At 66.1% G+C, this 66840-nt stretch overlaps 2 protein-coding genes across 3 annotated transcripts; one reads left to right on the top strand and one right to left on the bottom strand.

Moving 5' to 3' along the window:
• Nucleotides 1–6418: 6418 nt before the first annotated feature.
• PTP4A3 (protein tyrosine phosphatase 4A3) lies at nt 6419–19462 on the top strand. Of its 2 annotated transcripts, none has more exons than XM_036337812.1 (6): nt 6419–6515; nt 12663–13529; nt 16066–16158; nt 17137–17267; nt 17802–17876; nt 18704–19462. In XM_036337812.1, exons 2-6 carry the CDS (start codon nt 13425–13427, stop codon nt 18819–18821), a joined length of 522 nt encoding a protein of 173 aa, XP_036193705.1. In that variant the 5' UTR covers nt 6419–6515; nt 12663–13424; the 3' UTR covers nt 18822–19462. The 2 variants fall into 2 exon arrangements, with proteins under 2 accessions (XP_036193705.1, XP_036193704.1); XM_036337811.1 differs by lacking the exon at nt 6419–6515 and adding an exon at nt 10162–10375.
• A 2025-nt stretch (nt 19463–21487) lies between these two features.
• Nucleotides 21488–56855, bottom strand: LOC118670463 (maestro heat-like repeat family member 5). Its single transcript, XM_036337500.1, has 30 exons — nt 56776–56855; nt 53115–53296; nt 51953–52098; nt 51025–51153; nt 49361–49520; nt 48294–48346; nt 46065–46172; nt 45685–45801; nt 45055–45174; nt 44139–44291; nt 43888–44010; nt 42797–42876; nt 41787–41922; nt 40274–40369; nt 39201–39305; nt 37814–37963; nt 37381–37536; nt 34329–34478; nt 33363–33517; nt 29636–29795; nt 29003–29187; nt 26452–26589; nt 25994–26108; nt 25124–25267; nt 24609–24785; nt 24021–24176; nt 23609–23731; nt 23117–23219; nt 22816–22890; nt 21488–22208 (listed from the first exon to the last, which is right to left on the bottom strand). Exons 1-30 carry the CDS (start codon nt 56853–56855, stop codon nt 22111–22113), a joined length of 3873 nt encoding a protein of 1290 aa, XP_036193393.1. The 3' UTR covers nt 21488–22110.
• Between the last annotated feature and the right edge of the window lie 9985 nt (nt 56856–66840).

The following is a 66840-nucleotide window of genomic DNA, read 5'->3' as shown; positions in this document are numbered from 1 at the left end:
AGATGCCCGCACAGGCTGGGGGTGGGAGGCGGAGACCCCTGCAGGGAGGCAGGGAGGGAAGTGGGCTGGGTGAAGGCAGGGGCAGCAGTGCCCTGGGCAGCCCTGTGTTGGCGGACTGTGCCCTCCCTCACAGAGGCGGTCAGAGAGGAGCCCCCAGGTGTGTGTGGGGTGGGGGAGCCGACCTCCCCGCACAGCCACCGCTCCTCCCGCCCCGAGACCCTCTGCTCTCTGGCCTCGGTTTCCCTACCCATGAAATGGGTGGAGAGGGGCTGCCTCGCTGGTGTGGCAACAGGCTGGCTGGCGAGGATAGGAGAGCCTGGTGGGAAACTGTGCCTCAGTTTACCCCTCTGTCAGTGAGGGTGTGGAGCCCTTTTCTGGGGATGTTAGGGGGCCCGGACGCGTGGGAGGGCTCTGCGGATGGACGGGGGCTGCAGCCTCCCCCGCCCCCGTGGGTGTGGCTGTTCCCACGCGCCCTGCAGGGCAGGGAGGGAAGCCATCTGGAGGCCTTGCTCCCCCTCCCCCCACCTCCTGGCAGGCAGCCACCGGAAGGGCTGTCCCCAGGGGCCTCAGGTCTGTGAGGACAGAGGACAGCCAGCGGCCGGGGTCCCTGGTGGAGTGTTGGGGGCCGGGAATGAGCACAGAGTGGGCAGAGCTGGGCGCTCCGGACCCACGTGGCTGGAGCATAGATTGACCTGCTCAGTGTGTCCATCTGTCCGTCCACCCGTCAGCTCCCCCGTCCACACACAAGCCCCAGGTGAGGTCCAGCGGGGACCTGGCCCACGGAGTCACCGTTCTGGCCACGGATGAGGCCCCTGCACCCTGAGCCCCAGCAGTTAGAGGGATGTTAGGGGAGTGGGGTGTGTATGTGTGTGTGTGTGTGTCTGGGCATGGATGGGTTCAGCCGCCCCCCCCGCCCACCTTCCACCCCTTCCCCATCCCCCTGCCGGGTCAGGGCCTCGGCTTCCACCCCTGGGAGGTGCCCAGCTGCCCCGATGCCCACTAACCGCCCCGAGTGTGGCCGGCTGGGCCTGGGACGTTCCCACAGACACTGCCAGCTGGGCCCCCGGCCTAGGAAGGACGCTGACCCCTGTGGGGCCCTGTGTCCTGCGTCCTTGGCTGCTTCGTGCCTGCCCAGGCCTCTGTCCTTTAGACAGACCCGGAGGGGGGGGGGCTTGGGGGCCAGACAGCCCTGCCCGGCCGGCATGGGGAGGCCAAGGAGCAGCTCCAGCCGTCCCCTCCCCTCCCCTCCCCTCCCCTCCCCCCCTCCCCTCCCCCCTTCCTCGGAAGCCTCTGGCTCAGGGTCCTGATGGGCAGAGCCCGCCCTGAGAGCTGCTGGGGTTTCGGGGCCAGCGCGAGTCTCCCCACCCCCGGGAGGAAGTGAGCGTGAGAACCAGGGCTTGGGGCAGATCTGGGATCCCGGAGATGCTGCCGGGAGGCGTGTCCCTCGGCCGGCCTGGGCCACAGTGCGTGTTCCGGAGCCAGCGGTGGGCTGAGGACAGGCGACCGCGGGCGTGTCCCGGGAGGGTCACTGGCCATTCCCAAGCATACACTGTGTGTCCATCACGACCCAGCCTCGCAGCTGCCCTCGGGGTGTGGGGTCCCCTTTGCAGGGGCCTGGCCACCTCCCAAGGCAGAGCCAGGCTGACCGCAGGTCTGAGCGGAGCCGGCCTGACCCGCTGCCCTGTGAGGAGGTACCAGGTGGACCAGGACAGGCAAGAGAGGGAGGGGGCCTTTTCATTTTCTTAAAATATATTTTTATTGATGTCAGAGAGGAAGCGAGAGATAGAAACATCAATGAGGAGAGAGAGTCATTGATCAGCTGCCTCCTGCACGCCCCACACTGGGGCTGGAACCCAAAACCTGGCATGTGCTCTGACCGTGACCTCCTGGTTCATAGGTCGACGCTCAAGCACTGAGCCACTCCGGCCGGGTGCAGGGGGAGTTCTTTGGCCGCATACCTGATGCCCTCAGTCCCCGAGGGTGAAAGGCAAGCAGACCTGAGTGACTCAAGCATCCATCAGCCAAAGAAAAGGCAGCAAAAGGTGGTCCCTCCACCGTGGACTATTACGCAGCCAGGAAAAAGGTAACGTTCTGACGCTGCCACCAGGCGACGGCCCCGGACAGCTTGCTGCTGCGAGGCGGAAGCCAGCCACGGGAGACCACGCCACGTGTGGCTACACTGGCGTGAAATGTCCAGAACAGTGGATCCTCGGGGTCAGAAAGTGGTTGCGTGGTTGACGGGTTGGAGGAGGGGCGGGGAGCTGACTGCTAGCGGATGTGGGTTCCTTTCCCTGGTGTTGGGAATGTTCTGGAATTAGAGGTGGTGCCAATGACAAAACCCCGAATAGACTGAAAACGCACCGAAGTGTACACTTCAAAACTGTTAAGATGGCGCATGTCACGTGCTGTGAATTTTCACTCAATTTGCAAACGTGAGGAGCCCTCCCCTGCCCCCACAATCTGGCTTGAGCAGGCTCTGGGTTAAAGTCTGCGAAATAGGATTACCCGCCCTGCCCTGGGCTCCCAGCGCGGGGACTTTCTTAGAGCTCGGAGGGCGTGGCTGGCGCTGGCGGGGTGCGGGGCGCAGGGCGCCTCCTTCTGCCCCAGCAGGTGCCTCATCGGAGGTGAGTACTGCGGAGTGAGGTGGAGGCTTAGGGACTGGCCCTCGCTCCCCCCATGGGTGTGGCCTGTTTCCCTGTCTGTGGGGATCTGTCCCGGGTTCCCCCCTACGGTGGCGGGGTGAGTTCTGCATGGTGTGGGGCTGGGCCTGGCTCTGAGCCTCCGGTCCTTGCCCCGAGGGGCTCACGGAGTCGCCCAGGGCCGAGGGGTGCTGTGGGCACAGCTTGGCAGCAGCTGAAGTGAGTCCCTCGCCTGTCCCGTCCCCAGCCTCTTCTTCAAGGGACGTGGGTCCGAGAGCAAAGGGCAGCCGTGAGGTCCCCAGCAGGACCTGGGCACCTGGGGTGGCTGCGGCCCCCATGCTGTGCGTCCTGGGGACAGCACCCGCCTCTCTGGGCCTCAGCCACCCCGTTTGCACTGGCTCTTTGGGGGCACTGGGTGGGGGGGTCTGCATCTCGCTGCCAGACCAACCCAGAAATAGCCGTGACCTTCCGCGCCCGCTTGGCAGCCGGGCCGAGGCCGCGCTCGCTGGCCAGGCCTCCGCGGCCAGGTCAGAGCCCTTTCCCGCGGCTCCCGCAGGCTCCGCTGACGTGCGTCCACCTGGCCCTTGGCCAGCGGCCCTGGCCACCTCCAGGATCCCGCTCCCCCTTCCTGCTGCCCTCCCCCGCCTTGTGCTCCAGCTGGGCAGGGGGGCGGGATTTCGGGGAATAGAGCTGGGTGAGGGGCCTCCTGGAGCCCTGACATCTGGGGGTGTTGCTGGGCCTCGCCCTCCCCTTCCAGGGCTGTTTTAAGGAGGAAAATGCAGAGAAGGTGCCACCCCCACTGGGTCTCAATACTGGCCCCGCCCCCAGCTGTGAGGCCCGAGGCAAGTCATGACTACGGAGCCCGGGCCTCAAAAATGGGGCGACTGTGCCTTCCAGGACTGCGTTGAAATGGATGTGGGGTCCTCACGCTCCCTCCTCCCCCTTCACAGGACTGGACACGGGCCCACGGAAGGGACATTGGTGGGATGCATGAGGCACTGTGGGCTGGGCAGGGGCTGAGCGTGGACTCAGAGCTGTGGGCAGCCCACGCTCCGGCCAGGCCGCAGGCTCCTCTCCTGCGATGGCCGAGTGCGCCTGACTCCCACTCTGGCCAGGCTTCTGGGGGTTGGCGGGGGGGTGAGCAGGAGGGTTACCCACAAGGTCCCGGGGCGCCCTGCTGACCGGGCACTAAGTCTGAGAACAGGCCAGCTTGCTCCTCTCCCGAGTGGGCACTGGGTGGCTGGATGGGCACGGGGATCGCTGCCTGAGGTGCCAGGTGAGGTCCGACCCTGCTGCTCGGATGGGGCGTGGCCGGAGGGCCTGCAAGGTGACACCCTTCCCCTGCTCAGGGCCCTGTCCCTGCGCCGTCCAGGGGTCCCGAGGAGCCTCCGCTGCCCTCGGTCGAGAGGGGCTGGGGTCCAAGGCCTGGTCCACGCAGGTGGGGGCAGTGGGTCCAGTGAGCTCCCAGGCCTTGCTGCAGAGCTGGCTTCACTGGGGACCACCCATCGCGGGTGCGCCCAGCCCCCGCCCTCCGGACCATGCACCCCCATGGGCACCTGAGGGCTGGCACCTGTGGGTGCAGGTCCTGCAGGCAAGGACGGGTGGGCAGCCTCCTCCTGGCCAGCGAGAGGGACTGTCGGGCCACAGGGACCCTCTGTGAGGCCCCGGCCCCCGGCCCAGTGCGCGGACGCCCAGCCTGGGGCCTGGTTGGTGCCCTGGGGCCCCTTTGCCTGAGGAGGGTCCTATGTGCCTCACGGGAGGTGGGTGATGCCTGGTGAGCCAGAGGAGCCTGAGCTTTCGGGGGACGGGATTGGGGCGTCCTCATTCTTGGACAGCTGAGTGTGTGTGTGTGTGTGGGGGGGGGGGGGCGGGGGAGGGGCTTTCAAGTGCCTCTGAGGAGCCAGTAGCTCCAAGTGGGTCCTGAAACTCCACATCCCGTGGCACGCCATGCCCGTTCCGGGCACGGCCTTCGGGGCCTTGGAGAAGTGGTGCGGGTGCCAGGAGCCGGTGCCAGCCGCCAGGGCCAGAAGGAGAGCCTGGGACTGTGGGCACAGGGTTAACGCCAAGGCCAGGGTGGCCTTTAGGAGGTCAGTTCCTCCGTCTGGAATCCTGGGGACACGGAACTCCCAGTCCGACGCCAGTGTTCCAGAATAACGGGTGGCTGTAAGCTGCCCCCAGCACCCGAGACAGCTGGCCTAGGGACTGGGGGCTCCGCAGCAGGGTGGCTGGGGGCGGGGCACCGCGGGCCGACAGAACAGTGCCCCCAGCCGCCCAGGGTCAGCCCGGGGGTGTGCAAGTGCAGGTGCCGGCTGTGGGTGTGAGGCCTAGGACCCCACCTGGAACGAGGCCGAGGCTTTGGGACCAGGGATGGATGCGGCCACTCCAGGCTGGGCTGGGCCAGGAGGGGCAGGATGGGCCCAGGGGCCGTGGGAGGCTCTGGCGGGCGGCTCAGCCCTCTGGGGACCCAGGCGGGGCCCCTGGGCCTCAGGAAGGTGGGCAGCCCATCTGGGAGGCGAACATCAAGGGCTGGGTGGGGCCCGGCAGTGTGAGGCCAGAGCTCACCCTGTCCAGTCCGACGTCCGGCTGGTGGTGGCTCCTGGGTGCAGGAGGGCAGGGGCCCCAGGGCACGGGGGGTGTGGCCTGGTGGCACCAGGCTGTGGTGGGCATCTCTGTGTACACATGTCGGGCCGTGTCCACATGGGCTCCCGGGCGTGCGGGGAGGTGGCCGTGGGCACTGGGAGTCCTGTCAAGCCGCTGACTGTCCTGTCTGCTGTGGACGGTGACCCTCAGGGTGTGTCTCCATCTAGGGGCTGCTCACAGGGGGCTGGACACAGCCCGGGTGCATGAGGTGAGCCCCTCCTCCAGCTATTGCCCCCATAGCTCCCCTGGGGGCAGACACAGCATGGATTTCTTGGTGGCCTCCCTCTGCCCCCCCACCCCAAATGTCACTCTAGGGGGCTGGGCTGGCCTGGGACCCCTCCACACCCCATCCAGAGTCAAGGGAGAGGGCCTCACCCTCCCGGAGGTCACCATGACCTGGCCAGCATCCTGGGGGGGAGGGGCCGCTGACCGTGGCCTGGGAGGCAGGAACAGCCCCTCCCCCACGGTGGGGTTCCCACTTCCTCAGAGCCCAGCACTGGCCTGGGTGGGACGGGCTAAGTCCCCCCGGCTGACCTCACCCTCCTTCCTCGGGAGGAAGTGGCTGCTCCAGGATGGGTTGATGCCTCGGGCTCAGGGCGCTTGGGAAACCTGGACCGGAGACCCTTCGGCACCCGGGGCGGGCGGGGGGCTAGGTTGAGGGGGACTGTTTCTGGGGTGCAGGTGGGTGTGCTGGAGTGAGCCTGCCCAGCAAGGAGAGGGCCCCAGGACCCCCTTCCCAGCCCACAGCAGGTGGGGAGACAGGACAGGGCCCTGGGGAGAGCTTAGGCTGCCCCTCCCCACAGCTGCAAGCCTGGGCCTTGGTGCCTGGACTCCCCTCTCTCCTGGCTCTGTGCCTGCACCTCCTGCCCCTCCTGCCCCTCCAGCTCTGGCTCCTGCAGTTACAGGGCCCTGGGGACTACCCTGCCCCCGGAGGGCCCCAGAGCCCGGCCCCACGGGGGAGGGGCTGTCCTCCCTCCTCCTGGGACCAGGGTGCTCCCTGCGACTTCAGACCTGTGTTCCAGCCGCCCCTGTCCAGCCGCTGGCCGCCCTCGGGGGCGGGAGCCACAGGCTGGGCGGCAGGAACCTCCTGGGGCTGCCCCTGCCAGCGCCCCAGCCTCCCTGCCGATTCGGGGCGGGCGGGGGTCTGGGCCTTGACGTGCGAGGGCGGGCAGTTGGGCAGGGATAAAGCCAGGCTGGGGGCGCGGCCACCGAGGGACTCCAGGACCTTGGACTCGGGTGAGTGGCTGGGGGCTTCCGGCAGGCTCAGGGGGCCCTGGATAGGGGGGGGCCAGGGTGTGGAAGGGGGGGTGGCTGGAGGCCTGGGGGGGGGGTGGCTGGAGGCCCGGGGCGGATTTCGTGAGCAGCAGGGCTGGGACTTTTCCTGCTGTGCGAGCAGGGAGCTGGGAGCTCGGGGGGGTCCCTCAGGCAGAGGGGTGAGGGGTCACCTGGGGAGGGAGCCCCTCGCAGAGCTCAGGCTGGGCCACGTGCCCCCAGCCTCCCCGCGGTGGTCCCGGCCTCATGGGACAGGAGGAGGTCACAGGGCAGTGGGGACCGGCCTGGCTTTCGGCCATGGTTGTGCGGCCCTGGGCGCGCGTCCTCTTTTTTGAATGCGAGCGGTCACGGTGAAGGGGCAGCGGGTCACTACCGTCACGTCGGGAGTGGAATCAGGGCTTGGGAATGATGGCTCGGTACGGCGGCCTGCGTGGGGCTGGCCCAGGTCACCCCGTGATCATGTGTCCTTGGCGGTGCTGGGGGGCAGGAGCTGCTGCCACACGTGGTCCACGTTGGCATGGCCACTAGTCGAGATGGATTCGGCCACACCCTCTCCTGCACAAGTGTCAACCTTTGACCCATTCAGCAACCTCTGGGGCCATGTTACCTGCCCCCCACCCCCTGACCAATCACGGAGCCTCAGGGACACAGACACCCCCCCCCCCCCATAAGTGACGGAGCTTCTAATCCTTTTGACCCAACAACCTTCAGGCTCCAGCACAAAGCAGGTCACCCGCGCAGGTCGCTGTGGAGCCGGCAGCTTAGACCGCACCAGCTGTCAGCGGGTTCAACTGCCCCGAGGGTCCCGAAGTACCCAGGCAGGAGGCCGCGCCCTGCTCTGGCCGTGCCCCCGCCTGCCTGTGGAGGTGGCAAGCCCAGCTCTCGTGGGGGAGCCGTGGCCGGCCCAGCAGTGCTGGTGGCTGAGCACGTGAGGGTGGGTGGCTGCGGCGGGCAGGCGCGTGGTGGGCCGGTCAGCACCATGGCCCTCGGGCAGCACAGAAGCCCCGTGGGTGTGAGGGTGACCATGCGGGGCTGTGGGTCGGCTGCAAGCTCCCTGAGGGTCTTCTCCACCTCGAGATCCGGGCGGGTAGAATGGGTGCCAGGCCCCGTGGAAACGGAAGCCGGCTTCCTACAGCTCTGCTTCCAGGCCACCAGGGTGCCGGGACCAGCAGGAGGTGCCACCGCCTTGGGAAGTGGCTCTCCTCGCTGGCAGCGTCTCCATGTGCAGAGGAGGCCACGGGCCCCAGAGAGGGCCAGTGCTGGCCCTGGGTCAGAGCGGGCAGGCAAGCCCTGATGGTGCAGTTCTGGGCCTCAGGAGCAGCTTGTCTCCCCCCCCCCCCGCCACCTCCTCCAGGAAGCCTTTCTGGATTGCCTGATCCTCTGACTCTGGCTCTGCAGTGCCTGCCTGCGGAGCTGGTTCTGCTGGGAAGCTCCTCCTGCGGGTCCCTCTCCGGCAGGGAGCTCTCAGGAGGCCCCGGAGGGAGGGGCGGATAACGGGGAGCTGCCCAAGGCGGAAGGCGCTGCCAAGGAGTAGCGAGCAAGCTGGGGGTGCGCGCTGGGGATTAGATGGCGTAGGTGACCTTTGAGGTTCCTCTGGACCTTGGGGCTGAGATCCCGTGATGGGCCCTGGACAGCTCCCAGATCTGGACCTCTGCCCGGAACGTTGGGTCATTTGTGCACAACAAGTGGGGGGCCCTCCTGATGCCAAGCTCTGCGCGGTGGCGGGGGGGCGGGGGGCGTGGGCAGGGTGGAGTTGACAACCTCTAGGTCCAGCCTTCCCTGGGGCCCGGACTCTCCCCTCCGAAGGGCATGTGGCTGGAGGGAGAGGGGACAGGACGGGCGTGGGAGGGAAGGAGGCAGCAGCCATTGGTCAAGGAGGTGGGATGGGCCCTGGGAAGGTTTCCTGGGGGGCCGGGTAGGGGGGCCGGTGAGGGCTCGGACTGCCCAGGCCTCCCCTTCAGGCCCCCTAGCAGTGTGTGGACTGGGCTGGCTCTGGGAGGGTGCCAGGAACGGCTCCTGCCCGATAAAAATAGATTTCTCTGAAGGGCTTGGGGCTGTGCCAGGAGAGCAGGTGCCCCCCAGGCCTGGCCGGGGTGGGTGCCCCTGGCGAGGGGGGATAGGGCTGTGGGGCCCAGGTGTGCAGCCCGAGGAGCAGGGTGGGTGCCGTGTCCTGGGTGCAGGATCCCTGAGCTCGAGGGGACAGTCACCTGGACGAGGGAGGACGAGGCTGGGGGTGGGGGGGCGTTTGCCCAGAGGCCACGGCCGGGATGAGCGAACCCCAGCCCAGCTGTGGTCCTGTTTCCGGCTGTGAGGGGCAAGTGCCTGGAGCTCTCTGAGCTGCTGCGTTAGCCACAATACGGCGACAGCCTCGGTCACGGCGTGCAGTGTCGGCACCGCGCCTGGGGCGCCCTCAGCGACAGCGCCGGGGGAGCCCTGTGGGACGCCGAGTGTCCCGAGCTGTCTCAGGGGGCTGCTGCTGGAGGCGGGGCGAGGAGCACTGGAGGGGGTGCCGGCCAGGGGCCCCTCGGAGTTGACGGCTGATTGCAGGGGCCGGGCGGGCTGTCTGGGCGCTGCCCCGCCCCCCCCTCCCCCTGGTCTGAGGGCCTCTGGGCTGGCAGGGCAGGGAGCGCGGGGTCCAGCACGCTGTCACCCCACTCTTGGGGCGCCTGATCCCAGGAGCATTTGCATGTGGGAGCTTCGCCAGGACCCTGCGGATGGTTTTGCCTGGGAAAATCCTGGAGGGCCTCCTGGGGAGGACCAGCTCATGTGGGGACAGCACCGGCCCAGCCTTCCTGGGGGCCCTGTGCGTGGCTCCCAGCACCTCCTGTCCTGCTGCACACTGGGGGCAGGGAGGAGAGCGACAGCGCCCACACTCCACAGAGGTTCGGGGAGGGACGGTGGTGTGGAGCACATGGTAGGGGTGCAGGCCGGAGGGGGCCTCGGAGTGAGGCCGGAGCCTGAGCAGGAGGCTGAGCAGGTGGAGCAGGTGGACCTCAGGGCCAGGCAGGCGGTGCCTCATCCTGGGGTGCCAGCCTGGTTACCCCCTGGGGCCAGGGGCACCTCCTTTGCAGTGTCAGCGTTGGCCTGTGCAGCCGGGCCGGGTGGCTCAGGGGTTGGGCATCGACCTATGACCCAGGAGGTCACGGCTGGCTTCCCGGTCAGGGCACAGGCCCGGGTGGGGGGCTCCATCCCCAGTGTGGGGCGTGCAGGAGGCGGCCGGTCCATGATCCTCTCTCATCATGGATGCTTCTCTCTCTCCCTCTCCCTTCCTCTCTGACATCAATAAAAATATATTTGAAACAACAACAAATAAAAAAGAAAAAGTTGGCCTGTGCTGAGGGGCCCCCGGGAGCTCCCCCTTCCCCCCAGCCCGGATTCCCTGAGGCCCCGGGGCTGCGGGTCTCCCCTCTGCGTCCCGGGCAGGGAGCCCTAGGGTCCTGGGCGCAGGGGAGGCGGGGTGGGGTGGGGGGAGGCTGCGGGCCCGCCCCGCCCCGCGGTCAGCGCCCTCCCTCTGCCCTTGCGCTTCCCCTTCCTCCCGGCGCTTCCTCTGCGCTCGGCCCTCCGCCGCCCCTTTGTTTGCGGCGCGGCGGCCGCGGTTATATTTAGGCGGCAGGTGTGGGCGCCACAACAGGCCGGGTCGCCCGCCGGTCACCGGCCTCCCGCCCACGTGATGCCCGGGCGCCATAAATAGCCGGGCGCGCGGGCCGGCGGAGTCTCCGGGGAGCCAGCGCCCTGCCTTCCCGGTCTCCGCGCCCCGTCCGGCCCCCGGCCCGGCCCGGCCCGTGCGGATGGAGGCGGCGGCGGCGGGACGCCTGCGCGCTCGGGTGAGCGGGGCGCGGGGCCTGGCGGGGGGCGTGCCGGGAGGACCCCAGCCCCGCCCTGGGGAGGTGGCCGCCCCCTCGGAACCGGCCTCCGCGCGTGCCCGCCCCGGGAGCGCGCCCCGCGGGACGGGCAGACCCCACGCGAGCCCCCTGGCCCAGCCCTGCCCGCGGACCTCTCCGGGGGCGCCCCTGTGCCCTAGTCCTACCGCCGCCCCCAGATCCCACGGGCTCTGGGGCCAGAGGGCCGGGCCCTCTCGGCCACCCTGAGGTCCAAACCCGCGCTCATCCTCATCCGCTGAGACCCGGGAGGCAGGAGCCGGGCCTCGGGTCCCACCTCCGTGAACTGGGCTGGGAGTTGCGCTTGTCGCCTGGACTTGAGCTGGAGAACGCCCCGGGGAGCTCTGCTGGGAGGTCCTCTGTCCCGCCCTGGTCTCTGCAGGCGGGAGCTGAGGGGCCTCCCCAGTAGGCCTCCAGAGACAGCTGTTCTAGACGGGGGTGGGGGGCAGGGAGGGGATGGGCTCCTGGGAAAGGGGGTGGGCCTGGGGGTGGGGGCTGGTGGACTTGGTCTGCCCTGTGGGAATCCTGCTCCCAGACCTCGGGGAGGAGGTGTGGTTCGGAGGAGGCCCCTCCCTGGGGGTGGCCACAGGCCTGTTGAGCCCTGGGGCAGCCCTGTTGGCTGGGGGGGGGGGGGGGTCGGCTGGGAGCCCCAGACCCCGCAGAGACAAATTGGGGTGTGGCGAGAACCCAAGCCAGGTGGTGACCTTGGTCCAACCTCTGCCCCAGACCCCCTGGCCCTGGCCAGTTTAACCTCTGACCCCACTGACAAGTGGCAACTTCAGGCTCAAGTGGGCAGGAATGTGGGGCGGCTCTAGGCCCCTCCACGCCCAGTGGCCCTTGGCCCTGAGGACTTGCCCGGGATCCTGGGCAGCAGAGCCAGGCCAGCCGCTGTCGCCCACAGGGTTCCCAGGTGCCCAGCCACGGTGGGCAGGGAGGTGGCCATCGGCCCCTCAGAGAAGGGCCTGGAGGCTGGTGGCTTCCTTGGGCCCTTCTCCATTCTGGTAAACACCCATGCACGCGCGCACACACATGCACGTGCACACACATGCACACGCACGCACAGGGGACCTCCGCTGCCCCAGGAGGCACAGGTGTTTGTTCGCTGGTGTTCGGGCGTCCACAGCTGTCTCTTCCCGGCTCTGGGATGCAGGCTAGACGGCCGAGCCAGGGCAGGATTCTTCTCTCTGCCTTTCTCCCCCTCCTGGGCCACCACACCCCTGCTTAACCCTCCTGGGGTCTGCCCACGGGGGGGCAGGGTGCAGTGAGGTGTGGCATCCGTCCTGAGCCCGGGAGCGCAGCAGAGCTGGCCCAGAACATCCCGCATCTCAGGCTGGGGGCCCTCCCTGCACCTGGGCCGAGGCTCCAGGGGCCCTGCCTGCCTAGCGGGCAGCTGGAGAAGGGGGTGCAGGGGCGAGGGCAGAGGTAAGAGGTGGTGAGTTGGGGCACGGAGACCAGTGAGCTGGGCGAGTGGCTAGGAGTGTGGGCATGGCGCCTGAGTCACCTTAGGGGCATCTTGTTTGGCCTCTCATGGTGCAGATGGGGAAACCGAGGCCAGTGACATGCCCAAGGCCCTTGGCCCGCATGTGGGGTGTGAGTGGGGGTGCTGCTGTTGCTGGGGCCCAGGCCTGGGGCCTTGGTGCCCATGGTCCGGCAGCGTTCCTCCCCGGGTCCCGTCACAGAGTGACCCTGCTCTGGCCGCCTGCGCTGTCACCACCTGGGCATGTGCCCGAGGGCGGCCCGCTGGCTGCTGTGGGCTGCCCCGGCTCTCTGAGCTCTTGGAGGGCGAGCCCGGCTTGTTTACCCTGTGCCCGGCCAGCCCTGTGGGCACAGCAGCTGGGGTGGAGGCGCTTATGGTGGTTGGTGCCGAGTGGGGCCTCCTTCCCCTCCCTCAAGGGGTCCCAGCGCCCCAGCCTCCAGCCTGAGCACCGTCCCCTGAGGACCGGCCGCCCCAGAATCATCTGGCTCAGCAGTGCCACAGCGGACAGGGCCTGTCCTGGGGTGTGAGAGGGACCCTGAAATCCCCCCTCCCTCCGCGCCTGTCCGCTCCGTCCCGGTGGCTTCCTGTCCCCTCGGGGCCGTGGCTCAGCCCTGACAGGGGCTGTCCTTCCTGTGCTCTCCCATGGGGAAACTGAGGCCCGCACTCAGGTGGCAGGGCCCGGGGAAACCTCGCCGGGCTGGGAGGCAGGGGGCCCCGTGACCTCTGTCCTCATTTCCTCCTTGCCTCTGTCCCCAGACGTCGCCTGCTGACTGGCCTGGGATCCATGGAGAGGACCGGGAAGGGCAGCTCTGAGCACTGCCGTGCCCAGCATCGCGGCGCCCGCTGCTGAGGGGCCCCGCGCCTCTGGCCCCCACCATTGCCCTCGCCCGCCGATGGCATCCGCCCGGCCCAGGGCCACCTGAGCCGCCCGCGCCCTGCCAGGACTCGCCGTGCCCCCATGGGGTAACGTGACAGGACTGAGCACCACGCCGCCGCCGCCTGCCCACCGCTGCCTGCGACCCCACCCCAAGCAGCCCTTTCAGTTCAGTTCCAGTTTGGCTTCCTCTGGTCCTCGGGGCTTGGGGCCGGCCTTTGCGAGAAGGGGACTGGCCACCCGTCCACCGATGCCGGGACCTCGTCCCCTGCCACAGGCACCGCGCTGGACACGGACAGCACAGCCGGACGAACGCGGGGCTTTTTGACGATTTCTTTGCGGAGTTTCCGTGGTTATTTCTCTCTCGGCCCTTTTGTAATTCTCCGACTCTAAGAGGCAGGAGCCTGACGGCCGCTTCCCTTCCGGTGGGGGCTGCGTCTTCTTTTCCTTTTTTAAAGAGTTGAGTTTTGTATTCTAAGTATCCACGCACCGGCAGCGTCCTGCCCCCTCCCAAGTATTTGCACAATATTTGTGCGGGGTGTGGGGGCAGGTTTTTAAAGCAATTCCTCTCTCTTGGACAAGCACAGGGATCCGTTCTCGGGTGTGGGGGGCTGGGGGCTCCTCCGTCCGTGTCCCACACCGTCATGGCCCGCATGAACCGGCCGGCCCCCGTGGAGGTGAGCTACAAGAACATGCGGTTCCTCATCACGCACAACCCCACCAACGCCACCCTCAGCACCTTCATCGAGGTGAGTGGCCGGCGGGCAAGGTGCCGGCGAGCCTGGCCACGCTGCCCTCGGCCTCCCGAGAGCGACTTGTTGCTGTCAGCCCAGTGGGGGCAAAGCTGTCACCCTGGTTACCTGATGCCGCAGGGGGGGACTCCCGGGGAGCTCGGGGTGGGGCTGCCGGCGGATCCGCTGGCTCCTGGGGGCCGGCGTGTGGGCAGGTGGACTCCAGCTGCATGAACTGAGGCCGGTTCAGAAGCAGGGGGAGCAGCCCTGTGCCCTTTGCTGGCCTGTGGCCTCTGTAGGGGCTGAGCTGGAAGGAGGGGGAGGCCCCCAGGTGAGCAGCGGCCCTGAAACAGCCTAGAGTCAGGCAGGTGGGGGAGCGCCATGGCCCGCGCAGGCCCCAGGACGCCCAGGCTCTGGGGAGGCCTCGGTGAGGCCGGCGGGGCTGGGGCTTCCGGCCCTGCTGTCTGTGTGGGGAGCTGGACCGCAGCCGCCGCTGGCCACCAGAGAGCGACCGTGCCCTCGGAGGGTGGCCGGCGGCGGGTGTTGGAGCCCCAGCAGGTGTGGCCACGTGTGTCTGCAGAGCCCCCGGCCCTCACACGGCCTCCCTCCCTCCGGAGAAGCCTGGTGTGGGGCGAGCTCCCTGCTGCGTGCAGGGCCCACTGTGCACTGCCCCTTCCCCCTGCAGCCTGCGCCCCGGTCCTCCTCGCACAGGGACCTGGGCCTGAGAGGAGCGTGAGCATCGAATGGGGGGCAGTGGGCGCCCTGGACAGGGGCCAGGGGCCCTCAGGGGCTGTCTCCTCACCACGGAGGCCCGTGAGATAATAGGACCCGGATGATGGGGCGCAGCCCTCAGCCTGTGGTCGGGTCAGCGCTCCATGTGTGACCAGGGTCAGGGCTCAGAGTGTGACCAGGATCAGGGCTCAGGGTGTGACCAGGGTCAGGGCTCAGAGTGTGACCAGGGTCAGGGCTCAGAGTGTGACCAGGGTCAGGGCTCAGAGTGTGACCAGGATCAGGGCTCAGGGTGTGACCTGGGTCAGGGCTCAGGGTGTGACCAGGGTCAGGGCTCAGGGCTTAGTGTGAGCCCAGGGTCAAGGGTCAGTGTGAGACTAGGGCTCTAGGCTTTGACCTGGGTTGGTGGCAGCACCCTCTGCTGCAGGCACAGGGGACCCAGGCGCCCCATGGCCTCCAAGCCCTGCTCCCGTCCTGCTTCTGACTCCTCAGTGGTGTGGGGTCCGGCCCTCGCTGTGCCCAGTGTTCCTGTCGCATGATGAGCCGGTCCAGCAGCTGATGCCTCACCGTCCCCAAAATAGCTGCCGGGAGCAGGTGGGGTGGAGCCGCCCCCTGAGGCCGGTGGAGGGGACACCTGCCCCCCCCCCCCCCGCCGGGGTATAAATATCCCCGGGCTGGGTGTGAACTGCCCTGACCTTTCCCCGGGCTTCCCCGCTGGGGTGCGGGCCCAGCTCCTTCTGCTGCCCTCTCAGCCCGCACCCATTGCGCCCACTGTGCCCGCTGCGCCCACCTCGGGTGCCCTGCTCCCTCCCAGACTCCCAGTCTCAGTGTGGGGTCTGGGTGTGCCCCTTGACGGGCCCATTCATGCCCCTGGCTGGGAGGGCTGCCCAGAGAGGGGGCATGTGGGGGCCCACGTGTGGCTGGGGGCATCCCGTCCCTGTTGGGGACCCAGGAGGTTTGTCTGGTCTTCCTGGGTCTTGCTCCGGATAGGAGGAAGGATGGGCGGAAGGATAGGAGGAAGGATGGGAGGAAGGATGGGAGGAAGGATAGGAGGAAGGATAGGAGGAAGGATGGGCGGAAGGATAGGAGGAAGGATGGGCGGAAGGATAGGAGGAAGGATGGGAGGAAGGATGGGAGGAAGGATAGGAGGAAGGATAGGAGGAAGGATGGGCGGAAGGATAGGAGGAAGGATGGGCGGAAGGATAGGAGGAAGGATGGAGGAAGGATGGGAGGAAGGATAGGAGGAAGGATGGGAGGAAGGATGGGCGGAAGGATAGGAGGAAGGATGGGCGGAAGGATAGGAGGAAGGATGGGAGGAAGGATGGGCGGAAGGATAGGAGGAAGGATGGGAGGAAGGATAGGAGGAAGGATGGGCGGAAGGATGGGAGGAAGGATGGGAGGAAGGATGGGAGGAAGGATAGGAGGAAGGATAGGAGGAAGGATGGGCGGAAGGATGGGCGGAAGGATGGGAGGAAGGACAGGAGGAAGGATGGGAGGAAGGACAGGAGGAAGCGACAGGCGGGAGGCTGCGCACCGTGAGCCTGGGCAGGATGCCTCCTGCTGGCGGCCGGGGCGCAGTGGCCAGGGCACCAGGAGAGACTTGCCCCCAGCAAGTCATGAAGCCTAAAAGGCCACTGGGGTTCACGGTGCACGTGGGTCTTTCTGTCTCACTGAGCAGGGGAGGGGTGTGGGCTGAGGGGTGTGGGGGGCAGGCATGGCCCTCCCCCGGGGCTTCTGGCCTCTGGTGGCGGTGGGGGGGTTCCAGCCCTGAGCCCTGCAGCCCCGCCCAGCTCAGCCCTGCCTCCTCCCTCCCCCCGCCCCCCAGGACCTGAAGAAGTACGGGGCCACCACCGTGGTGCGCGTGTGCGAGGTGACGTACGACAAGGCCCTGCTGGAGAAGGACGGCATCACCGTGGTGGTGAGGCTCGCGGGGTGCTGCCCGGGGGGGCCTCCCTGTCGGGGGGTGAGGCTCGCATGGTGCTGCTGCCCCGGGGGGGCCTCCCTGTCGGGGGGTGAGGCTCGCGGGGTGCTGCTGCCCCGGGGGGGCCTCCCTGTCGGGGGGTGAGGCTCGCGTGGTGCTGCTGCCCCGGGGCGGGGCTCGGTCTGACTGGACGGTGCTGTGGGGCCGGCACCCGGGGTCTCCCTGCGTGCCGCCTGCCACCCCCGCCTGGTTGTGCCGGGCTACACATGTGCTAGGACACTTCTCGGGGAGGCCCAGGCCTCGGGCTGTGTGACCTCCATGAGTCACCTCCTCGGCACCCGCTTCCTCCCGCCCCGCAGGGCCTCCCCGGCACGGCACCCGCTGCCTGTGTGGGGCCGTCGCTGGGCAGCGGGAGCAGCAGGGAGGCGGGGCCCTGGGGAGCCCGGCTGGGAGGCCGTGGGGAGGGACCCTTGGGCCGTTTCCTTGGTCCCTGGCCCTGGGGACCCGCGTCCCTGCAGAGGGAGGTGGCTGTGCCGGGGCTGCCCTGGCATGGCTGGAGGCACAACGGGTGCCCAGCAGGCCCCGCCCAGCTCTGCAGGGGACCCTCAGGGGGTGCTGGCCACGCAGGACCGTCTTGGGCGGTGGTCACTGGGAACCTCTGCTCAGCGCTGGGGGGCAGAAGGACCTGGGGCTTCGGGGTCCCAGAGGCCGGGCCGAGTGCCGCCTCTGCCCCTTCCCGGTCTGCGCCCCGGGTCCTCGCTGTACAGTGCGGGGCTTGGAAGCATCGAGGCAGGGCGTGCCTGGGCCTCTTAGCACAGGAGCCCGCGGCCCCTTCTCCCCGCAGCAGAGGACGCGGTCAGGCCCAGGCAGCCAGGCAGACGCTTTCACCGGGCGTTGCCGCGTCTGGAGTGGGGGACAGGCTGGCTGGGCCCCGGGCCCCCCCTGGGCAGAGTCCTCAGGCTCCTCTCTCTGCAGGACTGGCCCTTTGATGATGGGGCCCCCCCGCCTGGCAAGGTGGTGGAGGACTGGCTGAGCCTGCTGAAGGCCAAGTTCTGCGATGACCCTGGCAGCTGCGTGGCCGTGCATTGCGTGGCCGGCCTGGGACGGTGAGCGGGGCCAGGAGGGGGCTCGCGTGGACATGGGGACCTCGTGGTCTGACTCGCTCTCGGATGTGGGTGCGGAGCCCACATCACAGATGACCTTTCCAGAGGGTTCCCAGACTGGGCCTCCCGGCTGGCAGGCAGGAAGTCCCTCCTGAAGCCTGACCCCACTCCCTCCTGCTGTGGCGGCAGCTTGGTCCCTGCGCCCCCGAGCTGCCAGGCTCGCCCCTCTGCAGACACAAAGAATCTGCGTTTGACTAAGACAACCCAGCTTTGCAGAGGGAAGACTGGCCGAGCAAGGTTGATAGCTGAGTATCAAGCTCTTGTCCTCAGCCCAGCACAGAGAGGTTGCCTGGCCCACCCAAGGTCACACAGCAGGGCTGGGACGAAATAGGGTTTGGGCCCAGGTGGTCGCCCTGAGCGTCGAGCCGGTGCAGCCGTCAGCCGAGGGCAGCCGTGGGCCATGTGTCTGCAGCAGGCGGCCTGTGGGGGGGTGGGGGGAGTAGAGGCCTGGGTGACCCGCCCTGTGTCTGTCCCCAGGGCCCCGGTCCTCGTGGCACTGGCGCTCATTGAGAGCGGGATGAAGTATGAAGATGCCATCCAGTTCATCCGACAGTGAGTGGCGGCTGCTGGGTGGGGTGGTTGGTGACAGCTCAGGGGTCCAGGTTTAAGGGGTTCCCCAGTCCCATGCAGCCTCATATTGTGGTTCCAGTGCACCCAACTGGCGGTGAGGGCCCAGGGCCACGTTCCCTCCCCCTCCTCCTGGGGTAGGAGTAGGGTGAGGGGAGGGTGAGGGGAGGGGGAGGGGAGGGTGAGGGGAGGGGGAGGGGAGGGCCGGGCTGCTCCCACCTCTGGGCTGTGGTCCCTCAGCCCCCTGTGAGTCAGGACAGGCTGGGCCGTGCTGCAGTAACGAGCCGGCTCCTCCCGGCCACTGGGAGCCACACAGGTGTCCCCGCTCATGAGACCTGTCTGGTTGCCAGTCGCTGGGTCACAGGGAAAAGCATGGTGGAGCCTCGCCTGGCTCATGCGTGTCTCTTCCACTCACATGTCATTGGCCAGAGCCAGTCCACGGCCCCGTTTGCGGTCCTGGGCGTAGGGATGGGGGCCACACCCCGCCACTTGGGGTCCCTCCCTCCCGCCCGATGGCAGATCTGAGATTTGTCCCACGCCACCCCTTGGCCCTCAGGAGCCCATGGCCTGGAGGTGGGCTGCTACCTGGGTAGACAGGGGGGCCTTGGGAGTGTGGGGACCATGGAGGTAGTGAGGTCGGGGGGTCGGCTGGGAGGAGGTGACAGCCAGGCGAGTTGAAGGCAGTGGGGTGGCAGCAGGTGACGGGGAGGGTGATCTGGGCGGTGGCCTGGACTCCTGGGCCCGGCACTCCCTGGGGCAGGGCAGGTGGCCGAGCCTGGTCCCACCCGATTCCCACCCTGTCCCTCTCCCAGGAAGCGGCGCGGAGCCATCAACAGCAAGCAGCTCACCTACCTGGAGAAGTACCGGCCCAAGCAGAGGCTGCGGTTCAAAGAGCCGCACGCGCACAGGACCAAATGCTGCGTCATGTAGCTCCGCCTCGGGCCCGGCCCGCCCTGCCCCTCTCTTCCTGGGCCTCAGAGTCCACACCCCCGTGAGGGGCCAGCCTGGTCCAGGGACCCCACGGGGTGACCTGTCCCCCTCCCCCCAGGGCATCGCCCTCACGGTGGGGCTGACGGCGGTCCGCCACCTGGACCACGTGTGGGCCGCGCCCGAGGGCCCCCGCACCTCCATCTGGCCTTCCCCCCCCCCCCCCCCCCCAGCCCTGGCACCTGGGCGGGCCTGCCTCCCGGGCCCAGCCCCGCCCGAGCAGGCCTGCTGTCTGTCTGTCTCCCTGTGTCCATCCGGCTGTCTGCCACTTTCCGGATCCATCCTCCCTTTGTCCCGTCTCCATGCTCTGTGTCCCTCTGTGCCGTGTCTCTCTGTCTCCGTGTCCTGTGTCTGTCTCTGAGGCTTGGTCCAGGGCCATGTTCCTGGCCTTCCTGCCATCACCTTCCTGGCTCTCCCTCCCCGCCTCCCCCTTCTGTGGGGGCAGGTGTACTTTTAAACCACTGGGCTGACCCCTCCTCCGCAGCCCTTGTCCTGAGCTGTTCTCAGCCCCTTGGATTCGTGGGTCTGAGGGTGGTCAGCTGTTCTGGACACTTGAAGGCAATAAAACAGGACCCTGTGCTGTGTGTGTGTGTGTGTGTGTGTGTGTGTGTGTGTGCGCGCAGAGGGGGGGCAGGGCCGCCAGGTGGTGGGGTGCCCCAGAGGCCAGTGTCCAGGCTGCACTGCGGCGCCCTCTGGTGGCCATGCTGGGTCCCTGCGCTCCCTAGCTTTCGGCCTGGGGCTCCTGGTTGCCATGTGGATGTTTTGGGGGCTGGAGTTTAGAAGGCGGGGCCGGGGCCTGGTGTCCGGTGGGTGACTGCCCGGCTCTGCCCACCAGGTGTCCTCATCTCAGACCTAGAGGTCCAGAGGGTGCGGGTGATGGTGGCTGGTGGCTCAGGGGGAGGGGGTGACCAGGTGCCGTGGGGGAGCGGGTCTGAGTGTGCGGGGCCTGTCCAAGGGCTGCTCAGCACTCTTGCGTGTGGATTTTGCAGACAGACCAGGCCTCCCTGGCTGAGGACGAGGTGCCTGGAGGTCGTGGACACAGCTGGGGGAGGGGTCGAGAGCTGGGCTGGCGGGCAGGGGGGTGGTCTGCCCCAGGACCCTGCTCCCCAGGGACTGTCACTCGCCTTCGGACACCCCCAGAGGTCTTTACTGACCCTTCTCTCCCCGTCGCTGGGACCTGCTGGCTGGCATAGGAGCCCCGGGCCCTGCGTCCAGGCTGCCTCCCACCTGCATCCACCTTCCTGGCCTCCCCTCGGGGCCCGCCTGTCTGGGCCTCCCTCTGCCACACCCTGCACCTTGCACCCACTCTCAGCTCCCAGGCCCTCAATTCTTCCCCAGGGAGGAGGTGGGCCCAGGAAGGTGGGCCCCTGGGCACATGGCGAGGCCCTGGGAGGGACACAGGCCCCCAGGAGCCAGGTGCTCCCACCTGGGCACATTCTGCTCGGACTCAAAAGGGGGGCCCTGTGGCTGCACCTCTGGGGGCCCTGGGTGGGGGGCAGACAGGGACTCAGGCCTGGCCTCTCCGCCCCTGGCTTGCTGGGTGCGGCCTGGGCCAGCTCCCCCGCCTGGCTGTGCAGAGCCCGGCCACCGTGCGAGGCCGGAACTGAGCTGCTCCCCACGGCCAGACTCAGCGTCTCTGGCCTCAGTTTCCCGAGGGGCTTGTCCAATCACCAGTGGCTCCAGGGACCCCATCCAGTACAGGCCCACCAGCTCCAAGCTTCCCTCACCCTGGCTTTCTGGAGGGACAGTGGCTGGAGGCAGCGAGGAGGCCTGCCTGCCCCACCCAGAGGCCAGCAGGGAAGCCCCCTCACAGGGAGATGGCACCCCCACCCCGACCACACCCGCCAGGCTGGACCTTCCTCCCCAGCCCCTCGGTCCGGCAGGAGGGCACCCGCGGGCAGAGGTTGGTGGGCAGGGTGGGCGGAGTGGGACAGTGGAGCGGCCGCCCGGCCCTCCGCGGGGCTCCATGCGGAGCTGACGGGCGATGAGAAGGCGGGAAGGGTTCCCTCCGGCCCCCAAACACGCCGAGGACACGTAAACGCGTGGCTCCAGGAAGGTGGCTGTGTTTTTTCCACTTAAGGGTCGTTTTTATTTTTCAGTGACAGCTGACGTACAATGGGGTGTTAGTCCCGGTTGTGCCCCAGTGACCAGGCCTCACGTAACCTGCTACGCGATCATCCCGGTCACCCACACCCGCCTGACCCAGCCAGTCACTGGAATGTCACTGACTAGGCTCCTGTGAGCGACACGGGAAGGGATGGAGACGAGCAGGTGGACGGTTACAGACTAGTCACGGCATGAAGCCACTGTATTAACCCACCATCCAGGTTGGGGGGCCTCCTCTGTGCCAGCCCCGTGTGCCACACCCCTGCCCCGAGTGCCTCGCAGGACCCCAACAGGTGTGTGGGGGGGTGGCAGGCGAGGAGTTTGTCTAGGCCAGTGATAGCGAACCTATGACACGCGTGTCAGAGGTGACACGCGAACTCATTTTTTTGGTTGATTTTTCTTTGTTAAATGGCATTTAAATATAGAAGATAAATATCAAAAATAGAAGTCTTTGTTTTCCCATGGTTGCAAATATCAAAAAATCTCTATATGTGACACGGCACCAGAGTTAAGTTAGGGTTTTTCAAAATGCTGACACGCCGAGCTCAAAAGGTTCGCCATCGCTGGCTCTAGGCCCTAAGGCAGTGGTTCTCCAGGGAGTCAGGGACCTGCCAGGAAGGACCCCCTCTGGACTCAGCCTCTGAGTGGGGGGCCAGGCTGCTCTGCTGCCTCCCCCGGGCCAGGCTGCCTGGTATCCTCATCTCAGGATGGGGGTGACGGTGGAGGGGGACATCGGCCCAGGGACCCCTTCCTCATCGCCAGCCCCCTCCTTGGTAATTACGGGCTCCAAGCAGAGACACGCTGAAGACTGTGCAGCCGGAGCCCAGGGCCCCGGCGGCCGTGGTGCGGGCTCGGGCAGGAGGGGCTGTCCTTTGCAGGCCCGCACAGACTTCCGCTTGTCTCTGGAGGACCGGCCTGTCCTGCCCCTCACCCGGGCCTGGCCCTGTCCCCTGGTCCTGTCAGTGTCCCCTGGGGGCCCAGGGAGGGTGGGCAGGGAGCTGACAGGCGTGACGCTTCTTTGTTGAATCTAGATCTTTCTTTCAAATGAAAAAATGTATGCTACCAAACTCTGCCGGCAGGCTGACCAGGTGGTGGCGTTGGGGGGGGAGGGGTGAGGTGGCGGAGGTCACTGCCGTCGGGCGGCCAGCTCTTGGAGGAAGCGGCTCTGGCTGGTGGCGAAGACCCGGACGCCGGGCTCCCGGTCCTTTTTGAGGTTTTCGAAAGCTCGGGGGGGAGGAGGGCCCAGTCAGGGGTGACCGGCCGTGCAGGCGGAGGGCCCTGCCCCTGGGTGCGGGGTGGGTGCGGGGTGGGTGTGGGTGGCAGGATGGGCCCAGGCCCCCCCTCCTCCGCCTTCCAAGCCGGCGGGGCTTCCGTCCCCAACCCCACCCACTTCGGCCCGAGGTTGCCCACCAGAGCCAGGCCCCGTCCCAGGTGGGGCCCATCCCAGGGGGCGTGGCCCCGTCCCAGGTGGGGCACATCCCAGGGGGCGGCCCTGTCCCAGGTGGGGCCCATCCCAGGGGGCGGCCCTGTCCCAGGTGGGGTCCATCCCAGGGGGCGGCCCTGTCCCAGGTGGGGTCCATCCCAGGGGGCGGCCCTGTCCCAGGTGGGGTCCATCCCAGGGGGCGGCCCTGTCCCAGGTGGGGCCCATCCCAGGGGGCGGCCCTGTCCCAGGTGGGGCCCATCCCAGGGGGCGGCCCTGTCCCAGGTGGGATCCATCCCAGGGGGCGGCCCTGTCCCAGGTGGGGCCCATCCCAGGGGGCGGCCCTGTCCCAGGTGGGGCCCATCCCAGGGGGCGCGGCCCTGTCCCAGGGGGCGGCAGGGGGCTGCTTACTGCACAGCAGCAGCTTCAGGTCCGCGTCGCTCACCACCTGGGACAGGGCCCGGGTGTGGTAGCAGGTGGTATAACCTAGGCAGGGGAGGGCATGCTGGCGGCGGCAGGGCTCCCAGGTGGGCGGCCTCCCTGTCTGCGTGGGGGCTCAGACCCACTCCTGCCCTTCCAAGGCCCCACCCCCCTTTTTCTTGCTAGTGGGCCCTGGCGTCCAGGTGCAGTGGTGTGCCCAGTGCTGGGTGGGAGGGCCAGGGTGCTCAGGCGGAGCAGGCTGCGGGTCCCCACGCGCGGGCGCCCCGGGCACCTAGGAAGAGCGCTGCCCAGGTCCTCATGCGGTGGCTGCAGCTGTGCAGGTAGCTGAGGGCCTGTGACAGGTGGATGCTGAACTCCTCCTGGCTCTGGGTCATCTGGCCCCGGACAGCGTGCCTGTCACTCGCTGGGACCTGCTCTCTGCCCCGCCTCCCTTCCGGCCCCTCGCCCCGCCCCGGCCCTTCAACCCAGACCCAGACACCCAATCCTCGCCCCAGGCCCCAATCCCCGCCCCAGGCCCCAAGCCCCGCCCCTCACCAGGCCCAAAAGCCACGCCCCCGCCCAGGCCACGCTGTAGGCCCCCGAGCTCCGCCCCCGCCCAGGCCCCTCAACCCCGCCCTGCCCCCGCCCCCTGCCCCAAGCCCCGCCCCAGCCCCCAAGCCCCGCCTCTCACCAGGCCCCAATCCCCGCCCCTCACCAGGCCCAAAAGCCCTGCCCCCGCCCAGGCCCCGCCCAGGCCCCCAAGCCCCGCCCCGCCCCCCCTCACCAGGCAGGACCAGAGGAAGTGGCGCGCGCTGAGGCCGCGCTCCCAGGCCAGCGCGCAGAAGAGGGTGTGCGGCAGCCGCCAGCGCAGCAGCGCCGCGCAGCGGTAGAAGGCGAACCGGGCCCGCTGCAGGGACGGCAGGGAGCGGTCACGCCGCCGGGGTCTGAGCCAGAGGCCCGGGCTGAGGCGGGGTCTGGGGCAGCCGCAGGGTGCGCTGTCCCTCCTGGCTCCCGGCTCCCTCCACTGCCAGCCGGGGTGCCCCCTCCTCCCAGCCGCCCCCGCCGGGCTCCTCCCTGTCCCCTGGGGAAACCAACGCAGGAGCCACACCTGCTGCTCCAGCGGACCCATCGCCCGGCGCACCCCGCCCCCCGGGTCCCCAGCCCCGCAGGGCAAAGGCCCACCCACAGGCACTGACCGTGGCGACGGCCGGGCAGCGGTCCCGCAGGTGCAGGAGCAGCGGCACCAGGCCCTGGTGCACCTGGGTCCGCAGGCTGCTGGGCTCCCTGCCCGCCATCGCTGCCACCAGGTCCCCGAACAGCGCCATGGCCGCCGCCCGGACCGCGTCCCGCTCCTGCAGGCCAGCGGCACGGCGTCACGGCCGAACCTGCCGGGGGCCCCGCCTCCACCCGACTTGGGGCTTCCCCGCCCCGGGTGGCCTGGGGCTCAGCTCCTCAGCGGGACGCCATCCCCCGGCTGGCTCGGGGCTCCCGAGGCAGGGCAGGGCCTCCCCCTCTACAGGGCCCGTGGGCGCTCGCTCCCGGGCCAGCCCCAGGCGCGAGAGGTCAGTGCTGCCACTCGGCCGCGTCCTGACCACCCGGTGCCACGCGTGCGTAGCGGGACGGGCGCACCTGCTAACCCGGCGAAGGGCAGCAGCCCCGGAGCCGGGCGCCCGCGGGAAGGGGAGGGCGCGGCGCCTCCTGGCGGCCACCGGGAGCTCCCGCCTCCGCCCCGGAAGAACGGGGCCCCGGAGGCGTGCGGAGGGGTGTCTGCCCCGCACACTCACGTCGTCAAAGAAGGAGCGGGCGTTGAGGGCGAGCGTGAGGCTGTGGGCGCCCGCGCCGTGCGCCCCCAGGCGGTGCAGCGCGTCGGCCACGGTGCCCATGACCCGCACCACCACCGGCTCGCTGCTCCGGAAGAAGCCCTTGAGGAAGAGCGGCAGCTGGCCGCGCAGCAGGCTTCCCTGGGGGGGGGGCGGGGGGGGGCCGACTGACTGCCTGTGGGCCCCCCCCTCCCCCGCTCTCCCCTGCCCGCCGGACCCAGAACAAACTCGGGTTCTCCTGGCGATGTCCCTCCCCAGACCCCAACCCCGACCCATCTGGGCGCCTGCACTGCCCTGCATCCCTCAGGGGGCTGGAGACAAAGAGGGGGGTCGTCAGGCTCCCACAACCCTGCCAAGAGGCCACCCCAGCCCGTTCTACAGACGAGGAAGCGGAGTCCCTAACGACCCGCGGAGAGGGAGGGAGCTGGGATTCCAGCCCCTGGGCCTGGCCTCCGCCTGGTGCCGGCGCCCCGCCTCACCTTCTCGGGGTGGAAGAGGATGTTCGCCAGCCCCTGCAGGCTCAGCACCCGCACCGCGGGGCTGGGGTCCCTGATGCTCTGCGCCAGCACCATCAGGGCGTCAGGTTCTGGGAGCACCTCCAGCAGGGCCGGGCTGTAGAGGAACTGGGGCCCCCCCAGGGCAGGCAGCTCGGGCCTGGCCCCCTTGCCCCTCCAGGGGTGGGCTCTAGGACCAGGGGTCAGTAGGGGTTTTGGGGTGGCGGTTGGCCAGCACCCTCTGGACACCCTGGTTAACAAGTATTGAAAACTGGCCTCCAGGCGGGTTCGACCCTTCCGGGTGTAGCTGGAGAAACAGGCTGGGAGGGGAAAGGGCTTTGCCCAAGGCCTCACGAGCAAGGCCGGGGCCAGCATCCCTCACCGCCTGCTCCTGGGGCCCTGGCACAGACCCTCGGAGAGTGATGTTCCTGCCAGTGGAGGGGGGGTGGGGCGGGAGCGGCCCAGGCTCCGATCTGGGTTTCCCCCTCCCAATGTCCTCATAGGAATGACACGCCCCCACTCAGCACTGTCCCCAGCTCACAGCGGCAAAGCCGGCCTCCCCGCGCCTGTCTGCTTCCAACTGCCACCTCCAGCGTCACAGTCGCGGGGGAACTGGGTCCCAGAGGGAGGGCGAGGACGGGCAGAACTTCTGGCCAGGGGTGCCCGACCTACACTCTGACCTCAGCCCTGCAGGGGGCCTGGGAGGGGGGACCCAGCCAGGAGCCCGCGTAGGAAGGAGGGTGAGAGGGGTCTGCCCCTCATCGGGGCAAGGTCCTGGCGTGGGTCCTGATGGGGCGCCTACGCAGCTGGAGGCGGGGTTCAGGCCTGGCGGAGGGCCCCTGCCCGCCCACCTACCTCATTGAGGATGAGGATGGCCACCTTCCTTGCCCGCTCCTCCCGGCTCTGCAGGCTGGGCAGCAGCTGGCTGGCCACGGCCTTGATCTGCCTGCAGGGGCTCTGCACCATGGCCCTGGGAGTGGGGGTGGGCAGGGGGGCGGGAGCTAGGTCATGGGAAAGCCCAGTGCCCACCTTCCCGCCACCACCCAACCCGGCCTGGGCCAGGCGGCTGGAGGTGCCACTGAGTGTGGGTGGGCACCATCTCAGAGTGGGCTTCCAGTCCCTCTGCAGCCGCTGGGTGCCACGCCTGGGCTGGGCATCGGGAGAGGGAGGAGCAGGCACGGCCCTGTCCCCTTAAGGGCTTCGGGCTGGGCTGGGGTCTGGGGAAGACGCCTGCAGCTCTGGGTTCACAGGGCACAGAGGTGTGCTCCTCCCTGCCCGCGGGCTGTGTGCACCTGCGTGAGCCCTGCCCCTACCTGGCCAGGAGGCCCACACCCTGTGGGTAGGTGTCCAGGGTGGTGAAGAGGTCCCAGGCATCCTGCAGCTCCAGGCGGGCAAAGTCCTGACAGTGGCCCGTGGTGAACAGCAGGCTCTTCAGTGCCTCCAGCGACATGCTGGGCGGGGGGCGGGGGGTCAGGGGTGTCACGGGCCAGTCCTGTCCCCGGGGAAGGTGCGCCTCCCAGCTTATTCCCGCCCTTGTGAACAGAAATGGTCAGTGTTCTGAGTCACAGGTTGGAGGGGTCCCAGCCGAGCCTTGAGGGACAGTGCCCTTTAAATGTGGGGCTAAGAGGCCGGCCGGTGTGGCTCAGCGGTTCAGCAGACCTATGACCCAGGAGGTCAGGGTTCAATTCCCGGTCAGGGCACATGCATGGGTTGCGGGCTCAATCCCCAGTGTGGGGTGTGCAGGAGGCAGCCGATCAATGATTCTCATCGATGGTTCTATCTTCCTCTCCCTCTCCCTTCCTCTCTGAAATCAATTAAAAAAAATTAAAAATAAATAAATGTGGGGCTAAGAGGCCAGAGAGGGCACAGGAGGGAGGGAGAGGAGAGCCAGGGCTGCGTGGTGGCATCAGGGAAGCCCAGAGAAGGGTCTGCAGCTCCTGACGGGAAGCCAGGCTGCACGGACACCTGCTCGCGTGTGGCAGAGAGCGCGCCAGCGTGGAGCTTGGTGACCCACTGCCGGCCAGCGACCCGGTGTCACTCCAGGCACCGCCCCTGCACGGGCTCGGGGGACCCGGTACGGACACACCCCCTACAAAGGAGCAAGTAGTCCAGAGGGTGACAGCCCGTCCTGGTCACACGGCCTGGCCAGGGTGGCAGAAGTGGCGTGGAACCAGCCCCCTGGCTCTGAGCCTGCGCTGTGAGGCCGTGGCCATGGGCCAGGCCCGCAGGAGGGTGCAGGTGCGGTGCAGGGCCCCTAAGAAGCAGGGAGCCTGCTCTGTGCCCGTCCCCGTCCAGGCCACCCCGCGCCTGTCCCATCCGCCCGGGCGTGTCAGCGTGCTCTGGGACCAGCCCATCACTCCTGCCAGCCACCTTCTGGGCAGATTTGCAAAACCAAGTGCCAGAGGCCGAAACGCCGCTGCTCGGGGTCCCGGGTGGCACCGACCCCAATGCCAGCCGGCTTGGCGTCTTGTCCAAGCCACGCCACGACAGAGGCGGCGGTTTCCAGGCCACTGGTCTCGGCCAGGGAGTGGGGCCGGCTCCAGAGAAGGGGCCTCGGGGCAGCGTGTTTTGTGACCCTGGTGTCAACGCTCGCTCAGAAGCTTCTGGCTTCCTGCCGCCTGTCCCCGTGGCCACCAGGGCTCCCGGAAGACGGCGTGGTCTGACCCGGGCCTTCTTGGGGCTCCTGCTCGGCCCTGCTGAGCCTGTGGACGCCTGGCCCCGAGGGGTGGGGCCGCGGAGGGGCCGGGCTGTGCAGGCAGCTTCCTCCTCCCGTCCCCGCCCTGCGTTCCAGGAGGAGGACGTTTTATTAGCTGATTAGGGAAGATTCATGCGTTCTGCGAGGCGATCTGACTAAAAAAGGAACTTGACGCACATTCGGATGCAGAAGCCATGCGAGATCAGCCGTGTTTTTCCCGGGGCCGCCTCGGGGAGAGCCGTTAAAGTGACAAACTGCGGGAAGCGCATCGTAACACAAACAAATGGGAGAGTGGGCCCGCGGCTTTAAAGACGGGCTCATGGGGCTTCTCCAGGCGGGGTCTGTGCCAAGGGAGACGGGCCCCACCCGCACCGCGGCCGCCATCCCAACGCCCGTCCACGCTGCCGGGCAGGGGAGGAGGTCAGCGGCCGTCCCGACCCGACAGCAGCGCCAAGCTGTCCCAGGTCCCGCGCCCGGGGTGAGGGGACCCAGAAGGCGTCTGCGGGCTGCGGGCTCCGGCTCAGGACGACTGGGCATTCAGTGGGGCTCAGGCGAAGCCTCTGACCCCATCCCTGCACGGACCATCCTCGGGGCAACGGGGCAAATAGGGCCCGTGCCCACCCGTGGAGCCCCGGGCGCCAGTTGGGCGCCCCTGCTGGGAGCACCCTCGGGTGACACATCAGTGGGTCACGTTCCTGCCTCCGGTGCGCCTCACGCCCACTGCTATGCCGGCCACAGGCGGGTTTGGAGGGTTGAACTGCGTCCCCCCAGTGATGTCAAAGCCCAGCCCCAGGCCCGGGAAGGCGGCCTTACTTGGAAACAAGGTCTTTGCAGATGGACACGCAGTGGGATGAGGTCATTAGGATGGCCCAGCCCCTCAGGAAGAGGGGAGGGAGACAGCCGCCCAGGGCGAGGGAGCGGGGAGGGAGGGGGAGGGGGAAGGGGAAGGAAAAGGGGAGGGAGGCCCAGGACGCGGGAGCCCCAGCGCAGGGCCAGGCAGGAAGGAGCTCCCCCAGGTTTCAGCGGGAGCGGCCCTGTGGGCACTGGCCGACTCGCCCCGGGAACTGTGAGCGGCCGAGTGCCCGTTGCTTTAAGCCGCCCGTCGGTGCCACTTGCCGCCTGAGGGGTCGGACACAGCATCCTCCGGGGCAGGCCTGCGGCCCCCTTACCTCAGGGGGCTGGACGCGGCGGCCCCCCGGGCGCCCGGGCGCGGCGGCGGCGGCTCCCAGGGCAGGTGCAGCTCCAGGACGTAGTGCACCTGCGTGAGGAGGGCCAGCAGCAGCTGCGGGAAGGCCTCCTGCACCGGCACCTTGAACTCCTGCGCCAGCTGCAGGCTGTGCAGCGTGCTGGTGGCCTGTCGGGCGGCAGCGGACGCTCACTGGAGCCCGGGCCAGGCCTGCCGACCGACCGTCCATCACACCCGCGGCCGCCCCGCCCTGCTCACGGGGCGAGCCCCTGAGGTGCCCTCCATGGGCCTGGCTCTGCCCACTCCCCTGCTGCCTTCTGCGCTTGGGTGGGGTATTCGGTCCAGAATGTCCTCAGGGGGGCACTGAGCGGCAATAACAAGGGCAGGGCAGGGCAGGGACACGGGCGTGCTGGGACACAGGGAGGGCCATCTGTGGACCCCACGCCGGCCCCTCCTCCTGGCCGGCTGGGCTGGGCAGGGCTGGGCTGGGTGCCCCCCCCCCCCCCCGGGCCTGGCACGCTGAGAGCACCCAGACACCGCTGAGATCTCCCTGAATGGCCACAGGATGTCGTCAGCCCCGTGGCAGTGGGTGACGGCCTGGGGGTGGCAGACTCACGGCCAGCAAGCGCAGGTGGGTCTTGTCCGCGGGCTGGGGGTCGCTGGGGCTGGGCCCGCCGGGCAGGGGCCTCTCCTGCAGCCAGGCCAGCAGGGTGGCCAGCACCAGGCGGCTCCCACGCCGCTCGGCCCCCAGCGCCCGCCACAGCTGGAAGGCGTGGCTGTGGGCAGAGAGGCACCGTGAGGGCTTGGCCAGCCAGCGTGCCATGACCGAGGCGTCAGGTGCCTGGAGAGGCGTGGCCAGGGGACGTGGGAGATGCCCCGGGCCCCGGTTCGTGGGTCTCCCCACCTTCAGGGTCTCGCCTCCAGCCCTGTCACCCCAGCTGCAGACTGACTCCGCCACCTGCCACGGCTCCCGAGTACCCGCAGGGCACGTCCAGCTGGCACTCAGAGCCACCGCCCTCTGGCCCCTGCCCTCTGACCTCCAGCCCCTGCCTGTCCTCCCTCCTCTCCTGCCTCTGGGCCTCCACAGATGCTATCATTCCTTGTGCTTGGAGCACCCCTCCTCACTGGCCTACTTCCACTGCCTCGCCAGCAGTCGCCTCCTCCTGGAAGCCTTCCTGGCTTCCTCCTCCTAGGCCTGGGCTTGCTGGGGTCCAGCTCCCCGGGGCCCAACCTGAGTCAAGTGAGGGGCCGTGACTGGCTGGCAGAGCTTTGCAGTGTCCCTGGGCCCATTCTGCAGACAGGGAAACAGAGGACAAGAGAGAAAGGATGTGCTCTGGTCAGGGCTCTCCTTGGAACTGGGAAGCTGGATGGGGGGCCAGACCTGCATGGTCCTATGCCCTTTCCGCCAGGTCCAAGGTCATGGTTCTGTGAGATCTGGGGGAGTCAGGGGGCGTTGGGGCTCCTGAGATGTAGGCGACTGTGAGGGCCCCGTTTTCTGGGCGAGGTGGTCTTGGGGCCTGAGTGGGAGGGGCTGGAGGGCAGGAGGGACTCTGGGACGGTGGGTCGGGGGGGGGGGTGGGCACAGTGGGCGGGCGGAGTGAGCTCTGCCCCCGGATTTAACACAGACCCCAGGAAGGCCACCCTAAGCCCTGGGAAGCCACCTGTGCCATCCGCCCCGGGCTTGGTGGGCACAGCAGCTCAGAGGACTCCGGAGGCTCCCTCGTGTGGTCACTGCCCCTCTGGACGGGTGGGGCCTTTGGAGTCAGGAGGGCCGGACTCAAATCCCCTCGGCCCCGAGCTGCCTGTGACCTTGAGCCGGCCATGTCCCTCTTTGGGGGCAAACCCTGCCGCCAGGGGTTTAAGTGAGGAGCGAGGCGCCCAGGTCCACGTTTCTATTCTGTCCCTGTGGGCGTCCGTCACTCAGTCAGCGTGTGTGTGTGTGTGTGCGCGTGTGTGTGTGTGCGTGTGCGTGTGCGTGTGTGTGTGCGCGCGGCCACACTGCGGGGAGTGGGAATGACTGGCTCTGACGTGGCGGAGACAGGGCTTGTGAGGCGTGGGGGTGGGGAGGGGACGGGGGAGGGTGCACCTGGTGCCGCCGACGGTGAGGGGGGCCCGGTGGTGAGGGGGGCTTGGTGGTGAGGGGGGCCCGGTGGTGAGGGGGGCTTGGTGGTGAGGGGGGCTTGGTGGTGAGGGGGGCCCGGTGGTGAGGGGGGCTTGGTGGTGAGGGGGGCCCGGTGGTGAGGGGGGCCCGGTGGTGAGGGGGGCTTGGTGGTGAGGGGGGCCCGGTGGTGAGGGGGGCTTGGTGGTGAGGGGGGCTTGGTGGTGAGGGGGGCCCGGTGGTGAGGGGGGCTTGGTGGTGAGGGGGGCCCGGTGGTGAGGGGGGCTTGGTGGTGAGGGGGGCCCCGTGGTGAGGGGGGCTTGGTGGTGAGGGGGGCCCCGTGGTGAGGGGGGCTTGGTGGTGAGGGGGGCCCCGTGGTGAGGGGGGCTTGGTGGTGAGGGGGGCCCCGTGGTGAGGGGGGCTTGGTGGTGAGGGGGGCCCCGTGGTGAGGGGGGCCCGGTGGTGAGGGGGGCTTGGTGGTGAGGGGGGCCCGGTGGTGAGGGGGGCTTGGTGGTGAGGGGGGCCCCGTGGTGAGGGGGGCTTGGTGGTGAGGGGGGCCCGGTGGTGAGGGGGGCAGTCGGGAGGCTTCAGACACAAAAGGGAGACATTTAAGGGCCTGAAAGAGAAAAGAACCCAGAACACTGGAGGTCTCGTGACCCTTCACCTGCCGCCAAACCCAGAACCGGCCTGAGTGGCTGCGTTTCCGTTCTGACGGAAGAGGGTGCCGCTGAACGGGAAGTCCCAGAAAGGGCCCCGCAGGGTTTCCTGCCGACAGGAACCGGGTTAACGGATCCATCTGACCGCGCAGGAGTCAGAGACAGACTCAACACCGAGGGAGGGACCCTCCCCTGAAACCACCGGAGGCAGCAAAGGCGTCAGGTGACTCCAGGGCAGTCCCACGCTCCGCCAGCGCCTACACAGGACCGTCCGCTCGGACTGTAAATGCCAAGACACACACGCCTCTGGAAAGACAGGAAGCGAGAGCTGATGGAGTTCGGGAGAGAGAGGGAGGAAGTGGCAACGCTCGCTCAGAAAATAACACCCAGCCTGGCGCTTTTAAAAGATGCCTGATTGCCCAGCCGGCGTGGCTCCGTGGTTGAGCTCTGACCTACGAACCAGGAGGTTGCGTGCAGCCGATCTCTCTACCCCTCTCCCTTCCTCTCTCCCTAAAATCAATAAAAACATATTAAAAAAACCCCACACAAGACAAGAGTGATAAGACTCAAGTGAAAACGGAATAAAGGGCCTGGAGGAAAAGCAGTAAAAGCGATCGAGAGAATGAAGTGAACGTAAGGAGGAAGCCAGAAGGACCGCGAGAAGGTGCTGGGCGAGAAGCGGTGAGGAGGGAACAGCTTCGAATCACCGGACTCTCTGAAGAAGCAAAGCAGCATCGGAACAAACGAATATTTAAAACCACAACCAAGAGGACTTTTCAGAAACAACAGCAACAACAAAAATACTTAACCCCAGAAAAGCGAGGACCCGGAGACAGTCCTTAGTGTAACTATTACTTTCAAAGATCAAGGGGGAATCTGCAAAAAAAGGGCAAACAAGCCTTTGTCATCAGACTCTCCAAAGACGAAGCGGGGCTGCAACCGAGCAGCCCGGAGAAGACACCTCCGGAAGGAAAGCGCGAACCGAGGGCTTTATACCCAGACCAGCCGTCCGCCACGCACACGACCTCCAACATAAGGAACCTGGGCGGTCCGACGCCAGGCGCCCTCCTGGAGGGACCTGTCAGGAGATGGGTGTCACCAGCTGAGTGACCGGACACGGCAGCCAAGGGACCCGGTAATGATGCGACCACGACCGGTGCGGGCCAGATCCAGGTGGGGGAGGGAGCGAGAGGTGTCTGTGCCCAGGAACCACGTCTCGAGGCCCCGCGGCAGGAGCGTGGTGGGTGGGAGTCAGAGCTGAGATGGGAGGGAGGAAGAGGACCCCAGCCACCTCCGGACTTGGGTTGGAGGCCTGTGGTGGCCCCCGGGAGGGGGGCAGGTTGGAGGAGGGGGTCCTTGGAGGATTAGAAGGAAGGAGGCTCTGGTGTGGTGGGGGGTAGTCAGGACCCCTTTCTGCACAGTGACGGGGTCGAGGCTGGGCAGGGTGTTTCAGGTGGGGCACGGATAGAATGCAAGGCGAGCAGGGCCTCTGCAGGGCCCGCCCCAGGAGGTGCGCGATCCAGGAGCAGGTCAGCTGGGGGAGGCCGGAGGGTGGGGCGGGGGGTCATGAGGGAAGGGGGGCCGGGCACCTGTCCAGGGTGATGGAGAAGTCCAGGAAGGCGGCCACCAGCTCGGGGGTGTGGTTCCGGGCCAGCAGGGTGATGGCCTGCAGAGCATCCTCCTTGGCTTGGGGGATGCGGACGGAGCAGAGCTGCAGGTGGATGGCCTGGCCCAGGTTGGCAACCTGCGCGGGAGGGCGTGTGGGGGAGAGGGCCGGTCTGAGCGGGGCGGCCAGGCCCGTCCTGGGAGCCTAGGGGGACGGAGGCCCTGCCCTGGTGAGCGTGGAACTCTCCTGAGTGGCCCTGAGCTTGAGCCTGATGGGGAGACACAGGCCTGCCCAGGGTGGTCTGAGGGAGGAGGCGCGGCCCTGCCTGGACACAGGGTCAGAAGGGGCGTCCCCACCTGAGAGGGAGAGTCCCACTGCCTTTCGCAGGTACTGAGGCCTTCCACTCCGTCTAAACGTTGCCCAGTCCTGGAGGGGTCAGACGCACCCATCTCGTCACCTCCTGATGGCGCCGCTGGGGCCTACACGGTTCTCTGTGCCCGGGGTACCCTCCCTCCCCTGTCCACGCCCAGCCCCAGGATCTCCCACGCGAGGCTTGGTCTGCAGGACCCCGCATTTGTCACTCTCCTTCTGGGGCGCTGCCCGCTAGGCACACTCCCTCCCTTTGCATGACCCGTGCTGTCCTGGCTCATCTGCCCGGGTCTGCGCACGGGGTCCCCGAGATGTCGGGTCCCCTGGCCGTGCCTCCTCTTCCCCAGCCCCACCTACGGCTCACGCTGCGCCTGTCTGCTGCTTGCCCCTGCGCACACCACCGGGCCCAGCACACCTGCTCGGGCCATTCCCTCCTTCCCTCCCCCCTCGGAACCTATCAGGGTGGGGGGTCTGTGTCTCCCCCACAGGCTCAAGCTCAGGTCCACGCCTTGGCCCAGAGGCCCCAGCCCTTGGGTGTGACTGGCCACCCCTCTGCCCGCCGGGTCTCCGCCGCCCTCACAGTCTCCAGCTTGGGCCCGTGCTCCTGGACGGCAGTGAGCAGCACGCGGGCGGCCGCCTGCACGCGGAAGGGGCTGGTGGAGCCCAGGCCTTCGACGGCCGTCCAGATGAGGTCGGTCAGCTCTGCCTGCGTGAGAAGCTTCATGACCTCCTGTGGCGGCAGGAGGGGAGGCGGCGTCACTGCGGGGCCCCTGCCCCAGCGCCGCGCCCCGCCTCGGCTCGCACCCCTTCTCCCCTGCTCCAGGCGCCTCAGTCTATGAGCAGCTCCACACTCCTGAGCCCACTCCTCCGGGTCCATAGTGGATGTCAGAATACTTATTAGAATTTTTTAAAAAATATATTTTTATTGACCTCCTACAGAGAGGAAGGAAGAGGGATAGAGAGCTAGAAACATCAATGAGAGAGAAACATCGATCTGCTGTCTCCTGCATACCCTCTACTCGGGATGTGCCTGCAACCACGGTACATGCCCTTGACCGGAATCAAACCTGGGACCCTTCAGTCTGCAGGTGGATGCTCTATCCACTGAGCCAAACCGGTCAGGGCTATTAGAATCTCATTATTCTGAAATTTTAGTGAAATCTTTGTGAGAATGTTAGGCGATTAGTTGTTAGAATGTTAAAATCATTTCAGTGAAATATTTGTAGTTCATACTAACTTTTAAAAAGGAATATTAGGCTGTTACAAATCTGGTTAGAACATTTGTTAGAAGGTTAAATTGTTTTCTAAAATGTCAAATTTTGGTTAAAGTTCTAGTATGTAGAAGGTTTGGGAAGGAATTCAACTTGGAATGGTGGTTAGGTACCCAGAGTCCTCGAGTCCTGCCGGCTCAGGAAGGTCAACACCCAGAGCATGAGAACGTGAGGGGGGTGACAGTGATGGAGGCTTAGTGGTGGGGCATTGGTGATGGTGGAGATGACAGGGTGGTGGTGGTGATGCTGGTGATGAGGGTGATGGTGATGGTGGTGGTGATGATGATGGTGGTGATAATGGTGATGGTGATGAAGGTGGTGATGATGGTGATGATGGTAATGAGGATGGGGTGATGGTGGTGGTAGTGGTGGTGATGGTGATGGTGATGGTAATGAGGATGGGGTGATGGTGGTGATGGTGGTGATGGTGATGGTGGTGATAATGGTGGTGGTGGTGATGATGGTAATGAGGATGGGGTGATGGTGGTGATGGTGGTGGTGATGCTGGTGGTTGTGTGATGATGATGGTGATGATGGTGTTGAGGGTGATGGTGATGGTGATGACGGTGGTAGTGATAGTGGTGGTGGTGATGCTGGTGGTTGTGTGATGATGGTGGTGGTGGTGATAATGGTGATGAGGATGATGGTGATGGTGATAGTGGTGGTGGTGATGCTGGCGGTTGTGTGATGATGGTGGTGGTGGTGATAATGGTGATGAGGATGATGGTGATGGTGATGAAGGTGGTGGTGATGGTGGTGATGATGGTAGTGAGGATGGTGGTGATGGTGATGAAGGTGGTGGTGATGGTGATGATAGTGGTGATGAATGTGGTGCTAGTGATGAAGGTGTAGTGTATACAGACCATCTGAGGAATCAGAACTTGGGACTAGAACCAAGGCCTGTTCTCAAACGACCTACCATCCCTGGATTAGCAGACCCCCCACCTCTCCCTCTGTGCTCCTGTCTGTCACTGTCACTTGTCCAAGGGAGACCCAGAGCTGAGCACCTGCCCTGTGTTCAGGGACAGTGCAGAGTGAGAGGCCGCCCCTGCCCAGTCCTGGTAGCTCGTCCACCTGAGGGCCTGGTGCTCTGGGCCCTTCCCCACGGTCCCCACTGCTCCCCTCCCTTCCTGCTCTGCCTCTGCCCCTGGCCCAGGCTTTTGGGCATAAATAGAAGCCAACCCAGGTTTTTCCGCTCTGGCCCTGGACCTCAGGGCTTCAGGTCTTCCGCACGGAACTTCCACGGCCTCACTGACAGCTCACGGCGCTGCAGATGCTGGTTCTGGGATCAGCCAGGACCAGACTCAGAACCCGCGGGGCCCTGACCGCTTCTTCAGCATTTGGTTCAACCGAGTGGCCGTGTACGGGAGGCTGGCTCTCCCACCAGGCCCTGCTGAGCCCTGCGTCGGGGCCGGGGTGCGCGCGGTCTAACGGGGGAGCCTGGCCAGCACAATGAGCACAGGGTCTTCACGAGCATGAGCTCAACACCAAGAACGGGCGAGCCGAGGTCACGTGTCAGACACCACGGACGGCTCACTCGGAACTCGAGGCTCCACGCGACACCCGTCCATGCCAGCCCCGACACGCCAGCCCCGACACGCCCCGACACACCCGCTCGGCCCGTGCACCTGCAGGGGGCAGTGCAGCTCAAATCAGATGCGCAGGGTCACAAAGACACGGGTTTCATGGTGGTGAGAGGGGCGTGGGCGCACGCTGGCCTCCTCCCAGCCACTGGCCACGGAGGGTCTGGCCAAGGGACAGCAGGTGGCGGGGGGCGGGGAGACAGGACTGGCTTCGGAGGGCGGGCCTTTCGGAGGCTAAGAAAGGCGCCTGCGAAGATGAGGAGGGCGGGCCTGCTCCTGCCCAGTGCGTGCCTGCGGGAACCAGCTGCCAAGGGCAGGAGGTTGTGGGGCGCCTCAGAGAACACCTCCCCGGCCAGCCGCCCCGCGGGCACCATTTGTTGGGTGCTCGTGGAGGCTGGGGTGCCACCAACACCACTCCGCCCATTTCACAGAGGAAGACTGAGGCTCAGAGAGGAGGGGCTTGTCCAAGGCCGAAGCAGGGAGAGAAGGAGCTGGGACCCCAGCATCTGTGCCCAGCTCCTCCCTCCACCCCCCCCCCCCAGGCCAGGCCAGCGGCCAGGGCTCCCCCAAAGCTCTCAGTTAACCACCAGAGACGCAGATGAGATCCTGGCCTAGGTTTAATACTCATGCCCTGGCCCAGGTGCTGACCCCTGGGTCCAGCCAGGCCACGCCAGCAGCCGGAACCGGCACCTCCTCAGAGGGGTCGACAGCGGGGGTGGGAGGAGAGCATGGCCACGGTCCCCCACCCGGACCTGCCCACGATTCTCAGGGCCTTGACCTTGGTGACTTGGTGGCTGCTCAGCTGGAAGAGCTGGTCCTTCGGGAACGCTGCCACCCGGGGCGCGGGGGGCGCGGCCTTCTGGTCTCCACTGCTCCAGAGCAGGGCCTCGTCCTGGCCGGCGGGGGCCAGCTCCTTGGGGACCGGCTCCTTCACCTGCGCAGCCCCTGCAGGCCGGGGGGCAGTGGGCGGGGTGAGCGCCGGGCAAGGGTGGGCTTGGGGACTAGGCTGGGACAGGCAGGGGTTAGGGTCGCTGGTAGGCAGGGTCAGGGCTGGGTCCAAGTTTGGGGATGGGACGCAGAGAGGTTCTGGGGGCCTCTGTGGGGTTAGAGGTAGGTTTGGGGCAGGCTGGGGGGAGCTGAGTTCAGGGGTGCGGCATCAGCAGAGGCGGGGTGGCCGTGGGCCCCGTGGTGAGGTGGCTCGCGGTGCTGGCCGGCGGGAGCTCACCTCTCTGGTGTACCAGGAGCTGGTGGAGGTGGCCCAGGCCCTCCAGGCTGGAGTGCTGGGTGGCCTGGTCGGGGTCCTGGCACAGAATCCCCAGCATGCCCACCAGCTGCCCGAGCCGCTTGAAGTCCTCTTTCGGCTGCAGGGAGAGTGGGGGCTGATGGCAGAACCCACCCACGGAGCCCCCTGCCCCGCCCTCACCCCAGCACCAGGGTCAGGTGCCTCCAGGCATGTGGCCGGGCTGGGACTCGGCTGGGGTGAACTTTAAGGGGTGGCCCACACACGCAGAAAGCAAGAGAAATCACATTTCACGCGCTATTTAGAAACATCAGCGTGACCAGGAAAACCCCATCTGGAAATAAGCTTCAAAACTGTAAACAAAGACAGCGAGGGACTCTCCGCTCCCCTGAGGGCACCTCACTGGTCTCACCGGAGCCGAGACCTGGGAGTCAGGCAGCCGGGCTACCGTGTGCGGAGGTGGTCGTTCAAAACATCGCGTTTACATGTTACTGATCTTGGCTGCAGTGTTTGGTGCCCCCAGAGTGTGGTGCCCCCAGAGTGTTGCGCCCCAGGCGAGCTCGCCTCACCCCCGACTGCGTTCTGCGCTGTGGAAACTGATTTCGAGTAGATTGAAGCCACTTTGAACCCATCTGGAGGGGCTTCCTCCTCCGCGTGGGGAGCTGGCGGCGTCTGCACTGAGCTCCCGGCAGAGCCACCCTGCTCCCCACGGCCAGGCCCAGCGCCCCGCCTTCCGAGAAGGCGCCCTCCGGGCATCAGGCCCAGGAACTAATTTCCGTATCTCCCGCGAGGCTCCCTAAGGAGTTAGTGCTGATTTTGGCTGATAGACCAAGTACAACTCACTCCCTGAACACGGGCTGCTGTCCATTCAACCGGGGGGCCAGCGCCACAGATGGGGGTTCAGCTGGGACCCAGGAACCGATGGGGGTCGATGGACGGAGGGCGTGGGATGGGGGTGCCCCGGGCAGTAACTGCTAAGCCTCGTCCGGGGCAGGCCGCACACCTTAGGAGCCCTTAGCGGCCCCCACTCCATCCGATCCCCGCTGTGTCTCTCCGGGGAAGAAACTCAACTCAGGGTGGGGCTTCCAGGGCCTTGGACCGGAGCCCAGGCTCCTGGGTCAAGGGTCAGGGCGCAGCCAGGCGGACTTCAGAGTCCTTAATCCTGCCCCGCCCCCCCGCAGCCTGCTTCCTCTTATGAAAAGAGGGGACTCCCTGGCCACCGCAGGGCACTCAGGGATCCACCCCGTGTGGGTGGCAGGGCACAGGGAGCTTGAACCCTGAGAGCTCTGGCAGGCTCTGGGAGGGGCCGGTTTGGCTGGGACGGCAGAGGCGGTGGGGTGTGGGGCCCGGGTACTCACGTCCAGGTAGAGGTTATTGCTCAGGAATCTGAGGAGGCTCATGCAGCTCTTCACAGCCCGCTGCCGCTCGTGCGCCTTCTCCGACGCCAGCCACACATACAGATGCTGTGGTTGGGGCGGGCAAGGAAGGGTGCTGCAGCCCGGGACCCAACTCCGGCCAGGCTCCGCCCTGCCTCAGGCCCCGCCCACCACAGCAAGGCCACGCCCTCATTCCCTACCCCGCCCACCGTGGCTCAGGCCCTGCCCCCTGGCAAGGAACTGTCCTATAAGCCAGGTGCAGGCTCAGACCCCGCCCCCTGGCAGGGAACTGTCCTATAAGCCAGGTGCAGGCTCAGACCCCGCCCCCTGGCAGGGAACTGTCCTATAAGCCAGGTGCAGGCTCAGACCCCGCCCCCTGGCAGGGAACTGTCCTATAAGCCAGGTGCAGGCTCAGACCCCGCCCCCTGGCAGGGAACTGTCCTATAAGCCAGGTGCAGGCTCAGACCCCGCCCCCTGGCAGGGAACTGTCCTATAAGCCAGGTGCAGGCTCAGACCCCGCCCCCTGGCAGGGAACTGTCCTATAAGCCAGGGCCTCCAGGGGTGGGCAAACTTTTTGACTCGAGGGCCACAGTGGGTTCTTAAACTGGACCGGAGGGCCGGAACAAAAGCATGGATGGAGTGTTTGTGTGAACTAATATACATTCAAAGTAAACATCATTACATAAAAGGGTACGGTCTTTTTTTTTGTTTTATTCATTTCAAACGGGCCAGATTCGGCCCGCCGGCCGTAGTTTGCCCACGGCTGATTCTAGGCTCAGGCTCTGCCCTGCCGCAGGCCCCGCCCACCACAGCAAGGCCACGCCCTCATTCCCTACCCCACCCACTGCGGCTCAGGCCCCGCCCCCTGGCAAGGAACTGTCCTATAAGCCAGGCTCAGGCTCCGCCCACCGCGGCTCAGGCCCCGCCCCCTGGCAAGGAGCAGGTTGATGAGCCAGGCTCAGGAGCCGGGTGCACCTTGTCTCCTCTGGGCCATCCTCCTCGCTCACCCTCGGACCCAGCCCTGCCGGTGCCCGCCCCGCACAGCGCCCCCTCACCGACAGCAGGAAGTGCAGCTCCTCCGCCGTGGGGTTCTGTGTGATGAAGGTCTGCATCATCTGGTCCAGCGCCTCCGCGGTCTGGTTGTAGAGGTTCTGTGTGGGACGATACACCGCCAGGTGGCACCACGCCCCGTGGGCGGCTGGAGGCGGAGGCCTGCGCGGGGCGGCGTGCTTTTGGCCTCTCAGTGCTAGGGGTGCCCACTTCCTGCAGACCCCCGGCCGGGCTGCCCACCCTACTTGGCAGGTGGTGGGGCTGGGCAGGAGGGCGGTCTGGCCGGCCCAAGGGCACAGGCTTCCCAGTGGCCGAGGCAAGTTCCTTTCGCGCAGGGCTGGCTCCGCGGGAGGGCAGCGCAGAGGCTGGCCTGGGAAGGCCTGCGGGTGCCCCCACTGCTCTGCCATCGCCGTCATGGAACGCTTAGTGGACTTTAAACACGAGCCCTGCATTTCCACTTTGCAGGGGTCCTGGCAAGTCTGCATCTGGTTCCAATTCTTGGGTCCCCCATACAGGCCCCCACTCTTTACCGCTTGGTTCACCAGGGCGAGCTCAGGGGGGAGGGGCCGCAGAAATGGCGCAGCCCACCCTCCATCGGAGCCCCCAGGGGCAGAGCCGCCTTCTCCCTGGGTCCCTCGGGAGCTCCCAGGCCTGGGCATAGCAGGGGCTCAGTTAGCACGAGTGCCCTTCCAAGGCAGAGCGCCTTTCCAGAGCAGCAGGCAGAGCCGGACCCCTGCCCGGGGCCCCTGGGAGAGGCGGACCCCTGCCTGGGGCCCCTGGGAGAGGCAGACCCCTGCCCGGGGCCCCTGGGAGAGGCGGACCCCTGCCCGGAGCCCCTGGGAGAGGCGGACCCCTGCCCGGGGCCCCTCGGAGAGGCAGACCCCTGCCCGGGGCCCCTCGGAGAGGCAGACCCCTGCCTGGGGCCCCTGGGAGAGGCGGACACCTGCCCGGAGCCCCTGGGAGAGGCGGACACCTGCCCGGAGCCCCTCGGAGAGGCAGACCCCTGCCCGGGGCCCCTCGGAGAGGCGGACACCTGCCCGGGGCCCCTCGGAGAGGCGGACACCTGCCCGGAGCCCCTGGGAGAGGCGGACCTCTGCCCGGAGCCCCTCGGAGAGGCGGACCCCTGCCCGGGGCCCCTGGGAGAGGCGGACACCTGCCCGGAGCCCCTGGGAGAGGCGGACACCTGTCCGGGGCCCCTGGGAGAGGCGGACACCTGTCCGGGGCCCCTGGGAGAGGCGGACCTCTGCCCGGAGCCCCTCGGAGAGGCGGACACCTGCCCGGAGCCCCTGGGAGAGGCGGACCCCTGCCCGGGGCCCCTGGGAGAGGCGGACACCTGCCCGGGGCCCCTGGGAGAGGCGGACCCCTGCCTGGGGCCCCTCGGAGAGGCGGACCCCTGCCCGGGGCCCCTGGGAGAGGCGGACACCTGCCCGGGGCCCCTGGGAGAGGCGGACCCCTGCCTGGGGCCCCTCGGAGAGGCGGACCCCTGCCCGGGGCCCCTGGGAGAGGCGGCGGGCGCACCTGGATGTTGGGCGGCTCCAGGAAGAGGCACGTGTGTTTCTCCAGCACGTCCAGCAGCGGCAGGGCCAGCACGCTGCGCAGGCAGACGGTCAGGAGCCGCGACTTCTTCTCCAGGTTCAGGGGCGGCCTCAGCTTACTGTGCGGAGGACAGAGGTGGTGAGGAGGGCCCGGGGCTGGGATGGGAAGGGGCATCTGCCAGCATAGCCAGGAGCCCGCAACCGGAGCAGCGCCTCCCCTCCCCACTCCTCACCCCGCGACGGACTGAGGCATCCCCTCCCCTCCGGCCTTTCGGCTTTGCCCGGAGACACGGAGACACGCCAGCCCCCCAGCCTTGCGAGTCCTGTGGCAGGTCCCTGTGCAGGTGATGCCCACAGGGGTTGTGAGGGACTCACCACCCGGTTGGGAGCAGGGACTGGGCAAGCCCTGCGCCCCTGCCACCTTTTACAGGGCAGCCGGGTATCTCCCCGCCCTGGCTGCGCCCCTGGGATTTGAGCCTGGTCTGCGCTCTGGGGAAGGCCCGCCCACCTCCCTGCCACCTGCCAGGTGTGGGTGGGCCCGCATGGTGCTTGGCTGCTGCCTGCTGGGTCCACTGCAGTCGGAGAGCACGCAGCAAAGAGCTCCCCAGCCCCCGTGTCCTAGTCAGACACCCTGTCCTGGCCAGGGCCCCCCTCGTCCTGCCTGCAGGCGGACGGCTACGTCAGAACCTCTCCCTGTGCTGGGATCCCGGACCCTCCCTCCCTCCCCGAGATGTTGGCTGGAGTCTGGACTCAGTTTCCCTTTGTAGTTTCTCCTTCAACTACAGCGGGCTGGAACCCGCTCTCGACTTGGCCGTGGCTGGGACCTTGTGCTCGTGACAGCTCTGACCTTGAGTGTCTGGGGTCAGCCTACTCTGTGCCCAGGGCCTGCCGCTCTGGTCTCTGTGGGGCGCCCATCCTCAGCCACCCTGGCCACCCTCGCCCTTGCCAGCGGGGCTCTGGCTCCGGCCCCTCCCCGCGTGCGCTGGGGGCTACCAGAGGCTGCTGATGATGTGGATGGCCTGCTGGCGGGTCGGCGTGCACAGCGTGTCCTTGGGCTCCTTCTCCATCAAAACCTGCGAAGGCCCCGGTGCGGGCTGTCACGCACGCCGGGGCCGGCCCGGTCCTGACCCCAAGTCTGATCTCTTCCTGAGACCTCAGTGCCCGGCACGAGTGCGACCCAGGAGGGTGCTCCAGCTCCTCACCCCCCACATGCTGACCTGCCCCCCTTAGGACGAGAACACGGACTTCAGGTCAGACAGGCCCTGCCTGGTGCCGGCGGCCCACGCAGCCGCTGCCCGGCCTCGGGCAAGTCCCCCCGCTGCTCGGAGCCGAGTGTATTCCCAGGTGTCAGGGCTCTGTTGCCCACGTGAAGAAAGGCGCTCAGCCAATAGGAAACGCTGCCATTATCACTCCCATCATTGTCCACACACACGTGTGTGTGTGTGTGTGTGTGTGTGTGTGCGTGTCCTCACAACCTGTGTTCTGTGAGCCCACGCTCTAGACCAGTGGTTCTCAACCTTGGCTGCACATTAGAATCATCTGGGAATCTTTTTAAAATCCTGATTTCTGGGCCTCATCCTCCGGAAATTCTGTTTCTTTGTTATGAGGTGAGGCCACAACATTAGTAACAAAGAAACAGAATTTCTGGAGGATGAGGCCCAGAAATCAGGATTTTAAAAAGATTCCCAGGTGATTCTAATGTGCAGCCAAGGCTGAGAACCACTGCTCTACAAGAATGACTGCTTTTATGTGGGTTGGTGTACGCAGAACGGACAGAGCCGCCTGTCTGAGCCTCAGCAGCGTCCCCTGTGCCGGGTGTGTGTGTGTGTGTGTGTGTGTGTGTGTGTGTGGAAGTGGGGGGGGGGGTGAGAGGGGGGAGGGCGCGCACCGGGCCAGCTCAGGGACCCGGGAAGGACCGAGGGGAGAGGGGGCATGGACGTGCCTCCAGGTGGGAAAGCCGGAGAGCGGCTTGTGCAGGCTTTAGACCCAGCCCTCCCTCAGCGGTGCCTCCTAGGAAGGAACCCAGCTGGTCTGACGGGGGAGGGCACCCCCTCCCTCCCTGCCCCCCCAGGCCTGGCGCTCACCATCAGACACTCGGAGAGCTCGGGGATCTGGGAGAACTGGTAGCTCTGGGCCTCCCTGTTGCGGCTGACGGCGCCCACCAGCATGAGGATGGCGGTGAGGAAGCTCTGCTTCAGGGTCTCGTCCTGGCGTTCGGGTCAGGCCCAGAGCCGGGGGAGGGGCCGCGGGGAGGGCAGGAGAGAGCGAGAACCTCCGTCACGCGTGGCAGCAGGCGCCGCGGAGGGGGAGGGGGCGGCCCGGGCGCCGGACCTACCCAGGAGCTGTAGCGGAAGAAGAAGATCATCCGAGACAAGATGCTGTCCACCCACGGCAGGATGTGGGCCTTGGCCTTGACCGCCATCTGCCCGTAGGCCAGGAGGATGGTGCTGCTGGCCCACTTCCACCGCAGGTCCTCCGAAGTCTGGCCCTGTGGGGGTGGGGGGGAGCAGTGTTGGGAGGTGCCCGGGTCCTAGCAGTGCACTGGAGCCAGGTGCTCTGAGGGGCGGGCCTCAGTTTACCTCGGTAGGAAAATAGGGAGAAAAGGTTCTGCCCGTGGGAGTTGTCCGCGGTGCAGTGCGGACGGGGTGGCTCCGTCCGTCTCCCTGGGCTCATGACCTCTGGCCCTTGTCTCCTGTTTCGGGCCAGGCCCAGGCCCAAGAGCTACTACTAAACGCACAGCGCCCACCGCAGCCACGGGGGCTGTCACCCAGCGCCTCCCAGCAGCTGGCCAGCGAGGAGGGAATGATTCCAGAGGGGAAACTGAGGCAGGGGTCCCACCGCAGGGGTGCTTAGAGCAGTGATGGCGAACCTTTTGAGCTCGGCGTGTCAGCATTTTGAAAAACCCTAACTTAACTCTGGTGCCGTGTCACACATAGAAATTTTTTGATATTTGCAACCATAGTAAAACAAAGACTTCTATTTTTGATATTTATTTTCTATATTTAAATGCCATTTAACAAAGAAAAATCAACCAAAAAAATGAGTTCGCATGTCACCTCTGACACGCGTGTCATAAGTTCGCCATCACTGGTTAGCGGCTGGTCTGAACCGAACTGGAGGCCAGGACAGCGGTTCAGAGCTGGTGCCCCTCACTAGCCCCAGGGGGTCCGTGGGAGGCTCAGGGCTTCCCGGAGGACGGGGCCCGAGGTCCAGGCCCTTGCCCAGGCCCTGGCAACCCGGAGCCAGTATACCTTCGGGGAGAAGCTGTGCAGGCTGCACTTGATGGGCGAGCTGCGGCCAAACTGCTCCAGGGCGGCCCACACGTGGTCCAGGTGGCGGACCGCCGTCAGCCCCACCGTGAGGGCGATGCCCTGGGGGGTGGCGGACAGGTCACCCCGTGGAGTCCAGGACCAGGCTGGCCCCTCACGGGCGTGTGGAAAGTGAGGCCCAGAAAGGGAGGGGCCTTGTCTGAGGTCACAGACAGCCACCTCCCACCCCCGCACACCTTTAGGATTTGCACCTCTGAACCCAGCCCCGTGGGGGTTTCTCTTATGGGTCTGGAGTGGGGTGGGGGGGCAGGAGGCAGAGGCGACATCCTGGAGGCGGGTAATCCTGCCCCCCCCCCCCCGCCAGCTGTGAGCTGGCATGAGCCAGAGGTGAGAACAGGGGCCAGGAGCCAGGTGTGAGCGGAGAAGGACCCAAGTGTGATGGGCTCAGTCTGTGACGGGGCGGGGCTCAGGGTGACCAGGGTCAGGGCTCAGGGTGACCAGGATCAGGGCTCAGGGTGTGACCAGGGTCAGGATCAGTGTGACCAGGATCAGGGCTCAGGGTGTGACCAGGGTCAGGCTCAGCCAGTGGCCGGCTGACAGCTGGGTGCTCACCTCCCTCTGCTTCGGCCACTGGTGGGACGTCCCCAGGAGGGTGCCCAGGTGCGTCCTGACCCTGGCGCTGTCGTCCTCGGCTTGAAGGATGAGCCCGTAGAAGACGAACAGGAAGGCCTGGGGGAGGGTTCAGCTTCCTGTCCACCCCGGTCCGCCTGGTGGCCGCCCGGGCTCCTATGCCACCCTCTGTGGACCATCCACCTGCCTGGTAGTGGGCTTTCGGGGTGCGGCCTGCAGTCCTGCTGCTCAGTGCACTCCACTCCCTCTTGCCCCCCACCCCTGCGGTCCTCCCGTTTCCCTCCAGGGCTGGGGCCTCGAGACAGCTGTGCATCCCATGGACAGGCAGCGGGGCTGCGCAGGGCAGGCGGGGCGGGGCCCACCTTCTCGGGGGCCTGCTCCTGGAAGGTCCGGTCAGGCCTGGTGAGCACCCACAGCAGCTCCTTGGACCACACGTCCACCTTCAGGAACTGGGCCGACTTGAAGGCCACCTGCGAGCAGATGGGGTGGCGGGGCTGGGGCCTCCCTTGAGCTGGGCCACCCCGGCGCCTCGGGCCTGACCCATCGTCCTCTTGCCCCTTCCCTCTCCTGAGAGCGTACGGAATTGGGGCCTGGCTGGTGTTGCTCAGTGGATAGAGCATCGGACCGTGGACTGAAGGGTCCCGGGTTCGATTCCGGTCAAGGGCACATGCCTGCCTTGTGAGCTTGATCCCTAGTAGGGGGCGTGCAGGAGGCAGCCGATCGATGATTCTGTCTCATCAAGGATTCTGTTTCTCTCTCTCTCTCCCTCTTCCTCTCTGAAATCAATAAAAACATTAAAAAAATGTGCAGAATTGGGTTCTTTCTCCCTTAACCGTGATGGACTAACCAGGGAGGCACAGAGTCTATTTCCTGGTGGGCAGGAGTGTGACCGGACTCTGGTTCCCAGATATGGGCCGGCTGAGGCTCTCCGTGCTCCCTGGGCCGGCTGGGTCCCTGTGTCCTGTCCAGGGGCCTCTCGCTGGAGCCTGTGCCATCATTGCTGTCTCCCGCGGGAAGGCGCGTGGCCCCTGCTGCTTCTCCGACGCTGGTGTTTTGTGGCTTTAATTTTCTCGGCCAGCCCAGCAAGGAGCTCGTCACCTTGCCAGTCCTTCGGAGTCGCCTGCCCCGGGCTCTGCCCCCCTATTGTCTGTCTCTGCAGAAACCGCTTTTGGTTCCTCCTCTAGTGTTTGCTGTTGGTGTGAATCCTCCTCTGAGGACATTTCCCCAGTGGTTTTCAGAGAGTGGGAAGGAGGGAGGGGGGAAGGAGGGAGGGGGGAGGGGGAGAGACATTGATGTGACAGAGTCTCATCAATGGGTTGTCTCCTGCACAGGCCCCGATGGGGCTGGGATCGCACCTGCGACCCAGGCCCATGCCCCTGACCGGGAATCAGACCTGAGACCCTTCCATGCGCAGTCCGAGGCGCCCTCCTCCAGTTTTCATTACTTCTTTTCTTCTGCTTATTTTGGGTTTAATTTGCTCTTTTTTGTTTGTTTGTAGTTTTTTTTTTTTTTTGAGAGAGCGCGACAGAGCTTCTCAAAGTGAAGGCGCAGGGAGCAGATTGGACGCCTCTCTGCTCTTCTGCCACCGGCTCTCACATGCATGCCTTCCTTAGCGCGGCTTTCGGCTGGACCCCTTCGCCCCCGGCGCGCCCTCCTCCCCGTTCGCCCTTGTTTCCTGAGTCGCCTGCGCCCTCCCCGGGACCCGGGCCGCGTGCGAGGGTGCCGGCTGCTTTCCGAACCTCCGCCATCCCCGGGCCCATCTCTGCGGTTGATCGCTCACGTACGTTCTGCCCAGAGAACGGGCCCTGCTTGCTCTCGGGCCTCCAGACGAGGGGAGCCAGGGGAACGGACACGGCCCCGGGTGACTGTGTCCCGGGAAGGGCCTGTCTGCACCGGGAGGAAGGCCCATGAGATCAACCGGGGTGTTAGGCTGTCCAAGTCTCTCCACCGGCGGGAGCGCCCGTCCTCTTTCTCTGTAAGGACTTGTGTTGCCGCCGCCGCGGCCTCCTTCCTTCCGGGTCCCGTCTGACCCCGACGACGCTGCCGCCCCGCCCCCGCGGTGACAGTCACGACCCTCGCAGCCCTGGGCGGGCTTTCCTCCAACCCCCACAACCAGGAGCTTCCATTCCATCCCGTGTGGCAGATGAGAAAACCGAGGCGAGGTGGTCAGCCGGGCGCTCAGCTGGGCTGTGATTGGTTGAGTTTGACCTGGAACCCAGGTCGGGCCGGTCCGGAGCTCCTCCTCCCAGGCCCAGCGGCCCTCTGCCGGCGGACACCTGGGCTGCGGCGTCTCCAGTCCACCGGGCTGCTCCCTGCCTGCCCGCTGCGACCTGGGCCTCTGCACCCTCCCGGCCCCTCAGGGATGGCCCGACCCCAAGATGGGCGGGAGGCCTTGTATGTGCTGGACACCTGTGCCAGGCACTTAGGGGCCAAGGTTCAAACCCCACATCCCCCAGGGACCAGCCCATGACTGTGGTCAAGTCCTTGCCCTGGCCACCCCTGTGGCTGAGCAGGTGCCCGTCCAGGCTGGTGCGCTGGCCGCTGCCCCTCCCCCCCGCGGCCCCTGCAGAGGCCTGTGGGCCCCTCCCTACCTTGGTCAGCCACTCCTCCCAGCACGCCTTCTCCTCCTGGTTGAAGAGCTCCTCTGTGGGAGAGAGGGGTCTCTGGGGGCTGGGCCTGACGCACAGACTCCGTGTCCTCGGACCCTGGGCGGAGTCAGGGTGACGTCCCTGCCTCGGATCCGGGGGGAGGGGAGCTCCGAGGGCTGTGACTGTGCTTGGGCTTGGGGTCCAGAGCGGGGCTGGAGCTGTGGCCCCGCTGGCTCTGCCCTGTGACCTCAGGAGGCCACGTGAGGCTCCCCAAGGTGAAGGAAGGGGCGGCTCCAGCACGGCCCTTTGAAATGGCTGGGGTCCCGTGACGGTGAGAGAACAAGGCTTGGTGTGTGTGTGGGGGGCATTGTGAGACAGGAAGCCCGGCCTCAGAGGGAGTGGCTGCTTCAGGAATGACCTGGGGGTCTCTGCGGTAACCCCAGGCACAGAGGGACCTCCACTCAGCCAGTCCATCCCCCCACGCATGACCTTTGAGGCCTCACTGTCCTCCCACAGCCCCCAACCCCTTGCTGATGCCACCAACCAATTCCCTCCTCAAACTCCTACCCACCCCTCAAGGCACAGCTTAGACTTGGCCGCCTCCTCCAGGAAGCCTTCCCTGATGGCCACCAGGGCAGCCCAGGACCTCCCCAGCCGGGCAGTCGTGAGCTCAGCCCACGGTTGTGAATGAATGAATGAATGAATGAGTGAGTGAGTGAGTGAGTGAATGAATGAGTGAGTGAGTGAGTGCCCGTTGAGAGTTGGCACTTGCCTCCCCGTGAGCTCCTGATGGCAGGGAGCCTGGCACATGGCAGGTCCTCCGTCAACAGTTGCTGTCGTGCCGTAGCCGAGCCCTCATCCTAGCGAGGCCCCAGCTTCGGGTTGGAGTGGGCAGCACAGCCGGACAGTGCTCCCCTGTGGGGTGCTGTGTCCGCCACCCACTGCCCTCTGCCCCGAACATGCTCGCTGCCCAGCCCCCTCCTGGGTGTCTCTCTGTGACCTGCCCACCCTCCCCAGGCCAGGGCGTGGCAAAGGGTGGCCTGGGCCTCAGCACCCACGGGAGGACGTACGTTTAGAGGTCAGGACGCCCATCACGTAGAGGAGGCTGCGGTGTGGGAACACGCCCGTCAGGACCTCGGCCTCCAGGTGCTGGGCCACCGCCCGCCACGAGTGCCTGCAGATGGCCACCAGCACGTTGCTGGCTGCGTCCTGGTACGCCTCCTCCAGCTCCTGCGGGCGAGGGGTGTGTGCGGGGGGGTGAGCTGTAAGTGTGGGCGCGTACAGGGGTCTGGGCATCACCCCGTCTCCCGCTCCTCTGCACCCGGTCCGGCGCCTCGAGGCCCTCCCCACCAGCACCCTGGGAGGCCCAGCCAGGGCTGGAGGCTGGTGTCGGGAGGGGCGGAGGCTTCTGAGCGGGCAGGTGGGCCTAGGCGTGCAGGCGCGGTCACCTGGCGGCCAGGCCCTCCCAACGCCTCCCGGCCCCAGCCCCCAGGCCGGCAAGGGCCAGGTCTTCTCTGCGAAGCCCGGGTGGCCCAGGAGGAAGACAGAGCTGACATGGGCGCAGGGGGCAGTGGGATCACGCCTACTCCACATGGGCCCCGAGCCCACCAGCCCGCCTGGGTGGTCAGAGCCCTGACTCCTGACCCCGGCAGCCAGCGCGCGGGGCAGGCCTCGCGGGGCAGAGAGGCGGGGCTTCCCGCAGAGCGCGCGTTACTACCCTCTGCCAAATGAGAGCAGACATGGCTGAGAGGACCACGCGGTGGGGAGGGGAACCTGCCGAGAGCAAACCAAGACCCTTGGAAGTTAAAGACAGCAGGCGCGGAGGAGAAACTCAGGAGGAGGCTGGACGATGACAGCGCATCCTCAGGGCGGGCGGAGGGTGGAGATGGCAAAGGGGAGGCAAGATGATGGTTGGGAGCCCGGGACAGCGCCTCCGGGGATGCCAGGCGGACGGGCGTCCCGGAGCCCAGGACGGGCATCGCAGGACGTGTGGTCACCACGGATGCACCTGAGCCATTTCCACAAAGAAAGGAGCCAAGCAGCCCTGGCTGGTGTGGCTCAGTGGGTAGAGCGTCGGCCAGAGGACCAAAGGGTCCTGGGTTCGATTCCAGTCAAGGGCACGGACCTCTGTCGCAGGCTCCTCCCCACCCGGGCCCTGGTCGGGGCGCGTGCAGGAGGCCACCCATCGATGTGTCTCTCTCATCGATGTTTCTCTCTGTCTTTCTCCCTCTCTTCCTCTCTCCCTAAAAATCAATGGGAAAATATCCTCGGGTGAAGATTAACAAAACAACAACAAAAACCAACAAAACAAAACAAAACCGAAAAAGAAAGAGAAGGAAAGGAGCCAAGCGGTCAGAGACCAGGACGCGGGACCTGGAAGCCGGTGGTAAAAGCAGCCCAGGGCGGGCAGGCCCCGGGGAACACAGAGCGAGGGGGGAGGAGGCGGCGGCAGGTAGGGGAGCGACGCCGGGGATGGCTCCGGAGTCTCCAGGCCGCTCAGGGGGCAGGGAGACCATCTCCAACGTGGAGGCCACGGGCAGACACAGAGAGATTTAGGGAAAGGTGTGGCCTCAAGCTGCACTTCCCCAGCAACCTTCTCAAGACGCTGCTGCGGACGCGTCTCCACGGTGAGAGAAAAGGGGGGAGGCAGGCGTAGGGACCGGAGATGGGGTCCCTGACGGGGGTGGGCAGTGGAGGCCCAGCCCGGCTCGGAGGCCGGGGTGGGGGTGCCCACCGTGGACTTGGTCATGTTCTCCAGGGCCAGTCTCATGAAGGCGTGCGCCCAGGTCTCCTCCAGGGAGTCACTGGCCCCGATGACGGTCTCCAGAATGTGGAACAGCCGGAACCTGTGCCGGTCGGAGATCTGTGGGCGGCAGAGTGGACAGCGGCTCAGGGACAAGTTGGGAGTCGCCAGTGAGAACATGGTGGGGGAGGGAGAGGGCGGAGGCCCGAAGGGAAAGATCCCAAGTGGGTGCACTGGGCCATTTGTCCAACATCCACTTAGCGAGCACCTACTGTATGCAGGCCTTGAACTAGAGACAGAGGAATAAAAATTTGTCCCTACCCTCAGGGAACTGCTAATGGAATTTCATCTCTAAAGCCAGTTTATTTATTTCGTAACTTATTTACTCATTTATTAACACTCATACACATCTTCCCAGCACTCATCCACCCAACAATCCACCCATCCACCCATCCATCACCATCCATCCACCATCCATCCACCCATCCATCCACCCATCCATCCACCCATTCATCATCCATCCATCTATCATCCATCTATTCATCCATCCATCCATCTACCTACTCACCTACCCATCATCATCCACTCACCCACCCACCCACCCACCCACTCATCATCCACGCACCCATCTCTGCCGCTTAATGGCTCTGTGACTTTAGGCAAATCAGTTCCCTTCCCTAAGCCCCAGTGTCCTCATCTATGGGGATCATAAGATTTGTATCATGAGATTGTTCTCAGGTCAGTCAACGCCTGTTGGCGCACTTTTCTCCCTCCCCCTCAGCCCACTGGACACGAGGAGTTTGACTTGCCCCAAACCATGTGGCTGCTGTACGGAGAAGCCAAGAGTTGAGCCCGCCTTGGGCTGCAGCCCTCCCCTCTGCTCCCCCCGCCTTTCGGGAGTGGCCTGAGCAAGTCCCACCTCAGGGTTGTCGGCAAAGTAGTCGTGGATGGTTTCCAGCACCAGGTTGGGGGCTTTGTACGCCATGCTCTGGACCTTCTTGACGATGTACTTCAGGCGGATGGGGTCTGAGCCGTTCAGGTCTCGGAGCATCTTGAAGCAGACGGCTACGGCACAGGGCAGCAGGTGTGAGGGCGGAGGGGCTGTGGGAGGCCCAGGGGCCGGTGGGCGGGGTGGGCGGGGAATGAGCGATCGGAGAGTGAGGACTGGAGCACTGACCACGTCCTGGGCCTCCTGACTGTCCAGCCAGCCCTTCTGGGGCTCAGGACAGAAGGGGCAGGATGCACGCGTATTCCCTCCTAGTCACCGATTCAACCATCCTTCTGTCCATCCATTTCCGTACTCATCTGTTGCCCACCTATCCACTGATCCATCTGTACATTCATACTTATGTTTGTTCATCAATACACCTATCCATCCACTTGTCTGTCCATCTTTATACTCACCCACCAATCCAGCCATTGATAAATATATCCATCCACCCACCCGTTGACCCATCCATCCTTCCATCCATCCATCCACCCATCCATCCATAAACTCATCATCCATCCCTCCTCCCTTCACCCTCCATCCAGTCATTGCACATTCAACGATGTTCGCTCTGGGTGGTTGTAGGGCTGTGTGTGGGGCTCACAGAGGAGTCAGGGCCCAGCCCTGGGAGCCATGCCCAACATCAGTGGACGTTGGTTCGGTGGGGTGGTTGTACAAAGGCCCTGGGCACACAGAGGGCAGGGGCAATACACCCTGACAAAGATGGAGGGGCAATCAAGACTGGCTTCCCAAAGGAGGTGGCAATTTAACCTTGTTTAGAAGGATTAGGGCACGTCATCCCTTGAATGAGGGGAACGCATTGCAGGGAGCGGGCCAGGCCTAAGCGGAGGCTCTAAGGTGTGAAAGGTGTGGGGGGAGAGGAGGCGGGGCATCAGGGGGGCACCTGGGGTCTCAGGAGGCATGAAGAGGCCGAGGAGGGTATGCGGGGCTCTCTGCTGAAAGCTGCAGTGTCCACACCCCTGACATCCCCATGTCCTGGAGGGAGGACTCCCCTGGCCTCATCCCCGGGACCTCTTGGGGTGGAGGGCCATGATGGAAAGTGCCGGAACCGAGTCCCAGGGCCGGAGGTCACCTGCGTTGTAGGCTTTCTCCAAGAACATCTTGTGTGCCTGGGGCCCCAGGGCCGCCTGTCTGATGTTGGACTTGCACAGGAAGATGGTGGGGGGGTGCGCTGGTCTGTCCTGGTGGGCAGAGGTCTGAGGGTCCCTTCGGTAGGACAGGTCCTTTGTGGATTCCGAGATGCAGGAGGAGATTCTGAAACAAAAAAGGGCTCCTGGGTGTATGCACTGGGTGCCCCGTGTGTGTTCATGGGTGTGAGCACGGGGGACACTGAAGGTGCCTTGGTCTGGGTCAGGCTGGATCACATCCTTCCAGGCGTCCACCCTTCTGTTCAGTGGACTGACCAAGCCCTGGGAGGAGGGCGTGAGTCTTGCAGCCTCAGGGACACTCTTTTAAAAAAGGTATATATACAGACACTAGAGGCCTGGTGCACGAAAATCTTGCACTGGAGAGGGGGGTCCCTCAGCCTGGCCTGTGCCCTCTTGCAGTCCAGGAACTCTTGGGGGATGTCTGACTGCTGGCTTAGGCCTGTTCCCCGCAGAGCCTAAGCCATCAGTCGGACATCCTTAGCACTGCCACAGAGGTGGGAGAGGCTCCCGCCACTGCCGCTGCGCTCACCAGTCGTGAGCCTAGCTTCTGGCTGAGCGGCACTCCCCCTGTGGGAGTGCACTGACCACCAGGGGGCAGCTCCTGCATTGAGCGTCTGCCCCCTGGTGGTCAGTGCACGTCATAGTGACCGGTCGTTGCACTGTTTGGTCGATTTACATATTAGCCTTTTATTATATGGGATATCAGAGAGGAAGGGAGAGGGAGAGAGAGATAGGAACATCAATGATGAGAGAGAATAATTGATCAGCTGCCTTCTGCACGCCCCACACTGGGGACCGAGCCTACAACCCGGCATGTGTTCTGACCAGGAATGAAACCCAGGCTGACACTCTATCCCCTGAGCCAAACCAGCTAGGACCTCAGGGACACTTGAGTTGGCAGCATTGCCAGAGGGCCTGACTTCTCAGCCAGTGTTGGGGGGACATAGTGTGTAGGATGGGGGGTTTGGGATATGGCATCCCTGGCTCCAGCTCTCATACGAACTTGGGGACTTTCCAGGACCATGGGAGACTGTCCTGGCCACCGCACATCCCAGGTGGGGTCCTGGGGGAGGTCAGAGGGCATCAGCAGCAGGTGGGCAGCCGCACATTAGAAAGTTTGTTTTGCAGTATTTTATCCACCCCCTCGTTGCACCACATGAGAAACAGGTCAGGTCATGTCACCCAGAATCCTCCTGCGGTTCCCCATACAAAAAAGCTACTAAAATTAAAGAGTGAATTGATCACATTTGCAAATGTAAAGTCAGTATGCAAAAACCAGTCATAGTTCTATAAGCTAGCAATAAAGAAATGGGAATTGAAATACAAAAGGTACCATAGGCAATAGCACTAAAGATTATGAGAATATTTAGGTATACAACTAATCAATAATGGCAAGATCTGCATACTGTAAAGTACCAAATAATGATGAAAGACATGAAGGAGAGTTTCCTAAGAAGAGACATACCATGTTCATGGACTGGAAGACTTGATATTGTTAAGATATCAATTTTCTCCAAATATTTACTACAATTCCAATAAAAACCCTAGGAGGATTTTTTTTTTTTTTTTTTTTTTTGCAGTAACCAACAATTTGTTTCTAAAGTTTATATGGAAAAGTGAAGGAACGGAGATGGCCGAAACAATTTTGAGGAACAATATGAGAGGAACAACACGACTAATTTCAAGATTTATTACAAAGCTGTAGTAGAAGAGAAGATAGGGTGTGACGAAAGCATAGAAATATAAATAAATCGAGCAAGACAGAGAGTCCACGAAACGACGCATACATACAAGGCCAATTGGTTTGTGATAAAGTGCAAAAGCCATTCAACTAAGAAAGGACCAGCACACGGTGTTATAATTATTGGATACACACACGGAAAAACCCCTGACTCAGGCCTCAAACTATGGACAAAAATTAAATACAAATAGATCAGAGACCTACAAGTCACACCTGGCATTCTGAAACGTCTCGGAGAAGACAGGGAGAACAGCTTCATGATCTTGGTTGAGACAAAAATTTCTTACACGGACACCAAAAGCACGATCCATAAAAGCAGAAGAAAAATCATAAAATTGGGTTTCATCAGAGAAGAATCTCTGCTTGGGAAGGACACCTGCCAACAAACGAGGAGATCAGCGGTGGGCCTGGAGGAAAGACTGGCCAATCACATGTCTGACAAAGGCCTGGACCCGATACACAAAGATCACAGCACAAACCAAGATCACCAACCACCTGCCAACGTACGGACCGAGGGGTGGACAGACATCCCACCCACGGAGAACGGCAGTCGGCAAACACACCCACGCACGGAGCGCGGCCTCTTTTCCCAGGAGAGCAACGCACAGAGCCGCAGCGGGTGTCGCTGCCCGCCGGCGGGAACGGGCAGAGGCGGGAGCGGGACAGGCCGCGTGCAGGTGAGGCGGCCGGTGGGGATGCAAAACGCGCAGCCAGTGCGGAGGGCGCTACACAAACATTGACCGCGGCTCAGCCTGCCGCACCAGGCGCCTACCCGAGGGCAACGACAGCGTGGGTTCACCCCGAAATCTGTCTGCAAATGTCGACGCGGCTTTATTTGTAATCGCCCCACGCGAACACCCGATGTCTTTAACTGGCGAGCGCGTAAACTGTTCTGTCCGTAGAAATACCCCTCGGCGAGAACAGGAACCGAATGACTGATAAATGCGACAGACACACAATGGGACCAGAGCACAGCTGCAGACTCGGGGTGTCTCACCCGAGAGGCACCCAGACACAGAGGCGGCGACGCGCTGACACCCGCCCCGAGACAAGGGCGGCGGACCAGGACCACTGAAGCGCGAGGCGCACAGGGAGGGGCTCACAGGCCAGAGCAGGTCCGGAACCGCCCGGGGTGGGCTGGGAGCTGGGCCTCCCCGTGTCCCAGGGAGGGCTCCCTCCATCCTGGGGCCCAGGGGGCAGGGGAGGAATGTGGGGCTCCCCCTAGGGCCTGCGCAGGACAGAGGGGCCCCAGGGCCATAGAGGAACGTTCCCTGAAGAGCTGAAGCTTGTCCGGCCGGCGTGGCTCAGGGGTTGAGCGTCGACCTATGAACCAGGAGCTCACGGTTCCATTCCCGTCAGGGCACGTGCCTGGGTTGCAGGCTCGACCCCCGTGTGGGGCGTGCAGGAGGCAGCCGATCGATGATTCTCTCATCATTGATGCTTTTCCCTCCCTCCCTCCCTCCCTCCCTCCCTCCCTCCCCTTCCTCTCTGGAACCAACATGGAAATCTGTGTATGTACATAAAGGGGAGCAGCCGGGCAGCCTGCCCTCTGTCCACCCCCAGAGCGGCAGGCGTGCGGGCTGGACGGACACGCGGCTGGCCGCGCCTTTGGCCCTCACGAGCGGTCAGCAGCCACGAGGCTGAATTCAGGCTTCCTCCCTCCCAGCCGTCTCTCCGCCCGCCAAGGGCTGCATCCCTCCCCCGCTGCCCTGGCTGCAGGACCACGCCCTCCTCAGCTCAGGCCTGGAGGCTCTTCCCCAAAGAGGGAGAGGCCAGGGCACGGTGGGAAGGGGGCATCGGGTCCCCTCCCGGGACCCCCAGGCCTGGGCCCGGCACCGGCTGACCTAGGGCTTGGGGACAGGGCTGAGGACGTCCTGTCAGCCGTGGTGTGGCTGTGTTGCGTTTCCGAATGCTGCCCGTCCATCTTGGGGTGCGGCGTGGAGGACCCACAGGCCCTGTCCTCATGCCAGCGGGGCAGCCCTCTCTCTGGGCTCCCCCTCCCCAGTTCTGCCAGCTCTGACCTCACCCCTGAGGTCACAATGGTTCCAGCGTCCAGGGCACCTTTGCAGGGACAGAGCTGTGGCACCAGCCTGGGGCTCTGTACACAGCTGCATGCGGGTGTCTGCACCTGTGTCCTGTGTGGCCTTGGACCCCCCCCCCCCCCCCCCCGCCGCCTCTGGCTCCCGGCTGCCCCTGTGAGGCCCACGGAGCAGCCCCGTGACTGCAGCCTTGGGAGAGGCCGGGAGACAGAAGGCCAGGCAGGCTCTGCCGGACTCCTGGCCCGGGAATCGTGGAGAGGAAGCGCCTGCCGTGTAAGCACTGAGGTCGGGGGCGTTTGTTACACAGCAGTTGGTAGCGACTACAGGGTCCACAGAGCTGGGGTTCTGTGTGGCTCCATCACACTGGGCTGCAGTCCACGCCGTGGCAGACTCAGCCCCTGGAGGAGGGACACGCCGTGGCCTCTGACCTTGTGCCCTTTGCCCTACCTCTCGCCATGTGAGACGTTGGGGTCCGAGTGTCCCTCTGGGGCCCGTGGTGCCGGTCTCCCAGGAGCCTTTCAGGAGGTGGGGCACCGTCAGCACGGGAGCCACACCTCTGCTGGCTTCGGGCTCCCGGCCCGGCGGGCACTCCTCGCAGCAGCTTGGGAGCTGGGCACACTCACCCCTACCCTGGCGTTGGGATGCCGCTCAGGGAGGGCCAGGCACTGGCTGGAGGCCGCACAGCAGTCAGTGGTGGAGCCAGGTTCCAACTGAGGCCCCTAACTCCGGTCCAGGGTGAGGATGAGGCCGGGGGGGGGGGCACCTCACACCTGCCTCTGCCCACCCCCCCGCCCCCCAATGGTGCCAAGCCCTCCCCAGGTACAAGCCCAGCTGGGGCCTCCAGGCCCACTCGCCCGCGCCTCCACGCGCTGCCAGCAGATGGCGCTGTGGGCCCAGGCAGGACTCGGGCAGGGGACGCTGAGGGGCAGACAGACTGCTCTCCCAGTGACCGCTCCCCCCTGAACCTGGAACACCGGTCAGCAGGTCGGAGTGTGTGGGAGGGACCCTGACACCCCATGCTCAGGGGTGGGCACCGCTGCCACTGGGAGTCTGTGGGCCTGGGCGAACTCCAGGGGTGCCCACCTCGCACCTTTGCACAGGCCGCCCCTCAGGGGTCCCCCCAGCGGCAGCCCGGCCCACAGCACAGGCGCCGGTGCTGCCCCGGGGAAGAGGCCTGCCCCGGCGGCAGCCCAGCCCGAACCCGCGCCTGGGACCCCGTCTCTGCCCCTCCAGCTCTGCCCTCTGGAGCTTGCCAGTGGCTCCAGCACCTCCGGCCCAGGGGTCACTCCCCTCCCTGGGCCTCCCGTGGGGTGGCAGCGAGCACCCGCCTGCTGGGCCTGCTCCGTCCGGGCCCTGGGTCAGTGGGGTCCTGCCGGCCCAGCCCGGCTCCCCCTGCTCTGCCCGCCATGCACGCTGCCTGCTGGGCGCTCCCCAGCCCTGTCTCTCCTCCAGGGGCCTTTGCTCATGGCCCCGGCCAGGCCCATGCCCCTCCCCCGGCCCCCAGCCCTGGGGCTCCCCCTGGCCCTTGGCTCAGAGCCAGGGTCTCCCCGCTGGACACTGCACCCCTTGAAGGTGGAGACCCAGAGTTCCCTCCCTGCTGGGCTCCAGTGCATAGTAGGTGCCCACAAAGCACCTGCTGTGTGAGAGGCAGAGGAGCCTTTTGTAGGGGCTGAGGGGGGAGGGGGGGAACACCAGTGTCAGCAGAAGCCTCCCACGCCCCCAGCTGGTACACTGCCCTGACGCCTCATCTTCTAGGCGCCTCCTCCCTTCCCCCTCCTAGCTGTTCACAGAAAGGAGAGGAGAAAGGCAGAGAGAGGTTTTCTCTTCCACTTTCTGAAAATGAGATTTTAAAAATAACTGCAAGACGGTGGCAACACCAGAGGGATTATCCCGGCGGCGTGGGCAGCGCTGGGCCGTCCTTGCGGCCACCCTCCGCTCCCCCAGGACACGGCCACCCTCCGCTCCCCCAGGACACGGCCACCCTCCGCTCCCCCCTCCGCTCCCCCAGGACACGGCCACCCTCCGCTCCCCCAGGGTGCTGCCACCCTCTGCTCCCCCCTCCGCTCCCCCAGGGCGGTGGCCCACAGGCTGCCCTTCTGCTTCTGCCTGGAGGGAGGCGGGGAGGGAACCGGGCAGTGGGGGAGCTGCTGAGACCGGAGGGGACCGGGCGGGGAGGGGGAGGCGCGTGTGGGCTGGGACCAGGCGGGGAAAGGGCCTGCACGCCCCCGGCTGACTCTCTCGCTCCTTCTCGGGCTCACTCACTGCTCCCAACCGCCTCCGCCTCCTGGGCTGCCTCCTGTCCCGCCCGAGGCCGGGCACCTGCTTCCCAGGTGGGGGCCGCCCTTCCCAGCCTCCCTTGCAGCTGGGAGAGGCGGCCTGACATCTCACGCCGGCCCGTCTGACAACGGAAGGGAAGGTTTTCCTCGGTGCTGGTTTATTTTTTGAATATGTTTTTACTGACCTCAGAGCGGAGGGGAGAGGGCGAGAGATGGAAGCACCGATGAGGAGAGAGGATCGTGGATCGGCCGCCTCCTGCGCGCCCCCCACGGGGGACGGAGCCCGCCACCCGGGCCTGTGCCCTGACGGGAAGCCAGCCGTGACCTCCTGGGTCGTGGCCCACGCTCCACCCCTGGGCCCCCGGCCGGGCTCCCCTGGCGTGGTAACCCCTTCCTGGGTTGGCGTGCAGAGTGGTGCGACTCCATTCAACCAGCAAATAAACACAATGACCTCCCGAGCCTCAGTTTCCCCATCTGTCAAACGGCTGAAACCACTTTACCCGAGATTAAATGAGGAAAGCGGTGATGTGGTGACACCATGTAACAAATGGAAATTCAGCCAGGTCACAAAGGATCTTCACGCCCCTCCCCCCCTCGCCCCCCGCCCCCCCCACCGGCTTCCTAGCCGCCAGGCACCGGAGCTGGGTGGCTGCAGGGATGTGGGGGAGAGGCCACGGCCCCAGCTGATCTCCCTTCCCCTTCCCTGCCCAGCCCACTGCCAGGTGGGGCCCCTTTAAATGCAAGGTTCTTTCCTCCCCCAGGAGGCCCCGCCCCCATCTCCCGGGCAGCCAGGTAAACAAGCCTGACCCCTGGGCTGCTGACATGGCCTCCCCCTATTCCGGGGACCCTGGCAAAGCAAGTCTGCCACCGCCTCCTGTACCTGCTCCCGGTGAGGCTGGGGCAGGGGGCGGGACGGAGGGGAGGGGGTGGCAGCATGTTGGGGGGGGCTCTGCGAGGTCACACAGCAGGACAGGGCGGGGGGCCTGGACCCCACCCCATAACCAGCAGTCCCTCCTCCAGGTGGGCGGCCCTGCAGCCCTGGCACCGGAGCCTGGAGGCGGGCAGGGCCTCTGCCTTCCTCAGGGCTCCTTCCAGATCACTCCCGGCCCCCCTCCCACCGCATCCCCTAACCCCCTGCTGCGTGCGGGTCCTCAGAAGTCCCTCCACGGTCCCTACTGGGGGGCAGTCCTCCCCCAACTGAGACTGCCTCCCTCCCGCCGCCTCCTGGAATTTGGGTCCTGGTCTCTGCCCTCATCACATTGGTGGTTCCCCTCACACTGGCCCTCAGTCCCCAGCGTCCTCTTAAGGGCCTCGTCCTCCCCCAGCCCCCCACGTCCTGGCCTCCTCAGTGCTGCAGCCCCCACCCCACTCTGAGGAGTCCCCCCAGGCAGCCCTCTGAGTGGGGCTCCAGCACTCCCGGGAGCCAGGGTTTGTAACAGGTTCCCACCCCCTCCCTGTCCTGCCTGCCCCCTCCCTCTCTCCCCCTCTGTGTGATCATCACCCCCACACCCCCTTCCCCTCCCCCTCCTAGCCCTCGCTTTTGTGTTGTGTCAGCCTGGCAACCCCCCAACTTTCCGCCTCCTCCTTGCCTGGCCTGTTCAGGGGAGAACCTCCCCTCACTGCGGGGCGCCCCTGAGCCTGGGCCCCTGCGTTCCTGCTCTGTCCAGTCTCTCTCCAAGCTCCAGCCCCTCCTCTCTCCTCACCCCCCAGCGGGTGGCCTGGCTCCCTCTTTTATGAGAAACTAAAGGGACAGGAAGAGGACTCCTATGGGTTCCTGGCACCATGGGGGCTGCCCGCCTGCCCCTGTGCCTGCCCGCCCGCAGGCTCTGTCCTCATGACCCACCCCTGTTCCCGCCAAGGCCTCCTTCCCGCTGGTCTGCGCCTGCCCTCCTGGCCCCGCCTCCCTCAGGCCCCTCCGTGACCTCCCCAGTCGGGACATCTTATTCCCCCCAGCACCACAGAGCAGGCTGCTGTGTCCTGACCCTTGACCCCACTTCCCTTCAGCTCCCCGATTTCCCTGCTCCCTGCTGGTGGCCACACTCCCCGAAAGGTTGTGGACCCCCTGCCTCCCACTCACTCGGTACCATGTGCTCCCGGGCCCGCTCGGACCCTCCCGTGTGCTCCCCGCCCGCTGGGACCCTCCCGTGTGCTCCCCGCCCGCTGGGACAGCCCTGCTTCCTGGCACGTGGTCAGAGCAGCTACACCTGAGCCTGGGCCGCGGCCTCGGTGCCGGTGCCGGGACCTGCGGGGCTCCTGGTTCTTCCCCTGCAGCTCAGTGCCCTCCTGCCGCCGACCTGCTGCAGGGACGGGGCCTTGCTTCTGTCCTCGGGCTCTGGGTGATTTCAGCCGCCTCCGTGGCTTCAAACAGCACCTTCCAGCCGCCGGCCTGGCTCAGTGGCTGAGCTTCGCCCTAGGAACCAGGAGGTCACGGTTTGACTCCCATTCAGGGCACAGGCCCGGGTTGCGGGCTCCATGCCCAGTGGGGGGCGAGCAGGAGGCAGCCGATCCATGATTCTCTCTCATCACTGATGTTTCTCTCTCTCCTTCTCCCTTCCTCTCTGAGATCAATAAAATATATTTTAAAAAATAGCACCTTCTGGGTGTCCTCCCCAGCCGAGCCCCACCCCAGCTGTAGGCTCACGGCCAGCTGGCCTCTGCACCTCCCCCCGGCCGTCAAAAGGCACCCACCTTCCCATGTTAGACCCCCGGGCCCCCACCCCAGCCACCCCCTCTCCCCAATCCCATCTCAGGAAACGGGCCTCCATTCTGCCAGGCGCTCAGGCCGAAAACCAGTGTCTCCTCTCTTCCCTCCCACCCACCCCGGGGCCAGGAAAGCCTGCCATTTCCAGCCTCAAGACACACTGAGCATCGGAGCATCTCTCACCCCCGCCCGGCCGTGCCAGCACCCCCTGGGCCCTGGGTCCTGCCCTGGCTGCCTCAGGGAGCCCCTCTTCCCATGCACCGGGCTCTCTCCTCTCCTCTCATGGGGGCCCATCCACCAACTCCGCTCCTCCCCACAGCTGTCTCCCACCCCCCCCCACAGCAACACTCACAGCCCCTCCCCTGCCTGCCTCCCCACCTGCATGGAGGAGGCCTCCCAGTGGACGGATGGGCTGTTTCCCCGGAGGCACCGCCCTCCAGCCCATGGGTGGAGGCCTCTGCTGGGCCATGGAGCTGTCCGCGGTGCTGAACGCGGCTTCTCCCGTCCACCCGCCCTGGCCCTGTCTGGGGGCTGAGCTAGGAAAATAATTCGGACCCTCAGGCAGGTTTGCCATGTCTTCTCCTTTGGGAGGCGGCAGTGACCTGTGATTGCTCCCATTCCAGCAGGAGGGACTGAGGTGCCGGGCAGTTAACCAGCCCAGGCTCGCACAGGCGGGAGGTAGGACTCCAACCCGGGCTGCCCGCCCCTTGCCCGAGTGCACGAGGACCTGGCACAGGCCTGCCTGGCACACACAGGCGCCCATGTGCACTGTGAAGGGGATGAGAACTATTACCCAGAGGTGCTTGGCCACGGGGGAGGGATCACCCAGCCAGAGTCAGGTTAGGGCTGGGCTGCTGCCTGGGCCGTGGAAGGGCTGTGAGGGCGCAGGGACCCCTGCCAGGGGCAAAGTGCTGTGTTCATACCCAGGTGATTTTCTGAGAGTGGGTCCCTGGATTCGCCAGGCCCCCCAGGGACCGAGAGACTCACAGTTCTCCTCAGCCTGCCCCAGGGAGGCGTCCAACGGGACCACTCCCCTTGCCACCGGCCCCCTGTCCCCCGTGCCAGGCTGGGAGCCCGCCTCTCATCCGGGCTCCTCCCCACTTCCGGCCACCAGGCCCGATGCCCTCAGCCTCCTCCCAGCGTCCCCGCCCTCTCCCTTCCCCGGTTCCCGCCTGACCCTGAGGGGGTCCCACAGCCGTTCTCTGCGCAGCCCAGGACCCACTTCCCACCGGGAGCGGCTGGCCCCCCTGAGCTGCGGATGAGCCCGGCACCCTGAGCTGGCGGGGGGGCCCTGCACGGCCAGCCTGGGCAGCCGCCCGACTTCCCCCCAGACGACATGTACATTTAACATACGTCCTTGCTGACTGCAGAGAGGAAGGGGGGAGGGAGAAACAGCAGTGATGAGAGAGGCAGGGCTCGCTGCCTCCTGGGCGCCACCCCCGCCCCCCCCCACCCCCCCGGGGATGGAGCCTGAAACTCGGGCCTGTGTCCTGACCGGGAATCGAACCGTGACCTCCTGGTTCATAGGTCGACGCTCAGCCACGAGCCGTGGGGACAGGGCCCAGATAAGACTTAGTGGTGGGTCCTCCCACCGACTCGGCTGTCTGCCCTCCCGGGCGAGGGGGTGCGATCCCACCTCCTCTGTCCCTGCGCCCGGTGTCTGGGGGGGGGGGGGATGGAGAGGCAGCTGAGGGAAGGCGGTCGGTTGGTCGGTCGGTCGGTCGGTCGGTCACTAATGCACGTCCCGGCCGGGGGGGTGATGGAGAGACAGAGGGAAGGCGGTCGGTCGGTCGGTCGGTCGGTCACTAATGCACGTCCCGGGCGGAGGGGTGATGGAGAGACAGAGGGAAGGCGGTCGGTCGGTCGGTCGGTCGGTCACTAACGCACGTCCCGGGCGGGGGGGTGATGGAGAGACAGAGGGAAGGCGGTCGGGCGGTCGGTCGGTCGGTCGGTCGGTCACTAATGCACGTCCCGGGCGGGGGGGTGATGGAGAGACAGAGGGAAGGCGGTCGGTCGGTCGGTCGGTCGGTCGGTCACTAACGCACGTCCCGGGCGGCCCCGCAGGTGCCGTCCTGCCGCAGGAGCTGCCCTTCCCGGACATCTACGGCGGCGACGCGCAGCTCTGGGAGGCGCACTTCCGCGGCATCGGGCGCGCCTACCGCGCGCTGGGCAAGGAGGACGACTTCGCCATCCGCGTGCTCACCGAGGACTTCACGCTGCCCTTCCCCTACGCCTGGCCGCCCGGGCCCGACCCCGCCCGCGGGCCGCCCTTCTACGACCCCCACGACCGCGCCGGCTTCGACTTCCTGCTGCGCGGCCCCGGCGCCCCGCCCCCCGCGCTGCTGCGGCCCCTGCACCGCGCGGCCCAGGCGGCCCTGCGCAAGCGGCACCTGGAGCGCCTGGCCCTCCGCTACGCGCAGGCGGGCGGCCCGCGGCCCGGCCTGGTGCTCCTGGCGCCGGGACCCGCCGCCGCCTTCCCGGGGCCCCCGGGGCCCGAGCCCGCCGCCTCCGGGGGGGCTGCCCCCAGGCTGGGCTAGCCCTGCGGCCCGAGAGGTAATAAAGAATTGTCTCCGCTTCTCCGCCCCAAGCTCTGTGCTGGACACACCTGGACCGGCGTCTGGCCCGGCTGGGCCCTGACCCTGGCTCGGCCGCAGGCCAGGCCAGCTCAGCGGAGGGCGGGAGAGCCACGGGGCCTCCAATGGGCAGCGAGCGCAGGGGGGCAAGGGGGCCAGGCCCAGTGGCTGCCCGAGGGCCTGGGACAGGGAGGGCGGTGGCCCGGCTCCCCCCAGTGCCTACCCTCCGGGGCCCTCGCCACAGCCCTGGGGTGGAGGTGCACGGCCCCATCTGCGGGTCAGGACAGGAAGCCCTGGCTCCTCCAGGGAGCAGCTGGGAGCTGGTTCCTGTGTGTCTGACTCCAGGGTTTCCCCATGTTCCATGCAGGGGACTTGGGAGCCGGGGCAGGGGATGGAGAGGCAGAGGGGAGGGCAGAGGGGGCAGGACCCGAGGGAACAGAGCGGGTGGGTGGGGAGAGGGAGTGACAGCACACACCTCGGCACTGCTGCTCCCCTGCCCCCCGCCTGCGGGCCCCGGGGAGCGGGGGTGCCTCCTGCTCCCCACTTTGGGGCTGAGAGGATTCCCTGAGCTGGGAATGGCCGCCAGTGAGCTCAACTGCGTCTCCCTGTGCAGTGACAGGTCCTGGCAGAGATCGGCCTGCTGGGCCGGCGGGCAGCAGACGGAGCCACTGCGTGACCCAGCGACCCCTGCCGACCGGGTGCTGAAGGCCCGGGTCCTCGCGCTGGGGGCTTGGACGTGGGGGTGCCGTGAGCCGGTGCTGGTGAGGCCGGCGGGCGGGCGGGCGCGCTCGAGTGGGGGTAGAGCAGAGCCTTGCTTTCCCCTTTCCTGTCGTCGGGTTTATTTATAGCCGCCTGGTCGTGGGTGGAAGCGTCTTTCCAAAGCTTTGCTGCAGGGAATGCCCTCCTCTGGGGGAGAAGGAGTGGGGATGGGGGTCGTGGAGGAAGTGTGCCCGGCCTCCCCCGGCTCCGCTACCTCCTCCCCTTTCACTGCCGGCCCCTTGGGCAGCTGTGACAGGTGTGTATACAGCAGGTGTCCCTGTGGGCAGCTGTGACAGGTGTGTATACAGCAGGTGTGCCCTGTGGGCAGCTGTAACAGGTGTGTATACAGCAGGTGTCCCTGTGGGCAGCTGTAACAGGTGTGTATACAGCAGGTGTCCCTGTGGGCAGCTGTGACAGGTGTGTATACAGCAGGTGTCCCTGTGGGCAGCTGTGACAGGTGTGTATACAGCAGGTGTCCCTGTGGGCAGCTGTGACAGGTGTGTATACAGCAGGTGTCCCTGTGGGCAGCTGTGACAGGTGTGTATACAGCAGGTGTCCCTGTGGGCAGCTGTGACAGGTGTGTATACAGCAGGTGTCCCCTGTGGGCAGCTGTGACAGGTGTGTAAACAGCAGGTGTCCCTGTGGGCAGCTGTGACAGGTGTGTATACAGCAGGTGTCCCTGTGGGCAGCTGCAGGTCCCACTGGGGACCCCGGGAGGCAGCGTAGGCCTGCTCAGACCTGTTCCACCCTGGGACAAGGAACCCCGGGGAGAGCCGCGGTTCCGACGCTGTAACAAGTTCCCGGGCAGCCTCCGCTGCGGGTGAGAGTCAGTGTTTCTCACAGTGGATCCGCCTGGGAGGTGCTGGGATGGCTCCTTGCTGAGCACAGGGCCGGGGGCCCAGAGCGTCCCCTCCATCCTGGTGCAGGCGGGCCCCGGGGGAGGGCACGCGGGGCAGCAGCTCAGAGCCCGAGGCTGGGCCCCTCACCTGGCAGCCACCCCAGGGTTCCTGGGGGACGGGACGGCACACCTTGGGGCTCCAGGCACCGGCTCCCGGTCCCAGGAACAGGTCCCGCGCCCCCCCCCCCCCCCCCCGCTTCCTAGGACGGACGGAGGACCAGCGAGGATGTTTAATTAATTGCAATTACAATCTTCAAAGGAAGCCAAGAGTTGAAAGTTGTTCCTAATTACTGTGTGAGGATGTCGGCCGGCTCCCCAAATTGATTGTGTTAGAGTTTCTGATGGAGGATTAATGGAGCTGCTTTGAGGACCCACTTTGGTCCCTCCCCGTCAGATGAAGTCCTGTTCAGACTGGAAGGCGCGGCCGGAATGCCAATGAGCGCGGCCTGGAGCCCGAGGGGCCTGGAGGAGGGTCTGCAGGAAGGTCTCTGAGGCCGGAGGGGTGGACGGGGCGGGGGGGGGGGGGCGAGGGCCAGCCAGCTCAGTGCCGGGGGTCCCCAGTGCAGCTCCCCACATTTCCCGCTCCTGCCTCTGTCCCTGGCGGGACTGCGCCCCCAGTGCCCGGCTGGCAGGGCTGGGTGGTCCCTGCAGCCAGTGAGTCCT

Source organism: Myotis myotis, unplaced genomic scaffold, assembly GCF_014108235.1.
Source record: "Myotis myotis isolate mMyoMyo1 unplaced genomic scaffold, mMyoMyo1.p scaffold_m19_p_16, whole genome shotgun sequence".
In the NCBI taxonomy this organism is placed as follows: domain Eukaryota; kingdom Metazoa; phylum Chordata; class Mammalia; order Chiroptera; family Vespertilionidae; genus Myotis; species Myotis myotis.
This window is presented reverse-complemented; position numbering and strand designations above follow the sequence as displayed.

Bases quoted from the DNA above. Each gene is read 5' to 3' on its own strand.
- PTP4A3 (XM_036337812.1), top strand. From the start codon at position 13,425: ATGGCCCGCATGAACCGGCCGGCCCCCGTGGAGGTGAGCTACAAGAAC. The intron at 16,159-17,136 runs GTGAGGCTCGCG...CTCTCTCTGCAG, and splicing joins AGGACGGCATCACCGTGGTG to GACTGGCCCTTTGATGATGG. The intron at 17,268-17,801 runs GTGAGCGGGGCC...GTCTGTCCCCAG, and splicing joins TGCGTGGCCGGCCTGGGACG to GGCCCCGGTCCTCGTGGCAC.
- LOC118670463 (XM_036337500.1), bottom strand. From the start codon at position 56,855: ATGGACGGGCAGCATTCGGAAACGCAACACAGCCACACCACGGCTGAC. The intron at 51,154-51,952 runs GTGGGACTTGCT...TGCCGCCCACAG, and splicing joins ACTTTGCCGACAACCCTGAG to ATCTCCGACCGGCACAGGTT. The intron at 29,188-29,635 runs GTGAGTCTGCCA...GCCGCCCGACAG, and splicing joins CCCACCTGCGCTTGCTGGCC to GCCACCAGCACGCTGCACAG.